We start from the raw sequence: 65,945 nt of genomic DNA, 5'->3' as shown, positions 1-65,945 counted from the left end.
TCACGTGCCCCATCCCTCCCGCCTGGAATGGCTCAGCCCCCCAGGCCACAGAGCCAAATCCTGTCTGCAGACTTCTCCACCACGCTGCCCGCATGGTGCACGGCCCCCCGCCCCGGGCACCAAGCCCCTCCGTGGCCCCTCTCTGGAGCCCTGTGGCGGGGGGCTCCCGGAGGCATTCGGCAAACATTCCTGTCTCAATTCCCAAGGCCGCTGACTCCACAGCCCCCGGGGTTACAAGGAGGGAGCAGTCACCTATCAGCCAGGGCCATGCTACCCGGGGCAGAACAGCAAGGGCCTGGCCTGGGCGTTCCGGTTTGAGCTCTCCTGCTGGCTTGGGCTGCTGACTTCCACGTGTGGGCTGGGTCTGGCCATCCCTCAAGTGGGGACTTTGGTCTGATTTCCCTTTTGGTCAACAAACATTTCCCTAGAGCCCCATGAGTGCCCTGCCTGCGGACTGGCGACTCGGTGGGGAGTGGCCGGGCGGACAGCCCACACGGGCGGCTGAGGAAAACCAGGGGCCGGGTCAGGGGCCGTGCGGGATGCGCCGTAAGACCGGAGAGCGGGGCCGTGGCAGGCCCGCTGGCCCAGGGCCTGGGGGGCCCTCCTGCCCCGGGGTCCCGGGAATCTGCTCCGAGCTCAGAGCTAAAGAACCGGCCGTGACACCCTGCTCGTTCAGGACGCCCTTTCGGCTGCTGTGGTCTCCCCCTCTGGGGTCTCCAGGCGACGCTCCTGAACGTGCAACCGGCCCGCACAGAGCTGACCCCCAGCACCTTCCCCATCCCACCCCTACGTGGACCAACCAGCAGGCGCCCGGGAGCCCTGCGGCCCATCCTGGCCTTGCGACCTGCGACCTTCTGTCGCCTGCAGGGGTCCCAAGCTCCCGCCCTCCCGTCCACACCCTCCCCGGCCTCAAGGCCTGGCTCAGAGGCCAGCACCTCCCAGGCCCCCCCGGACGGCAGGCTGGCTGTGCCCCGTCGCTCATCGGCACTCCGCCGGCCCGGGCCCCCGAGTGGACCCCTGCCCTGCTGGACCGTCCACGCCCTCTCTGGGGCAGGGGCCAGGACTGTGCCTTGCCTGCACTGCCGTGACCTCTCTCCTCTCCCGCCTCACCCGCAGGGCCCACAGAAAGCAGGGCGGCACTGCTGAGAGCAGGCCGCTTGCTGGCCGAGCCGCCTGGCCCCTGGGGCAAGAATGTCCCCAGCGCCCCTTCACGGGTGCGGCCGGGAGCCCCGCCTTCCATCTGGCTGGGGCCCGGGGCGCTGAGGCCAGTCGGGGGTCAGGCTGCGCTCTCTCTGTTCCCCGGCCCCAGGAGGCCCTAAAAGGAGCCCAGGCCACCTCTCTGGGCCTTGCAGCAACTGCCTCCGCCCACTGCTGCGGACTGGGCCCCACGGGCCCCGACCTGCCCGCCTTCTGCCTGTCCCCCACCCCACCCCCCGTCCCTCTCCAGTCCACAGCAGCCGCAGGGGTCCCTCCACAGTCTTCCACGGCCCTCAGGAGACAGTTCTTACCCCTTGCGAAGCCCTGCTGGGCCTGCCCCACTCGCCCCGGGGGAGCGCTCTTACCCTCGGGATTCAAGTGTGCCCCTTTCTGTCGCTCAGGTCCTGGCTCAAAGTGCCCCCCGCCCCGTGAGAGGCGTTTACTGACCGCCTTCAGGAGCAGGGGCTCCTCCACAGTGCTCAGCAAAAGTGACACCACCGCAGAGAAAGCCTGCCTGTCTCCCTGCTCGACTGGAAGCGGCCCCAGGGCAGAGGATTGGCTCATCTTATTCGCTGTTTTTCCCAGTGCCTGGTGACTGACGCTCCAGAAACCGCTGCTGGAAAGAAAATGAACTCCCGAGGGCCCACTACGGTGTGCTAGGCCCTGGGCACACTAGATCACGGGACCAAGCCCTGCCGTCCAGGTGTTCACGTCCCAAAGTAATACCCCGCCGAAGGCTGAGCAGGGGCAGAGGCCTCCGCAGGCTGCTGCCACCCTTCCAGAGCCCCTCCCGCAGCTGCATGCTGCCTCCTCGCTTTCTCTCCATGGGCTGTTTGCTCCCCAGCCTTGGCTCCTGCAGATCCCTCTGTCCAGAAGGCTGTCTCCCATCTCTGAACATGCAAACGCCTCGGTCACTTCCCCTCCACCTGGAGGACCGGAGCTGGTGTCTGTCTGCCCGCCAGACCCGTGGGGAACTCCTCAGTGGCAGACACGCAGCGTTTGCCTCCTCCCAGCCCGGAGACCTCGGCAGACACACTTCGGTGGTGAATGGAAGGCGGTTATCTTTTTTTTCCCTTTCCCTCGAGCGGCCTGAGCCTCCGGGTCACTGCAGGACTCCCCCTCCCCCAGGCTTCCAGACTATGGTCCTCTGTCCACGGCTCCTCCTGACTCTGCGCCCAGGCTCTGGCACTGGCTGGCTGGGCACCTGTGGCCAGGCTCCGACTCTTGTCTCTGCCTCCCCAACTGTGAAACGTGGCACCGCCCGCCGCTGGCTGGGGCCCTCAGGAACTCTGCCCCACCTCTTCTCACCCTTATCTCTTACGCTTTGATCCTGCCCACACCCCTGAGGCGCCTGAACACCCACCTCGGGGCCACCCCCAATCCAGGCACAAGCAAGTCAGCCAACCCAATAAGGGCAGGCCTTCCAAGCCCAAAGCTGCTGCCAGGCACCTGGAGCCACAGCCCGTCCCACCTGAGGGCCAGGGTCTGCCTGGAAGGGGCTGGCCTGGCTTCAGCTGGCAGCTGTCCTCAAGGAAGGAAGGCAGCTTCCTGGCCCTGAATACTTAAGCTCTTGGTCGACTCATCTGCAAAAGTGCAAGTGACAATAGGAACCAGCTTCACCCAAGTCGTTATGAGGATTAATGAGGCCCTGCATGTAAACAACTCGGGCAGAGTGCCTGCTCAGAGAAGGCGCCCTGGAAATGTGAGTCATGACCCCACGGAGGCGCCTCTGGAAAGGCAAGTGTCTGGTCCAAGATCTCAGAGTGGGACAACCGGAGGAGGAGACAGCAAACCCCGGGGACAGCCCTGGACCCAAATCCTTGCTGCAGCCACAGTCGTGCCCCACGGATGCCTCAGGGCTGCGGTCTCCCCCGTGTGGGCACCTCACTGTAGAGTTCACCGGCCCTTTCTTGTCAACTGTATGTTGCAGAGGGGTGGGGAACCACTGCTCCCCCTCTCCCACTCAGAAAAGCACACGGAAGCTGGCCGCTGATTTATCAGTCTGCGCCCCCTTCCCCACCCCCCAGCAAAGGAACTCAGGCGCCGGGGAAGGCGGGACTAGAGAGGGAAGACTCCGCAGCAAGACAACAGCCAGGAGTCTCGGAGGCCAGGGGCAGGCTGGCCCTCACTGCCCTGCCAGTTGCCTGCCCCTTCTAAGGCCTCAGTTACCGGAGAGGGGACAGGCTCTCCCCAAAGCAGCTCCAAAGAGGACTTTTCGCTCCAGGGAAAGGTGACCCCTCCCCCCGCCCCGGCCGCTCAACCAGGACCCTCCTTCCCTCCATGACCGCAAGCGAGAGATGCCCAGGGGTGTCCCTGCTCGGGGAGTTATCAGGGAAAACAAACAAACCCCAACTGACCGCAGCCGGCCCGGCGGGACCCGCCGGAGCGCACACCTGCCCAGCTTTTGCTCAGAGCTCAACAGCCGGGGCCGCGGCGGCGGTCGGCCCAAGGTCGCGCGGCCGGACCCTGCCCGGCGCTCGGGCGGGGTTCCCCCCCATACTCGATTCCCGGGTCGAGGGCTGCCCCCCAACCCTGATCCCCGATCCCCGGGGTCCTGCCCCGCGCCCACCACGATCCCCGGGGTCAGGGCCGCCCCCGGATCCCCGGAGTCCTGCCCCGCGCCCACCGCGATCCCCGGGGTCAGGGCCGCTCCCCGATCCCCAGGGCCCTGCCCCGCGCCCACCGCGATCCCCGGGGTGACGGGGGGACCACACTGACCGGGCTCGAGCGGCGGCCCCGCTGCCTCCGCGTCCACCTCCGTCCTCATGACCCGGGCGGCGCGGGGCTCCCATGGCCCCGGCCCGGCGCGGGCGGCAGCTCTGGCGTCGACTGGGGACGGGAGCGCGCGGCCGGCGCGCGCCGGCTTCCCGGGCCGCCAGCACCAGCGCCCCGGGGGGAGAAGGGGCGGGAGGCGGCGGCGGCCCCAGGCCCCGCCCCGGCCCGCCCTGGGCCCGCCCCGGCCCGCCCGCCCGGCTCCCACGCCCGCAGCCCCCCGGCCCGCTCCTCCGGGTCCCCGCCTTCCCTGTCCGCACGCCGGGGGCACTCGCCTCGCTCGGGGCACCCCTTCCCCGGCGCCGTCGGCTTCCCAGGCTTCCCCTGCGGGGGCAGGTCCCGGCCGCGGGCCCCCGCCGCCGCCGCCGCCCGCCTCGCCGTCCAGCCCGCGTCTGGCGTCGGGGGCTGGGGACCGCGACTCCCCCTCGGCCCGGGCCGGCCCGAGGGTCGCTGTTTCCGGCGGCACCTGGGTCCGGTCATCAGCCCCGCTCTTCCCCGGGCCCGGAACTATTGTACCCGAGCTCGCGTTCCCCAGCCGGCGCGATAAGGATGAACGCGAAGGCGAGACACCTCGCCCGCCGCCACTCGGGTAAAGGAAGGGGGCGGGCCCTGCGCGAGGCATTTTGGGAACGCGTGGTATTCTGGGAGCGCGCGGCCCGCCATTCGCGCCCTCACGCCTTCGCAGTCGCCAGAGTTCCGTCTGCCCTGCCGCCTCTGAAAGAGGAGCCCGGAGCCGGTGAGGACAGAGCCGGGGGTGCGGGGAGGGCGAGGGCTAGGCCGAGGTCCCGCGGGGGGCCGGGGGGCTGGAGGACGACGCGCCGCCGAGGAGCCCTGCCGTGCTCGTGGAGGGAGAGCCGCGGGAAGCTGGGCCCCCCAGACCCCCAGCGGCGCCTCACAAGCGCCTGGAGGTGCGTTCGTTAGCTTTTTCCCCGAAGTACTTGCTCTTCGGTTTCCGAACCTCTCCAGGACGGTGTTTCTCGAAGTATCCCGGCAGTGGTCTTGAGATCGTTCCTGGCTGGTGGCCACCTTCCCCCCAGATCCCTACCTGGCCGATTTCTTTTCAAAGCCCTTGGCATCTCTGCCTCCCTCCCCCTTCCAGGACCTGATCCCCTAAGGCTGGAAACACAGGTTATCACATTTCCTTGCTTCTGTCTAAATCGTGTTGCGGGCATGTTGTAACTCCGGCTGCCCTTCCGTGGAATAGTCTCTGTGCTGCCCCGGTTCCCCCAGCTGCGGTTCAGCGTTGTCCTCAGCAATGGAACCTGTTTTTTCCTAACCTCTCCCGGTCCTTTTCTTCTCTTCCGACCTCCTGCTGCCTGTCAACCGAAAAAATACCGCCACCTGAAAGCCGAGAATTAGGTTTATTCGGTGGGAATCATGAGGACTCCGAGCCCGGAAGACAGGATTTCAGGCGACCCCTGGGAGAGAGAAATGTTAGGTGGGGTGGAGTCAGGCTACAAAGAAGTTTGCAGCAAGGGGCAGGTAATCTGAATATTAAAAGATGACTGTTGAGTAATGGAGACCAGATCTCCTGCCTGAAGAGATTCAATATTTTTCTGTTCTTTGGGAAGATGGAAGAGTCCGGGCTTCCTGGAACCTTTCCTTTCACATGCGTCTCAGCTATCTGGGGCCAATCCCTGCTCTTCGGCTGTTCACAGCCTAATTCCTCCTTTACCCTAAAGTTAAGGTACGAGGGACCGCCTCTTGTGCTTCTCACATCCCCCAGCTCCTCAGCACTTGCAGGAAGTAACGGACAGCTGCCAAAAAGCCAGTATGGTTTTTACCTGGGCTTAAAAATTTGCATTTGGAAGGCTGGAATACCAAATGGCTGCGACATGGCTTGATTACTGGAGCAGAAAGCATTTCATTTTACAGAAGTTTTCGTTTTATACACCCGTCTTGGGATTGAAAAAAATCCACTTGCTTTTTTTTCCTCTCTTAATTAGATCAAGTCGGGGTTTTCCGTGGTTGTATTTTCCCTCCAGGGTGAGCGTTTCCCACTTGTAGCACGTCGTCACCTTGTGAACACTTGGATGTTTTCTCTTTAGCTTAATGGTGAAGTAAGTAGACGGTCAGAGTGCTTAATGGGTTGAATTAAACGCACAGCCGCTTCTGAGCTTCCCAGATGGCACTAGTGGTTAAAAAGGCCTCCTGTCAGTGCGGGTGATGTAAGAGACGTGGGCTCCATCCCTGGGTGGGGAAGACCCCCTGGAGAAGGGCGTGGCAGCCCACTCCAGTATTGTTGCCTGGAGAATCCCATGGACAGAGGAACCTGGTGGGCTCCAGTCCATGGGGTCGCAGAGAGTCAGAAAAGCGACTTAACATGCACACTCAAGAGACCTGTGGTGGAAGGAAGATGGGAGACAGCTCACTCCCGTTAGCTTTCCCCCTGTTGAGGCCCCGTTCCTCCCCACTCACATCCTGCACGTGTTTGCCAGATGGGTCCTTCAAGCTCAGAATTCAGCTAAAAAAAAACTAGTGCACCTCTGGCAACTTTGCTGAGTTTTCCAGAGCGTCAGCCTTGAGGGGTTGTGGTGTTTGCACGTGCGTTCTTGGGCTTCGGAAGACGAGCTAACTGCTGTCTCTCTCTCACCGCAGAACTCTCTTCCTGCCGGGATGTCTATCGGAGTGCCGATCAAAGTCCTCCACGAGGCCGAGGGCCACATCGTGACGTGTGAGACGAACACTGGCGAGGTGTATCGGGGCAAGCTCATCGAGGCGGAGGACAACATGAACTGCCAGGTGCCCTGCTCTGCGCGGGGCCGGGGTGGGCCCGAGCCTCGGAGGGCAGGGCGCGGGCGGCTGGGGTTCCTTGAGGTTCTCGCTCAGCGGTGGTTCACCGAGTGCCTAAGCCGTGCCAGGCCCTGTTAGAGGTGCCAGAGAGGCGGGCATCAGTGAGAGCCACTTGGAGGTTGAGAATATGAAACCTAGAATCTGACTGTTTAGATTGCTCGTCCTCCGCTGCTCCCAGTCCCGTGGTCGTCTTCTCACGGACTTTGGGCCCATTTAACAGAAGCAGCACAGCCTTCCGGAGGAGGCAGTGGCAGCCCACTCCAGTGCTCTTGCCTGGAAAATCCTGTGGACGGGGAGCCTGGTGGGCTGCCGTCTGTGGGGTCGCGCAGAGTCGGACACGACTGCAGCGACTCAGCAGCAGCAGCACAGCCTTCAGTGGAGCCATCAGGCTCAGCTCCCCCGACCCCGCACAGCGTGTCTGCACAATGCTTTGCAGTTAGCAGAATCTTCCACTCACATACTGTGGGTGTTTGCCATTTTCCTAGCAGAAGCACCTCGTGTGACTGCACTTAGAGCAAATACTTGGCCAAGCAAGCAGGTTTGGGTGATAGTTTTATCCATAAAATGGAAAGAATAAGATTACGGGACTCACCTGCTGACTATCGCTCTGCTAAGACGTGTTGGACCCACTGCTTGGTGCGGTTCCCTTCCCACGGCGCGTGAATTCGTATAGCATCACTTTACAGAGTGTGGGACGCAGTTTCTGTTTAGGAGCTTGGGCTTTGGAATCTGATGTGGGTTTGAATTTCAGCTGGCTTTGGAATGTTAATTACCTGTTTGTTCATCTGTAAAAGGCGGATTGAGTTAACTCCGCAAGAGATTGACTGGGGGAGCTGACAGCTGCAGAGGGTCAAGGGGCAGGGGCAGGAGAGCTTTCGGTGTAGGGCGCGGGTCTGACCCGGAGGAGCGGGTGGCTAGGAGAGCCTCCGACGGCAGCGCTGCCCTGGGGAAGTCTCAGCTCAGCCAACGTTGTTCATCACCCAAACTAGTACACATTGTGAAGAGGATCACTCATCCAGTAAAATGGTGTGGAGGAGTGTTTGATGTGGTAAAATGCCACTGGCATAAGTGGGGAGATACAGGACTCCATAGTGTTCCCAGTTTTATGAAGACGAGAACCAGGCTGTAAATGATACATTGAAATGCTTTGAAAAGATTCTGAGGAAGGCTCACGTGAGTAGTTGCTTTTCAGTGAGAAGTTATATGTGATTGAGAGTGAAAGTGAAGTCGCTCAGTTGTGTCCGGCTCTTTGCGACCCCATGGACTGTAGCCCACCAGGCTCCTCCCTCCATGGGATTCTCCAGGCAAGAGTACTGGAGTGGGGTGCCATTTTCCATTTTAAAATTTTTAAAAATATTTTTCTCATTTTGAAATGACAATCGTGTGTTAAGTTTGTGATCATCAAAGCACAGTAAATATTACCTTTTTTTAAAAAAAAAAAAAAAGTAAGGACCAAGTCCAGAATTTCACTATACTTAAAGCAGCGTGATTCCCAGACGTTTTGCCGGGGAAGGTGATGGTTAATGAATTCCGTGGAAGTGATGCTCTGCGGGTGTTGGCACGCTCACCCCTTCGGTGACAGGTCAGTGTGGGCTGTTATCTTGGCCGTAGGAGCCCCCCGCGGTGTTCTCTGAGCTCCCCTGGGGAGCGGGCTGCGGTCCTAGCCCCCTTCACGCGTGCCCATGCTCCCTCCCGCTGTGCTGTTAAGCCAGGCACCCCAGCGTGGGGTCCGTTCTTTCACCTGCAGCGCCTCTGGTTTTTCAGGCGTGCAGGCTGTCCCTCATGGCCCAGCCCCGGACCCCTCAGTGCGTGTAGCAGTTGCTCCAAGCTTGCTTTTTCACGCCACTGATGACTTGGTGAAGACTAGAGGCTGGTGGTTTTGTTAGGCTGTGCTTTGATAAGGGCTTCTCTGACGTTTTCTCATTTGGGTCATGCTTTTGGGGGTGTTGTGATTTTTGTGTCCTGAGGTGAACCTGATCTTCTGGTTGAGGTGGTGTGTGTCCCCTTCAGGGCCTGTTCCTTTTCCTTTTGTGACTGATGAGCGTTTCCTGGGGAGGTTCTTTAATACATACCTGGTAACGTTCTGTTTCTCAGTGGTCTCCCGGTGGCCAGCCCTGCCTCGCGCCCGGTGAAGGTTCTTGCTTGAGTCCTGGTGGTGGTATAACCGTTGCAAAAGCGCTTTCCTTCCCGCACGGAACTCCCTGTGTTCTCTGGGCCTGCTCAGCGGGCCTCTCCGTGTATCCCACGTTTGTTCTCGTGGGCCCACGCTGTCCGTGTGTGTATGACAGGCTATGACCCGTTGCCGTCATCGTTGCCCCTGACGTGAGCAGGCTTCAGCCCGGACACGTGCTGTGTGAGAGCAGTCAGTCTGAGTGTCGCTGATCTTCCAGAACGTCCTGTCCGGGTGCTCAGGGTGGGCTGGAGGAGACGCGGCCTGCGGCAGAGAGCCCCCCGAGCAGACTGCAGGCCGGCTCCGAGTGCATCTGCCCCTTCTGCAGGCCGGGGCTCCAGCAGAGGCCGGGGCGGGGCAGTTAGCACTCGAAGGGAAGAGCAGGTCGGGGTCAGGAGACGGCAGGTGCCAGGAAGCAGGGAACAGCGCTCCGCTGTGCGGCGTGGGCTTGACCCGCTGTGGACAGACTGCTCCCTTTCCGCCCAGGAGGCTGGCAGAGTGAGCTGCCCTGCTGTTAGACGTGGTGCCTGTCGGCACTGGCACGGGCACGTCTCTGCTGCCTTCCCACGGCCGGCCAGCCTCCTGGCTGGCTTCTCCCCTGGCCACCCCCGCCGCCCGCGGCCGGCATCCGCGTCTGCCCACAGGCTGGAGGGGCCGCGTAGCTGCAGTGACGGCCCTGCTCCTCAGTCCTGTGTGGTCCCCGTGCGAGCTGTCGCTGCACACCTGCCCTGTGTTTGGGCACGGGCGCCAGGTGTGGGCGGCACCCCGTCTGGAGCGCTCGCGGCCCTCGGGGCACCTTTGCAGCCCGATGCGGGGGTGCGCAAGGCTGACACGTGGCACACGCTGACAGGGGGCTGCGGATGGCAGAATTGGGGCTTGGGGGCCAGGCCCTGGTTCCAAGTAGGAATCTCTGCGTGCTGGCCATTCAGCCTTGGGTTTTCAATCCGTTGAAGTGGGAACCCGCGTACTGCGAGGCGCGAGGCGCAGCCCCGCTCCGGCACACACCGCAGGCGCTCTGGAGTCCCCGGCTTCGTCTTGTGACACACGCATCTGCGTTTCTGGTCTCCCCCACTCCAGCCAGCGCTTGCCCCCACGCCCCCTGCTCTCTGCCGGCGCCCCGACCTTGCTGACGAGGGCGGTTCCCTTGCAGATGTCCAACATCACGGTCACGTACAGAGACGGCCGCGTGGCCCAGCTGGAGCAGGTGTATATCCGGGGCAGCAAGATCCGCTTCCTGATCCTGCCCGACATGCTGAAGAACGCGCCCATGTTGAAGAGCATGAAGAACAAGAACCAGGGCTCGGGCGCCGGCCGGGGCAAGGCGGCCATCCTGAAGGCCCAGGGTAGGTGCTGCGGGCGCGGGGCTGCGCCGGGCGGGCGCACGGCGGCAAGGCGGCCATCCTGAAGGCCCAGGGTAGGTGCTGCGGGCGCAGGGCTGCGCTGGGCAGACGAGCCGGGGCCTGCTAGGGAGGCCCTGTGGCCGGGCAGCCGGCTCCACACCGCTGCCCCGCAGTCCTGGGGACCCCCCAGACCCTGCCTTCTCGGTCTTGCCTCACTCGCCCCCACTCAGGACGCCCACAAGATCCGCAGCTGCTCCTTAAAGAAAGACGGACTCAGATGAGAGCGGATGAGTCCGCTGTGGTGACTGCGGGGAGCCTGCCCCGCGCTGCTCGCTGAGCGGAGGCGCGGGCCCTGAAGGGCTGGGAGGGTGGGCCCTGTGTGGCTGGGGTGTCTCCTGATGCCCAGCATGAGCGAGAGAGGTGGTGTGGGGAGGGGCGCTCTCAGATGGGAAGTCAGCCGTCTGGGGCCATCTTTTACCCGTTAAAGGAGGCCGAATGCGAATTTCCTTTGCTGCGTTCCAGAAGTGGGACGTGGTCGTCCCAGTGACGCGGCCTGATCGTTTTCCCTGGGTTAGCCCACTCAGTGTTCAGGGTCAGGGTCCTGAAGAGTTCTGCCGTGTTGATCAGCTAGGAAGCGAGTGAGTCGTTAGGAGCAGTCTGAGTATCTATCGATAAAGAGCCAGAAGGTCCCTGGATGCCCCCAGGCCTGTAACTGCAGCAGGCCTGTCCCACTTCGGGTGGCCTTGGAGCTCCAAGGGGCCTTTCAGATGCCCTCCAGGAGAGCCGGTTAGGGAGCCTCCTCGCCCCTCCCGGCGGGGACTGGAGCCCTGGCCCTCCGTCCGGGGGGAGGTACGGAGGCTGAGCTGCAGCTGCTGCTCCGCTTCCTCGGGGCTGCCCTCCCATCTCTGTCGGGGCTCTAGGAGGCGGTGCCCCCAGGTTCTCACAGCCTGCCTTCCCTCCTGGGTCAGCTCCAGGCTCTGAGAGGAGAGTCCAGAGGCCGGCAGGGTATCTTCCCTTCTTCAAAGCCACTGGTCCCCTCTTCGGACCTGAGTCTCAGAACAGCGGTCTTCATCGAGGGGTGGTTTGGGGTTTTCATCTGTGGTTCCCCAGCCCCCATTCAGAAACATTTCACACGTGCAGAACAGCTCAGAGAACAAGAATCCTCACCCAGATTTAATAGACGTTAACACTTAACATCTGTTTCGGAATTTTACGTGTGAATTAAATGCATCTGTAGTGTTTTGTTTGCTCACCCTGGGGCAGCTCTGAGAATTCATCTTTTCTCTGGTTCCCAGGCGGGCCCCCCAAACCACCGTCCCTGCGAGGCCCTGCCCCCAGCTTCTGGTGGGGCAGTGCTGGGCCAGGAGACAGGTTCAGGGCGTCCTCTCCAGCTCTGCCTGGCCACCCGCCCCTCCCGGGGGCGCTTTCCCCGTGAGGTGTGGCGGGCGGGCCTGCTGCTGGACTGGCTCCTCGGTGGTGAGGGTCCGCACCGACCTGCCTCGTCTTTTCTCTCCCCTACCTTTCAGTGGCCGCGAGAGGGAGAGGACGTGGAATGGGACGTGGAAACATCTTCCAGAAGCGAAGATAGATTTTATCTGTTGGACAGAACTTTGCTTTTTTTTTTTTCTTTTAGGTTATCTGGGTCGGGGTGCGTGCCTATGTATATGTCCTAGGTTATCCGTTGACCTCATTTTCTTTAGATGTGGGTAAGATGTTAAACTAAATAAACATGGTGGTTTTTTCTTTTTGAGGATCTGAGGACTCTGTTCCTTTTGTAGTTTTTTTGCTGTGTTTGCTTGGGCCGCCGCTTAAGCTTTGACACCCTGGGAGGTGTGCTGGGGAAGCGCCAGTTTGAAGTAGCGCAGTTATTGATGAGCGCAGGGGCCGGCACTGGCTAAGCACTTGGAGGGGCTCCGAGGGCGCACAGGTTCCCTTGTTGGCACGCAGTCATGCACGCGGCAGCCTCTTCAGGAGCACTGTCAGCTCAGCTTAAACAACGGGACACAGGTCCTGCCTGTGGGGAAAGAAACCAAGACCCAGAGCTTACAGCCTGCAAGCCCCAGTGACTCAGCACCTAGCAGAAGTAATCTAATACGAGGTCACTCAGAGAGCCCTGTGGCTCCTGCAGCCCTGGCTTCCTAAGCAGTGCTGCGCTGACCCGGGGGGCAGGGTCCTGTGTGTTCATCAGAGCGCTCGGTGTGTACTGGCACAGCGGCGGCTGCTGACTCAGAGACGGGGTTTGCGGCGCTGGTAGCTGACGGCAGCCCTGAACTGGAAAAGCAGCGTGGAGAAGTCGGACACGGGAGAGGGGCCGGCAGGGGCCCTGTGTAGGATGAGCTTCGGCAGAAACTGGAGGCGAGGGGGTCGGTCGTCAGCCCTAGAATGGTGCCTGTTGGACAGATGTCCCAGTGCTGGGGGAGGTGGAGGTACCCTAGCGAGCTTCTGTCCCAAGGTCACAGCACGGCCACGAGGTGGCAGTCCTCGGGCCAGCCCGGCGTGCAGGTCAGTTCCCAGGACCATCCCCCCAGAGCTCCTCCTATAAGTTCAACGAAGGGTGGCTGGGGGCAGCTTCCAGCGCACTCCCAGTGGAAGGAGGTAATTTGCTTTCGACGCGACCAGGAGTTCATCTGTTTCTGATAAGAAAAGGAACACCTGTTTCTGAAAAGGAACAGGTCCGCTGAGATGCACGCGGAGACGACCGAAGTTCCCGCAGCGCCTCCCCTGGAGATGGGGGCTCCGGAACCTGTTTGGAGCCGTGCCCTTGCGGTCCCCACTCAGTGATTCCGGTTCAGCCTGTCCAAGCCCACGTTCTGAGCCTGGTCTAGAGTGTCTTGTTTTATGTGAGCGTTAACTTTTTTTGGCCGCGCCCCATGGTTCATGGGACCTTGGTTCCCTGAGCAGAGATCGAACCTGGGCCCTCGGCAGCTGAGGCCCAACCACTGGACTGCCGGGGAGTTCCCTGGAAGTTTTATAAAACGATCAAGTTACCCTAAAACAGCTTTATAAACAGTTTTGTGTTCCAGACTTTAGGAAAAAAGATCAGTTATTCACACTGAAAGAGCGGGTGGCTCTGGGAGGTTTGTTGCGCCGCCTCTCCCCCAGCCCTCTCGGCTCCGGGCTGCTTGTCTGTGTTTGCTTCCGTGTCTCCATTTAAGCCTGTTTGTGTGGCTACTCCTTGACGTTTCGTTTCAGGCGTTTACCTTTCAGCTTCTCCGACCTGCCTACCGACGTGTGCTCCCCGTGGCCCGTCTCCCTGATACTGTAATTCTGACCCGATCATAGTCGGTGTTTCTTTTATTAGGGATTAGGGCCCGGGGTTTGATTGCAGCTGAGCCAGGTGGTAGATGGGATCGCTTTCGTGCAGAACTTTCTCTTTCCTAGAATTAATAATCCTCTTGTTGGGTCGGCCAGGAGTTGGTTTGGGTTTTTCCGTGATGAGTGAGCCTTTTGGCCGACCCAGGACATTCTTCCTTGCTTCGTTTTCTGTCTGCTTGTTGCTAGTCCAACCCCAGACTTGTCTAAAGACATTAATCCCCCCTGTCTGGTCAGTCTCTTCTCCATGGACTGGCTTTCCTTTGCGCTTAAGGCCTTGCTGTTACGGGCGTTCCTCTTGAGGTCTCCTGTGGTTTGTAACCTCTTCCTCCCACCTCTGCTGTAGAAGGGGCTCGTGTCGGAAAGCGACTTCTCCTCTCATGCTCCGCTGAGGGTGAGACTCCAGGTGGGAGTTCGCTTCCGTTAGAATATTGAAGGCATTGTTGCCTTTCCATCGGAAACTGTGCTGCAGTGGAGAAGTCCGGGGCTGTTCTGAGCACTGACCTTTGTACGAAACTCTCTCTCCCGGCTCCGGGATCCACACCACCGTGCCCCAGCCAAGGTCTGTGGGTGCATCGCACTGGGCTCTTGCTGAATGAGCCTTTTCAGAACGGACTTCAGTCCTTCGTTTCTGGGAAACTTTCTTGAATTTCTTGTTAATGATTTCCCTCCTTTGGTTTTCTGGGTGTTCTTTCTGGAGCTCCTGTTACTCGGATGTCAGATCTCAGGGCTTTGCCTGTTGTGCTTTCTCTTCCTGCCTCCCCTAACCCCCCCATTGCTCTTTTGGTCTTCTTTTGTAAATTTCTCCAAGTTGATCCTCGGAAGGTTCCTCTTTTTCTCTTTCCTTTTTTTTTTTTTTCTTGTTAATAGGACCTCCACCGTTCCCTGGGGGTCCGGTAGTTAAGACTGCATATTCCCACTGCAGGGGAATTCAAGTTCAATCCCTGGTCAAAGAACTAAGATCCCACATCCTGCACAACCCTCAAAAGTTAAAATACATTAAAAAAAATTTTAATAGAAAATTGCAGTTTAAGAAAAACAGTAAGGTTGGAAGCAACACGGCATGGTAAAGAAGACACAGGTCCAAGGGCGGTGTCGGGGAGGGACACCGGGCCACGGCCTAAGAGGGATTCCAGCCTCTTAGCTGTGCCGGGAGGTGCAGACTGCGGTGAGCCATTGATGCCGTCTCTGCTTCCACACACGCCTGCGGAGTATTTCATAAGCTTAAAGAAACAAAGCACGCAGGATTTTTTTTTTTTTCCTGCTTCTGGCCAAGATGGAAACTTACCCTCATGCCTTAAAAAAAAACAAAAAAAAACTCAGGGCATTGAAGGAGAGTAACCCCCGAGAGCTGGGAAACTCACGAGGTGGCCTTACCGCCTGGTGAGAGCATCCCAGCGGCGGCAGCGAGGGGAGCTGCAGCCTTCCTGGGTTGGGCCAGCTGAGTCCAGAGACCCCGAGGCAGCTCAGGTTCAGAGGGCAGAACAGCAGGGAGAAGCAAGCCCCACAGAGGACCCGGGGGCTGCAGAGGCTCCTCTTAAATACCGAGGAGACAGGCCAGGAAGGAAGCTATGGGGAAGACGCGGCGCCACAGACCGGGGGATGGTTCCCGCTCCAGCCGGCCAGAGGAAGACCTGACTCGCACCGCGGTGGGGAGACTGTTAGACCAAGAGTGTTCTTTTAGGTGTGACAGGTGTCAGGCGTGGAGACGACACTCCCCAAGCGCAAGGGCCTTGCCATAATGCACGGGGTCACCCGAGGAAACCCCACGTGGGTCAAGGACAGGAGGGGAGGGGAGGCATGACCCAGGGCCTGCGTGTGGGTTCCACGGGGGGAGCAGAGGTGAGGCAAGGCAGGCCGGTTTGAGGACATCTGGAATTGGATGATGTGAACAGAGCAGAGGGCTCCGGGCTATAGGGGTGGTCTCCAGTTGTGTGGTGCCTGGCACGGCAGGTGATGGCTTTGATGGGTGAGTTAAATAAAGGTGGTTGGAAGTATCCAGGAAAGTCTTGCCTCATAAATGAACTTTGAGCCCTAGATTGAACATTGCTGTGGACCCAGCTAACAAATCATAAAAACGGGACTGGAAAGGATCAAGCTGTGTCTAGGTCAGTTAACTGTATTCTTCAACAAAGCCCCAAAAGATTTACAGGAACATAAGACTATCTAGCACCTTACAAAGTAAAATTCGCAGCGTCTGGCGTCCATTCAGGGATCACCAGGCATGCAAAGAGGCAGGCAAGCACAGCCCGTAATGAGAGTCTTCAGAGCAGATCAAAACGGACGCGCGTGTTAGAAGGAGCAGGGAAGCCGGCTGGCGTGGTGGTGTGCGCTCTTCGTGTGTTCAAAAAGGCAAAGACATGGAAGGTCTGTGAAGAAGGACAAGAGGGGTGTAGTGGAAGGAGAAAGAAGGAAGAGAGCAGTTTCTCGCTGAACTTAAGATACCGTAGTACATGAGGCTTTGCAGGAGAGGAGGTCAGTGAGTGTTAGGGCAGAGCTACGGAGGCTCAGCTGGTGAAGAACCCGCCTGCAACGCGGGAGATCCTGGCTCCATCCCTGGGTGGGGGAGATCCCCTGGAGAAGGGCGTGGCGGCCCGTTCCAGGATGCTTGCCCAGAAATTCCATGGACAGAGGAGCCTAGTGGGCTACAGTCCACGGGGTCGAAGAGTCGGACACGCCTGAGCAGCTGAGCACAGCTCACATTATAGAAACTGTACGAGATGAAGCATACAGAGAGCAGGGTTCGAAGGGCATTTCCGTGGTGCCCGTGGGTTAAGAATTCTGTGCAGAGGACACAGGCTCAATCCCTGGTCCCGGGACTAGGATCCCACTTCCCGAGGGACAGCTGAGCCCCTGCAACTACTGACACCTCCACGCCCTAGAGCCCATGCTCTGCACCTAGAGAAAGCCCACACGCAGTAACGGAGCGCTGCAGAGACAGCACAGCCAGAAATAAATCTGGGGAAAAAGAACTATGGGAAAATTTCAAACTATGGGAAGATTTCATCCCCGGGATGTCGAGCCTCGGGGTTCAGACTGAGATGGAAGACAGACCTGTCGCGGATGGATGGCGGAAGACGGGTGGACAGCTCGCCGGCCCTGGCGGCGGGGCCGGGTCGTGGGCCACGCTCCGGGGATGGCCGGGGCTGGCCGGCGCCCCAGGCGTCGCGGAACCGCCCTCGCGTGCGGGTGGCGGTGGGATCCCACGCTGGTGTTCCTGGGGGCCCGGCCGCGCGCCCCGGTCTTTTTCCTCTGGTCCCCGAATGAACAAAGCTAGTGGAGGTGATGGAATTCCAGTTGAGCTGTTTCAAATCCTGAAAGATGATGCTGTGAAAGTGCTGCACTCAATATGCCAGCAAATTTGGAAAACCCAGCAGTGGCCACAAGACTGGAAAAGGTCAGTTTTCATTCCAATTCCAAAGAAAGGCAATGCCAAAGAATGCTCAAACTACTGCACAATTGCACTCATCTCACATGCTAGTAAGGTAATGCTCAAAATTCTCCAAGCCAGACTTCAGCAATACATCAACCGTGAACTCCCTGACGTTCAAGCTGGTTTTAGAAAAGGCAGAGGAACCAGAGATCAAATTGCCAACATACACTGGATCATGGAAAAAGCAAGAGACTTCCAGAAAAACATCAATTTCTGCTTTATTGACTATGCCAAAGCCTTTGACTGTGTGGATCACAATAAACTGTGGAAAATTCTGAAAGAGATGGGAATACCAGACCACCTGGCCTGCCTCTTGAGAAATCTGTATGCAGGTCAGGAAGCAACAGTTAGAAATGGACATGGAACAACAGACCGGTTCCAAATAGGAAAAGGAGTACGTCAAGGCTGTATATTGTCACCCTGCTTATTGAACTTCTATGCAGAGTACGTCATGAGAAATGCTGGACTGGAAGAAACACAAGCTGGAATCAAGATTGCCGGGAGAAATATCAATCACCTCAGATATGCAGATGACACCACCCTTATGGCAGAAAGTGAAGAGGAACTAAAGATCCTCTTGATGAAAGTGAAAGAGGAGAGTGAAAAAGTTGGCCTAAAGCTCAACATTCAGAAAACGAAGATCATGGCATCTGGTCCCATCACTTCATGGGAAATAGATGGGGAAACAGTGTCAGACTTTATTTTGGAGGGCTCCAGAATCACTGCAGATGGTGACTGCAGCCATGAAATTAAAAGACACTTACTCCTTGGAAGAAAAGTTATGACCAACCTAGATAGCATATTCAAAAGCAGAGACATTACTTTGCTGACTAAGGTCCGTCTAGTCAAGGCTATGGTTTTTCCTGTGGTCATGTATGGATGTGAGAGTTGGACTGTGAAGAAAGCTGAGTGCCGAAGAATTGATGCTTTGGAACTGTGGTGTTGGAGAAGACTCTTGAGAGTCCCTTGGACTGCAAGGAGATCAACCAGTCCATTCTGAAGGAGGTCAACCCTGGGATTTCTTTGGAAGGAATGATGCTAAAGCTGAAACTACAGTACTTTGGCCACCTTATGCGAAGAGTTGGCTCATTGGAAAAGCCTGTGATGCTGGGAGGGATTGGGGGCAGGAGGAGAAGGGGACGACAGAGGATGAGGTGGCTGGATGGCATCACTGACTCGATGGACGTGGGTTTGGGTGAACTCCGGGAGTTGGTGATGAACAGGGAGGCCTGGCGTGCTGTGATTCATGGGGTTGTAGAGTCGGAAACGACTGAGCAACTGAACTGAACTGAATATATGAGTAGTTGGAGTCTCCGAAGGAGAGGTGATGAGAGACACAGAAAAAGTGCAAAACTGCTAGAGAAAAAAGAACTGTGATAATCAGAAGAACGAAAACGAGGATGGCCCTGCTCACGGGGACCATACCGATAGAAAGAGCGGGATGGCTCTGCTCACAGGGACCATACAGATAGAAAGAGCGTGGGACAGCATCTTCACAGTGTTGACACAACGCTGTCAGTCTGGAATTCAGTACCTGGAGGAATCACTTTTTAAGACGAAGGCAAAATACATCATTTTCAGACATTCAAAGGCTGAAAATAATCAGGAGACCTGCTATACAAGAAGCATTAAAGGATACTCCTCTAGCAAAAGGGAAATTAAAGCGCGTGGAAATCTGGATATACACAAAGAAGTGAAGATCTCTGTACTTCACCATCTCCCTGAGTTTGCTCAAACTCGGGTCCGTGGAGTCAGTGATGCCATCCAGCCATCTCATCCTCTTGATGTGTGAATGTAGAGCGCATGACAATATTAGCATGAAGGCTGAGAGGAAAAGACTACATGCTATCATAAAGATTTTATACTAGAAATGGCATATTCCTTGAAGTCTGTGATAATTTTAAAATGTATAATATAAACCCCAGAGCAACACTAACAAAACAGAATTGAGGCAGTACTCCAATCTGCACCAGCTGGTGTGTGGATGGATAAACAAAAGTGGCATATCCATGCAATAGTGTTATTTAGCCTTAAAAAAAAAAAGAATTTCTGGCACAGGCTATACCGTGGATGGGTTTTAAAGACAAGGTAAGTGAAAGAGAGCACAAAATGCGATTCCATGCACGTGCAGTGCCCAGAATAGGCAAGTTCATAGGAGCAAAGCAGGTTAGTGGTTTTTTCCTTTTAATAGACAATACTAAACACCTGTATTAGGAAAAAAGGAAGGTCTTGGGTCAGTGAGCTCAGCTGTATCAATCTCAGACAATGTATCGTTGAAGAATGGAGAAGAATTCCCTGGCGGTCCAGTGGTTAGGACTCAGCACTCTTGACTGCTGTGCACCCGGGTCCAATCCCTGGTCAGGGGACAAGATCTTGCAAGCCTCTCAGCACAGCCACAACGAAAGAGAAGGTTATGAACACCTTCATGTCAGATTCCACAGCTGAGATGAAATGGACTAATTGCTTGGAAGATCGAAAATGCAAAAACTCCCTCTGAGAAGTAACAGCTAACCCGAATACCCCTACTTCTCTTAAACTGGAATTATAGTTGAAAACATTCCCACAAAGAAAACTTCAGGCTTATGAGCCTTCCCTGAGGAAATCTGCCAAGTATTTAAGGAAGAGATAATATCAATTATCAATTCTTTGGGAATGCTTCCCAGGTGGCTCAAAGGTAAAGAATCTGCCTGCAATGTGAAAGAGTCAGGCCCTGGGTCAGGAAGATCCCCTGGAGGGGGAAATAGCATCCCGCTCCAGCCTTCTTGCCTAGAGAATCCCATGGACAGAAGCCTGGCGGGCTACAGTCCATGGGGTCGCAAAGAGTTGGACACGGCTGAGCCACTGAGCACGCACACACGCGATATCAATTCCACACAGACTGGCCCCGCACTCAGCTTTCCCAGCATCAGGGTCTTTTCCAATGAGTTGGCTCTTTGCATCAGGTGGCCAGAGTATTGGCATTTCAGCTTCAACATCTGTCCTTCCAATGAATATTCAGGGTTGATTTCCTTTAGAATGGACTGGTTGGATCTCTTTGCTGTCCAAGGACTCTCAAAGAGTCTTCTCCAACACCACAGTTTAAAAACATCAATTCTTCGGCGCTCAGCCTGCTCTACAGTCCAGCTCTCACATCTGTACATGACCACTGGGAAAACCCTAACTTTGACTCTACAGACCTTTGTCAGCAAAGTGACGTCTCTGCTTTTTAAATACGCTGCCTAGGTTTGTTGCAGATTTTCTTCCAAGGAGGAAGCGTTTTTAGTTAAAGCCTTCTATCTGGGCTCACACGTCCTCCCTTCCAGGACAGAAGCCCCCGCGCGTTGGTCACCACGGTCCTGCAGAGGACAGGCGTGTTTTCTTCGTCTTTCTTGTTGCTCTCAACATGCCGGCGTGACCCGAGAAGCGGAGGCCGGAGAGACAAGGCTTCTGCAGCCGTCTGTCAGCTTGCCAGAAGCGGGCACGGACCCCGCACGCCTGAGCGGGGCTGCACCGTCAGTGCTTCCGGCCTGCTCCTCACCAGGCCCTTTCCGTCCCAGAAGAGGAAGAGCCTGGCTCCTCTCTGCTCCCCCGCCGCCACCCCGCCCTGTCTTGCCCGCGAGGAGACAGAGGCCCAGGGAGATCCCAGCTGGCCTTGCCGCAGCAGGGCCCTTATGATGGCCGAATGGCCTCTGGCTTGCTGGGGCGCCCCTGGCGGGGATTTGGGTGACTCCTTGGCCCCCGATGGCTGGGAGACAGGCAGCACCCCAGACTGCAGCCAGCCGCCTGGCTCACCTCCTGGCTCCCCCCGTGCCTGGCCCTTTGACCTCAGACAGGTCTCTCGACCTCTCGCTGACTCGGTTCGCTCACGTCCTGCAGGTGCAGAGAGAATTGAAGTGGTATAAAGCCCTCGGGACAGTGCTTGGCCCCGGCAAGCCTGCAGAGCGCTCTTAAATAGATGGTTTCAGCCCCGCCTCATCCGAGGCCTGGGCTCTTGCCATTCCCACCCAGAGAGCCCTGGGGGGACGCCCCGCTGACGCTGCAGAGCGTCTGCCCAGAGCCCCCCGCGCGGCAGGCCCTTTCCAAGCCTTATCAGCCTCGCGCCAGCGGGATAAGGGGAGGCTCGGTGAGCCTCGTTCCCAAGATGAGGGGCCGGGCCCTGAGAGGACCACACCGTCCACAGGTGATGGGCGGGACCAAGCCACGTCTGTCTGCCTCCAAGACTGGGCCTAGGAGCAGACCGGCTCCAGCCGGGCCCACCTGGTGCCTCCTCCGCCCGCAGTGCCTTCTTGGGTGTCCCTGCCCGCAGAGGAAGCCTCTCGGGGGTTTGCAAGGGCCCCTCAAAGGGACTCCGGACACCTGCATGGGAACAAGGCAGACTGGCTCAGAGCCGCTTCACACCCCGGCCTGGCCAGGCGCACCGAAGGGCGTCCGTCTGAGAGACGGGGAGATTGACCTGCGTCCAAACAGCTAGGCCAGCAACGCCGGCCACGGTCCTCGCAGTGTCTGGTGAGATTCCCTCCACACGGTCGCGGTCGTGGTCGTCAGGCCCCAGGTCTGTGGCAGACGCAGGCCTGGGGTGGGCAGGGAGGAGGGGCAGAGGGAGGCCGCAGACTGACAGCCTGGAGTCTCAGGATGTGGCTCAGCAGCTCGCCCGGCCCGGGCCAGCTTCCTCGTCCTCCCAGCCCCCGGGGACCCGAGCCCTCTGTCCCAGAGTGGGGGTCACTGGGCAGGTCCATGTCGTTAAAGGAGGCTGGGGAGGGGCCAAGCCCCCACGACGGAGAGCAGAGAGCTGCACAGAGGGGAGCAGAGCTCATGCCTTCTGGTCCCTCTGGGTAGGGCTCCCCTGGGCGCAGGGAGGCAGGGGCCTGACCTCACCGCCTCCTGCCCTCCCGGGCCTGACGCCGCCCTTCTGGCCCAAGACGCTGCTGGGCATCCAGCCGCCTACAGACGTGTGTCAAGGTGCTGGCTGGCAGTCCACCAAGGGCTGGAGCTCTGGGGAGGGTCCAGTGGGGCGCTCCGCGAGGCAGGAGACCCCGCTGCCCATGGCGCTGGCCTGCAGGGGCGCCCTGGGCTGGGCACGGTGACACCACTCCACTAGCTTGGCGTCCCTGCCCAGCTCCCAGTGGCGCTGAGCTCCAGCCCCCCACGCAGGCCTGGGTGGGCAGCAAGGCGCCTGGTCTGCAGCCTGCCCGTGGGTCCTGCTCCCCTCCCCGGGCCTCACCCCCGCGTGCACCCCTGGGTTTCCCCACGGGGAGGACTCAGTGTGGGGCCCCCCAGGGCCTGCAGGGAGCACAGAGCTCTTTGTCTCTGACTGCTGTCTCTCCTCCCCTGCCCCGTGGAGCCGCCCACTCACCAAGTACAGGAGGCCTGGAGGGTGGCACCAGAGCTGGTGGGCAGCGCTGTTCGCCCCACAGGAGGTGGGCCTCGCCCCATCGGCACAGTTCTGTGCCCGGCCCAGGGAATCCCGGTTGAGGGGGGTGTTAAGCAGCCTGGGCTCAAGCAGGAGCTCTGCCCCACTCTGGGTCCCATCCTCCAGGTGCCCAGGCCCTGCCCGGACCGGCTGGGCCCTGGAGGTCTCCTCCAAGTCCCCACCCATAGACAGACCTCCCGCTTTGGCCTCCCAGGGAACGCTGTCCAGGGAGCACCCAGGGGAGGTCAGGCTGAGTCTGGTCCCTCCCTTTTGCAGGCCCTCCTTCTCACCCCGGGGCCGGGCTGGTGCCCAGTGGCCCCCGAGGCCCACGGTGCAGAAAGGCTGAGGTGGAGAGGGCGTGGCCCTTTATATGTGCTGGCCCCCCCCACCACTCCGCACACTGGCTCCGGGGGGACCTCCACCCCCATCACCCCGTCCGCCCATGGGCTCGGGAGCCAGGAGCCACGGCAGCTGGTGGGTCACCCGGTGCAGCAGGCCTGGGGCGTGGGCCGTGCAGCCACAGAGCCCCAGGGGGCGCCAGGGCCGGGGCCCCGGGTCCGGGCCCTCGTGGATGGTGGGCGGTGAGGGGTGCTAGCTCAGAGGCTGGGCAGCAGTGGGCACGGCAGCCTGTCGCTGAGCCCCGTGAAGCTCAGGGCCAGCCCCGCCAGCCCAAATAGCGTGCGACGGGCCGCGGGTCCCGGGCCAACGGGGGTTCCCGACAGGTCCACGGCCTCGCCCGCTGGCAGGGCCTTCCGGAGCTGCAGGAGAGGCACGGGCAGGGAGGGACTCAGCAAGGGCCCCGCCGCCACCACCCTGGCCTCAGGCGGCGCCCCTGGTCAGGGTGGCCCAGGCCCCTGCACACGGCCACTTCCTGGGCGAGTGGCCACGGGCAATGCTGCCAAGAGCCCTGAGCCTCAGTTTCCCCCTTGGTTAAGAGGCGGCCTGGCTGTGAGGATTCGACGCACCTGCGTTTATCAAGGCTGTTCTAAAAACCCACTGTTTGCGGCCTCACCACGCCTCTCACAATGGTTGTCTCTGATTTTTACGCCAACCCAATGGGGTGGCATTGCTTATCCCGTGGTGCTGGCGGAGGGGGTGACCTGACTCCTCCACGGCCACATGCCACTAAGGGGAAGCCAGGTCTCCAAATCGGGGTGCTGGACCCCAAGCCCACCCGGTCAGTGTTTCCACATGCCTCCTCGAAGGTCACTGACCAAACTTTTGGAAGGATGGATGCTCCTGAGGGTGCCTGGTGTCCCCTACCCGGAGGCTTGGGGGCCAGGGAGGGAACAGACCCAGGCTAAAAACGAGGGCCGTGTTGGGGGACGTAGGCTGGGACCTGCCCTGTGGGATGCTCCCTGCGTCATAAGCTGGAACTCGAGACGGAGTGGGGTCCCCCATCCCCCGCAGAACCCCTGTGGTTCTGTCCTGTCACTTGAGCCTGGGGCTGGCTGCCTGGGGGCCAAGAGTGGTGGGGGCACCTCCAGAGCCCCTGCCCGCCAAGACAAGGAACAGCCCCCACAGGCCCGAGGCCAAGGGCAGCAGACTTGGGGGGCAGGGAGGCGCTCTAGGGCCCGGGTGCCAGTGGCCTGTTGCCAGAACAAGCCTGTGCGCACGAGGCCATGTGGCCCGACTGAGGGGGACCCCGTGGCAACGTGGGCCACTGGGCTGGCCGTGGAGCCCCCGCTCAGGCCAGGGGTTCCCAGAGGGCGGTGTGGCCCTGGGCACGCCACACCTGCCCCAGCCTCATTTTCCCCCCAGGTGACAAGACCCGGGCACCACCTGCCTCCCAGGCTGCCTCAGGGACTCAGCTGACTGCCGCTGAGGTCATGTTGGTCCAGGGGGCCGGGCCCTGGGCCAGGCCGGGTGCAGAGGGCAGGGCGGACGGCAGCTCCCACGGAGAGGAGCCGGGCCAGGGGGGTGCCTGCAGGAAGGGGGCGCCTTGGGCTGGGGGCTGCACGCCTGCCCCCTCTCCAGCCCTGAGCCTCCCTCCAAGGCGGGTGGGCCCCCTGCAACCGCCTGCCTGAGGGGCTAGGCTGTAGATAAGCCGCTGGCAGGTCCTGCCCGAGGACTCCGAGCTCCAGGTGCTGTGGGGGGCAGTGCGGTCAGGGAGGCTGGCCTCGGGGGCCCGAGCCGGGCATGCGCACAGCCGGCCGTCCGACCTCGGGCCGCCCACTGGCTGACTCCCCCGCTCCCCACCGCAGCCTGGCTCACAGCCAGGAGAGGCTGCCCGCTGGGAGCTGGACAGGCTGGTCCGAGGCCCGCGGGGCCCGGCGGGAGGAGGCCCAGACAATGGGCCCTTGTTCCTGGTCCTCAGGCCCCGGGCCAGAGCCTCGGGCGACCTGCCGGCTCCCCGCGCACCCTCGGCGCCCCCCGGGACCAGGCCCCTCCAGGGAGCCCCGCTGCCCCCACGCCGCCCCGGGAAACAGGAGTCAGCCAGGTCAGCACGCCCTCCCCCCTCTCCCCGTCCAGCGGGCTGGCGCCCGTGGACTGGGTCTGGGCCGCCGGGGGAGGGTGGCTGTTTGACGGCGCCCCCTGCCCCCATCCTGGCCCCCTCTCTCTCGCTCCTAAGCGGCCCTCACAGAGGCCCAGCTGGGCAGGATGTGGGGCGGCCTGCTTTCCGCAGAGCCGGCACCGAGCCCACTCCGCCACCCAGCACATTCTTTCATCCAGGCTCTGTGAGCAGCGTGCGTGCACAGTGGCAGCAAGCCCAGGGTCCCCGCAACGGCTCCAGGCCAGTCTCGGGGTGCCTGTGGTGACCGCTGCACCTGGACGTGGCGGCTCAGAGCCGGCTGGGCCCGGGGGAGGGCGCCCCTGTCTCACGCCAGGGCTCACTGTGACAGGGGGCCACAGGTTGTGTCGGGAGCAAGGCCCCTTCCAGCCTCACAGTGGGACATCCAGTGGGCCCAAGGGGTGGGCTGCAGGTGGCAGGGGCCAGCCCAGCAGGAGGAGGGATCTCCCGTCGTGCACTGCTCGGGGAGGCGGTGGGCTTCCGTCCCCAGGGGGCACGTGTGGACCGGCTCTCTCCCAGCCCTGGGACTCAGTGGATCTGTTAGAGTGTTCTGGATCCTGAAGGCTCCCCACGCGACCCCCTGCCTGAGTCCCAGGGCCGGGCCCACGGCTCAGGAAACGGGTCCAGACGACAGGTGACACCCCGGGGCTGGGCCAGCAGGGTTCCCATGGGCGGCAGCTCGCACACAACGCTGGCACAGGGTCCCAGAGACGGATGCTGACGCTCCTGAGGCCATGCGTGCAGCAGGCCGGGGGGCCCCGTCCACCACGCTGCCCGGCCCGGGGCGCGGGCCTCACCGTCTTGGGGCACTGCAGGTCCCGGGCCTGCGGCCCAAGCAGGCCGTGGGCAGGCTGAGGAAGGTGGCGTTCCTGCAGAGCAGGCTACTGAGCAGGGCCCCTTCTGGGCCCAAATCCTGCAGGCCTCTGAGAGTGGAGGCAGCCAGGGCCGCGGGCTCCCTGGCCTGGACGCCCTCCCAACCGCTGCCCCTGTCCCAGGCTTGCTGGACCCCCTTCCCCCCTCCCCCGACACCCAGCAGTGATGGGCAGCTGTCCAGGGCAGGTGGAGTCTACATGAACAAAGAGTCAGTGCGTCGGGGGTCTCAGGGAGGTGATTTGTGGGTCTGGGAACCCTTAGACTGGTTCCCTGGAGGTGAAAATGTTCTGAGACCCCCACGGTTCTTCTGAGATTGGGCTTGTCTTTGGGGGGCTCCTCTGATGACCCCCCAGTGCCCGTGCCCTCCAGCATTCCGTTCGGGCCCCCCCACCTCTACCCACCTAGGCCGCAGTTCTGCGCTGTGGCTGCAGTCCAGACCCTTCCTGTCGGGGTGCACTCCGCTCAGACCGGGTGGTCCCCACTCCTGTTCTCCCACTCGAGAGAATGCCGCCAGCCCCGTCTTCCCAGGCCCGCTGCAGAGCGCAGGGACCACCCCGCCTGCTCCCTCAGCCCCTTGCCCAGCCCGCCCACTGCTTGAGCAGCCTCAGGCCTTGGCCCCGACAGCCTCCTCCGGGGGACCCTGGCCTCCCATCCCTCCCAGCCAGAGCCTGCTCCACGGCACCCCTGGGCTTGACCCCCTCGGTGGAGATCAAACGTCCTCACAGCTGGCTGTGGGGTGGCAGAGACAGCCTGCAAGCCTCAGACTCTGGCCTCCACGGCCTCCCCCGCCCACCAGCCCCGCTGTCCAGCCTCACGCACATCCCCCATCAGGTCCCGGGCCTGCCCTGTCCTTCCCGCCCCCACCCCCTGCCCTCCTCCTCCTCTTCTCCCCCTGCGCCTGGCATGCTGTCTTTTAGGGGGTCCGTTTACAGGATGCGACAGGCACAACCAGGACGGGCCTCCAGACCTCAGGCGCCTCTGCCCACCACGAGCCAGAGGGTAATGTGCTCTCTGTGTAAAGCCCAGGAGGCACGGGAAGCCAGGCCCCAGCGCCCGAGGGCCGTAACGGCAGAGGCCCTGTTGGCCGTGGGACAGGGCGGACCCCCAGACACCTAGCTGAAATGCCCAGCCAGTGTGTCTTGAGCTCCTTGCCAGACGGAGATCTGGGGCCCTGGCTGATTCATGTTGGCCTATTTGCACTTCACACGTGGTTCAAGTGGGAGATGCCAGCTAGGGAGGGTTCAGGAGAAGCCAGGGCTGGCCCAGACAGGGTCCCAGGGACCCCAGCCTGCTTTCTGCAGGTGCGGACAGCTCCCCCGAAAGGGCCAGCCCCAGCCCCCAGCCTGCGGAGCCCAGAGGGGCAGCCTGAGGAGCCCAGCCTTGGCTGGCCGTCGATTTGCTCTGCGGCCCTAGGCTTGCAGCTCTTCTCCAAGCCTCCGTCTTCCCGAGCATGTCCACCTGCAGACCAGGCCGATCTCAGTGCACGGGGCGGTGGGCGGCGGGGCACTGGAACTCGGCAGAGAGGGCAGCGGCTTGCTTGGTGGTGACTGCTGGGGGCCCGGGGCTGGGGGCCCGGTGTCTGTGGAACCAGGGCCCCGCCCACCCTGACCCAATGCTGTGAGGCACAGCGGGTGCCAGCCGTGTGTCCTCAGTGGCCCGGGGCGCTGCCCGCGAGGAGGCTGGGCCTTGTCTGGGCTGCTAGGGTGAGGCTGCTGCACCTGCTGACCAGCCGGGCGGCAGCTTGGCCCCCCAAGGTCCTGGCTGCAGGATCCAGGGCCGGGCGTCCCGTCTCCCCATTGCCCCTAGGGACAAGACCACTGGCGCCCCAGCCGGCCTCCTTGGCAGGGTCTGAAGGCAGGCGCCTAGCTCCAGGCTAGGAGCCACAGCCGACCTCAAACCCCTGAGACGCGCGGACTGTCCAGGGAGCCCCTGCGCAGCTGCAGCCCACTGCCCTCCGTCCCCGCCTCGCCCTGCGGCCCAGACGAGACCCCCATCGTCCCCTCCCCTGGGAACCGCCCGGCGCGCGCGCCCCCGCTCCGCACTGCCTCCCGGCCCCTCCCCGGCCTCCAGCCCCGCCGGCCCGCTCCTTCTCTCGCCTGGCGCAGGAGGCGCCGCAGCTGACGGGCGCGCTCGGGCCGCCACTCGCGGATCGTGGACTGGATCTCGCGGGGCCCGCGCACCCGGCGCTCCTAAGGCGCGGGCCCGCACCCCGCCGCCGCCCCGGCCTCCGAGCCCGCGTCGGGCCCGGCCCGCCGGCCTAGCCGCGCCCCCATGGCCGCCGCGCGGCGGGCGCAGAGCAGTCGGAAGGCCTCCGGCCCGGCGCCCCGCCCCGGCTCCGCCCCGGCCCCGCTCATGCCCGGGGATGCGCCGCGTGCGGGGCGCGCGATCCGAGGCTGCGCGCCCTGGCCCGGCTGGAGCGGGGCGGGGAAAGAGGAGGGCCCCTGCGGGGTTCCCGGAGATCCCACGCTCGGCTTGGGGTGTCGCTGGAGGAGGCCGTCGGCCCGCGCTCGTCCTGGCTCGAGCTGTGTCGCCAGGGACTGGAGTCACCGGAGCGGAGGTGGCGCTGGGCGCCTCCAAAGCCTCGGGCACCCCGGGCTGACCGGGGATCGGTCGTTTTGGCGGCGAAAGAAAGACTGGACTGGGGGGTCAGGGCGGGGTCGGGGGGCGGCTTCAGGCGGTGCCGGTACCGGTTCTCAGAACCTCCCCCCAGCCCTCCGCCGCAGCGCAGTTGTAGTACCCGACTTTTTCACCCTTTGCGGACTCTCCTTGCCTTGACAAATATTTACCCTCCCTCCCTCCCTCCTTGGCTGGCAGCAGAGCTGGGCGAGCCAGGGGCCTTGGGGGTGCTGGTTAACCACCTCACCCCAGCTTTGGGCAGGCTGGCAGCAAGCTGGCAGCACCTGCCTGCCTTCAGCCTTCCTCCCAGGCAGAAGTGGGGGAAGTCTGTGTGCCGGGTGGGGGGGTGCGGGGGGGGCTTGGTGCCTTGCTACTCCAGGGGCGGCTGGCTGGAGGGGTCTTCCTTGGGGGCCGCTCCCCCTTGTAGCTCCTCCCCCCAGCCCCTTCACATCCCAGCGCAGGGGAATTTGGCTCCAGAGCCCGGAGTCCCACAGCAGGGAGGGTGTGTGTCCAGCCTGGGAGGGGTGCCCAGGGACAGTGATGGGGGAGGAAGGGCCCATGGTGAGGGAAGGCAGACTTCGGCCCCTTCTGCAGGGTTAAGCACCGCTCCCCAGCGCCCCCCCCCCCCGGCCCCCGCCGCAGGAGTAGGTCTGAGAGGACGGTCCCGGGGCCGGCCCCCCAGCCGCCATTCCACCACCTGCGCTGGGCTTGATCCTCTCCTGGCCCCTTCTTTCCTGCTGTCGGAGGCTGTACCCAGACACCCTCCCCCCCAGCTCTGTAGCCGGCTTTGTCCCCAGGCCACCTTGGCACCACAGGTTTCCTCCTTGGCAAACCGACAGGACGGCTGCCTGCCCTCCTCCGGGGCCAAGTTGACGGCACACTGAAGTGACGTGGTGGAGGCCCAGGCTAGGGCCTTCAGCAGCGGCCCCAAGGCCCCAGGGGCCTTGCAGACCCCTTCCCAGAGCCGGAGGCCCGGTAACCCACACACTCCACGCTGCGCCCCTTCCCAGGACCGGAGCCAGAGCTGGGATGCCTCCCAGGTCCTGACCATATCCTTCCAGAGGCTGAGCCAGGCCTGGACCCCATCCCCCCCGAGAGTGAGAAGGCCCAGGAGGGGGCGTGGAGTCGGCGGGTGGGGCGGGCAGGGGAGGGCCCAAGCCTGGATGTCGTGAAGGGGTGGCCAGACCATGGTGGGGTGAGGGGTTACGCCCAGAGCTCGGACTCCCGTGGGAAGTGGGGAACTGCTCCTCAGCCCTGAGTCTCATCCCCGCCCCACCCTCTGTGTCCTTGGCTGAGAGATTCCTGGAGGGTGTTTCCCAGGAAAGGGGGGTGGCATCTGGGCTCGGATCCCTGGACGGGCCTCTCCCGGCCTCCCGTGGGGGCGGCCAGGTTGACTGTCCCAGTCTGCGTTGGACAGAGGCCCCAGAGGCAGAGCTGTGCCCTCAGGGGTGGGGGCGGCGTGCCCCACGGGCCGCCTCCCGTATGTGCTTAACTAAAGCCTGCTGCTCCCTATGTGTGGAGTTGCCCTGGGCAGCTGAGCAGTGTTTGGGGAGACCCCGTGGGATGGGGCGGGAGCTGTGGTGTTGCCCTCCGAGCGTTCAGAAACTTGTATCCAGTGTCTCCGGCTCCCCAGCTGGCGCTAGTGGTAAAGAGGCTGCCGGCCAGTGCAGAAGCCTTGGGAGGCTCGGGCTCGGCCCCTGGGTGGGGAAGCTCCCCTGGAGGAGGAAATGGTGCCCCACCCCCGTCTTCTTGCCTGAAATCCCCTGGTCAGAGGAGCCTGGAGGGCTCCAGTCCATGGGGTCCCGGGAAGTCGGGCAGGGCTGAGCACAGCACCCAGTCTCTCGGGCGGCCCTGCCGCCCCCAGGAGCCAGCAGGCCGGGAGGTGGAGGAGCTGGAGAGTCAGGCAGGCGGGTGAGGATGCTGAGGACGTCCTGGGCCCTGAGTGGGATCTGCCAGGAGACCAGGAGCCCCGACAGCTGGTGGCCCAGCTGCTATGACAGGGAACCAGGGTCCGGATGACCCAGCAGGTGGGGGGAGGGCTGGGGCTGGCCCTGTGCTGGACGTGTCCCACCTTCGGGCCTCTTCTCTACCCACCCAGTGTGTATGTCCAAGCCCAGGAGGAGGAAGCCCAGCCCGGGTACCTCAGCAAGCAGCCAGGAGCCACGGAGCCTCCCGGCAGCCACCGCAGAGGGACGAGGGAGCACTCATTAGGAGGGGGGAAGCAGGAAGCAGACGGACACTCTGCGGAGACCATTTCCCCTGGAGCTGCTCCAAGGGGCGGGTTGGGAGCTTCCTGCAGGGTCTGGGTGGCCTCAGGCCCCGGCTCCAAACCCCTGGACCTGCCCTTCTGGGGGTCCAGAAACATGCAGCGCTGAGTTTTCTGTGGGTTTCATAACACGTGAACCACAAACTTGGTGATAGTTCACAACGACAGGAGCGTATCCTCTCCCAGTTCTGGAGGCCAGAAGTCAGAAACCAACCGAGGCGCTGGCAGGGCTGTGCCCTCTAAGATGCTTCAGAAGCCTCCCTCTCTGCCTGCCGCCAGCTTCGGGCAGTGGCCAGCGTCCTCACCGGCCTGGCCTTGCAGCGGCTTCCCGCCAGTCTCTGCCTCCCTGGTCCCAAGGGCGCCTCCCGCACGTCTGTGTGTCCCCCGCTCTTTAGTGCCAGGGCCCGGCTCTTTAGTTAGGCGGCGACGACCGCGCGTGGGCTTTCTCTAGGTGCAGAGAGCAGGGCTCCTCTCGAGCTGTGGCGCACAGGCTTCTCGTGGCGGTGACGTCTCTGGCTGCAGAGCTCAGCTGCTTCCTGGCGTGTGGGGCCCTCCCGGATCGGGCCTGGGACCCCCGTCTCCTGCCTTGGCGTGGGCGCGCTTAGTCACTCAGTCACGTCTGACTCTTTGCAACCCGTGGACTGTAATGTGCCGGGCTCCTCAGTCCATGGGATGCTTCTGGGAAGAATACTGAAGTGGGTGGCCGTGCCCTCCTCTAGGGGATCTTCCCGACCCAGGGATCGAACCTGCATCTCCTGTGCATCACAGGCAGATTCTCTACCCGCTAAGCCGCCAGGGAAGCCGCGTGACTCCCTTCTTACGGGACGCTGCTTACTGACTTAGGAGCCCGCCCCCACCCAGGATAACCTCCCATTACTGATGACTTCTGCAGAGACCTCCTTTCCAGCGCGGTCCCGTTCAGAGCCCCCAGGTGGGTGAGGGTCTGGGGGAGATTGTTCAGCCCACTGTAGCAGCTTCTGCAAAACCATTTCCTCCTCTGGAAAATGGGGAAAACACGATGCCCGCCTGGCAAAGGCGGAGGCTTAGACGCAGCAGGGAAGGGGTCCGGCGCGCACTCACGGGTCAGTGCCGAGCGCCTGGGGCTCTAACCACGCTCCTGTGGCCCTGTGCCCAAGCCTCCCGGCCACGTGACAGCCATCACGTCCATTTAGCCACGATCACTGGGCCCCGTGGGCGCCCCCGAGACAGAGATGCCGGAGGTCGATGGGAGAGCAGAGGTGGGGAGCTGTGATGGGGGTCCCGGGGCCCTGTGGGAGCCAGGGGAGCCCCCAACCAGGAGGCAAGGGAGTGCTTCCAAGAGGAGGAGGCAGTGTTGAGGTCGGGCCTGAGGGAAGACGAGTCCAGGCAGCGGGTGAACTGCTCGGGGGAGGGTCCGGCCCGGCCATGGGCACTGACCTGGAGGGCAGTGTGCACCTCTGAAGGGTGTCTTAGTCGGGGAGGGACATGATCTGAGTGTCGGGGCTGCAGGGGGGAGGAGAGGGGAGCCTGGGGTTCCCACCACATGAATGAGAAGGGGAGGCTGCAGGGGGTGGGGCGGGCTGGGGTCAGGTGTGGCCGGGGGCAGCGGAGCGGGGGAGGGCTTGGCGCCGCTGGACAGGGCAGTGAAGATGCCCAGGCCCCTCCCCAGGGCGGGTCTCTGCCTACCAAGGCCAGTGAAGGTCTGGGGAGGGTCGCCGCTTAGCTCAGGTTCGGGCTTGCTGGTTGAAGCATCAGCCGACAGGGTGTTTCCGCAGGACGCAGCTAGAGAGAGGAACCGCGTCCAGGGCTGAGATGTGAAAGGGGTCAGAGAGAGGCTGAGGAAGGGGGCGGGGAGAGAGCTTCCAGAAGCTCGGGCAGGCCGAGCCGGCCGTGCACAGAGGTGAGCACAGAGGTGAGCGCATCAGTGAAACCCCATGTCCACGTAGCCCCGTGCAGGGTCGTAGCCGTGGACAGGGGGCTTGGGCATCGCACCCGCCCCCCACCTGGAGACGCACCCAGGTCAGGGTTGGGGGCTGGGGTGAGGACGGGACACCGCCTTCCTCCCCCGCCCCCTGGAGCTCCCAGACTCGCAGATAATTACGAGGTGGTGCGATAAACGCTACCTGTGCAGGGAGCTGTGGGCAGGCAGGGGACGGCGGCTACAGGCCCCGGGTGTGGCCGGTCTCAGCACATCTGCCCAGCAACTATTTGAAGGATCCGTGCTCTCCAGACAGAAAACGGAGGGCAAGGAAGGAGAGGAGACTCTGGGCCGTCAAGCCTGGGCTTGAACGTGAACCTGGGCCCTGCACATGGGGCCCATGCCCTTGGTCGTCCTGCCAAACCGCCTCTGAGGTTGGGAATTGGACCTGGTCTGCCAGGTGCCACGCGGGCTCTGCAGCCCGAAGCTCCCGGTTGTTAATGAGCCGATTGCCCCGGAGGCCCATGCACCTGGCCTAGCGCCAGTCTCTGTCCTCACACCGAAGGCGGGTGCTGAGGTGGGAAGCCCCTGCAAGGCTGCTGGCGGGTGTCTGGGAACAGCAGGGCCCCGCCCCTGTCTGCAGTTGGCCAGAGCTCCCCTCCCGCCACCAGCGGGCCACACTAGCCCCTGTGCCAAGCCCGGGATCTCCTCCCATCCCTTCGGTGTGGCCTTTGTGGCTCTGAGAGGCAGTGGCCGAGCAGCCATAGGGTGGGGGGCGTCGGACAGTGGGCAGGGTGTTAGGCCAGGCCCACCTGACACGGGTGCGGAAGATGCACCAGGAAGCAGACAGCTGGGTCTGGATGTTGGGAAGAGAATGCAGCGACCCACCATCTCTCTGTCCTGAGAGGTAGTGAGTTCCCTGTCAGGGCAGGTATGCAAGCCAAACTTTCTGGGGTGATGGAGATGGAAGCACAGAGGCCAAACATTTGGGTCTGTGTGACCCTCAAGCTGGTGAAGACGGACTTGTGTTCAGCCAGCTGACCGAGGGCCTCCTTGGTGCGGATCCCAGGATACACAAAATGTCCCCGATGACATCATGCCTCCTGGCTCCCGCAGGTTCCAGAGGCTGGGTCGGGTGCGCCTTGCGTCTGGGCCCCCACCTGGCTCTCTCGCTGCGATGGCATTACAGGATGCTGTTTCTCCTTTTTCGTTTTCTTTCTGGCCACTTCACCCTCCTTGCGGGATCTCAGCTCCCTGGCCGGGGGTTGAACCCCAACCATGAAAGCCCGGGGTCCTGACCACTGAGCCGCCAGGAACTCCCAGGAAGCTGTGTCTCTGCCGGGTGGGGCCCATCTGGGGCACAGGCTCACCTGCACTTCCGCACTTTCGGGGGTTCAGGCCCAGCCACTCCCCAGGGCCTGACAGCCCAGCCGGGGGTGGGTGGGGCGCCCCAGGGGGAAGGAAGTGTTTTCAGGGCCTTCTCTGTTTCTTAGGTTGCTGTCCTGCCAGGTAGCTTTGGGCAAGTCCTTTTTCCTCTTAGGTTGCGGTTTCCTGGGCCAGGAGCATCCTGCTCGCCCGCCCTCCCAGGGCGGTGCTGGGATGGGCCGGGTGCCGCCCCCGCCCCCGCCCCCCGCCCCTGCTCCCCAGGGCCTGAGTCTCTCGTCTGGCCAGGCCCTGCAGGCTCTCCGGGATCTTTAGCAGATGAAAGGCTCTGGGAGGGTGGGGCGGGGCCCGAGGCTGCCTGGGCAGCTGCCCCTGGCTGGAGGCTGGCCACACCCAGGCAGCTCCTCTGGGAGCGAGGACGCAGAGCCCAGCTCTCAGCCCCGCCCTCCGCCCGGCTCCCGGGGTGGCGACGGGATTCGTGGTCGCCCACCAGGGTCTTCATGAGTGAAGCTGAAAGTCACTGAGTTGTGGGCTACACAGCCCACGGAGTTCTCCAGGCCAGACGGGGAGCCTTTCCCTTCTCCAGGGGATCTTCCCAACCCTGGGATCGAACCCAGCTCTCCCCCATTGCAGGCAGATTCTTTCTTTACCAGCTGAGCTATCGGGGAAGCCCTTTAATGAGTGAGCCAGGGTTAATGGGTTACCAGCCCAGTGACACATTCACCAGCTTCCCCGGGCTCTCAAAGTCCAGACGCTCTGGCCTGGCCTTCAAGGTCTGAGCTCAGCACCTTCCTGTTCCAGCTCTGATGCCTCAGGGCTCTGGAAGGGTCAGGAAGGTCAAAGGTCTCTCTTGTGGCCTCCCTGCTCCAGAGATGCCCCCCCCCGGGGCCTGGCCTCTGGGCTCCAGTGGCCCCTCCGCCAGGCTGGCCTCCCCAGTCCAATCCCAGGTGCCAGACACCTCCCTCCGCGACAGCGTGGGGCCCCCCTCAGGGTCCTGGGCTCCCCCTCCACGGCTGACCGCATCACCCCATCTTGGGTCCGACTGGGGGCTCCTGGAGAGAAGAGATGGCAGGGGTCAGAGGGGAGAGCGAGGGGAGGAATGATGGCATGGCTGCAGGCTGCACGCAGCGTGTGGACCTCAGAGGCTCGGGCAGGCTTGCACTGCCAGCCTTGTGGGGGCACGCACCCCACCCCATCCCGTTGGGCAGGGGCATGAGCAGACCGCCCCGTCGTCCATCAACCCGCCTGCTTGCGACCCCAGAAAGTTGGGGGGCTGAGGAAAGACTCCCCGGGTCATGTAACTCCCTTCTGTCCCCGTGACGAGGGTCCTTCGAGTGACAGCCTGTGGGTGCCTGCGGCCCTGGGGCTGGGGGAGAGGGCATCCCGTGGCCACAAGTGGGGGCTGCCCCCCGGATATCCTAAGGGGCCAGGAGAGACCCATTGCCTGACCTGCCCCTGCCCGGAGCCCGGTCCCATTCAGCTCCACAGAGGCCCTCAGAACTCAGGTCCTTTTACCCTGGACTGGAGACCCACTGGGCTGGAAGAGGCTGGCCACTGTCCGGGTCCCACGGCCCCCTGGGGCAGGACCCAGGCTCGCTCCTCCCCCTACCTGGAAGAGTGCCTGTGCCTTTAAAGCCTCCCCCACTCCGGCCCGCGGCGGTGAGGCGGGGGCAGGGGGAGGAGGGGAGGAGCCGCACGAGACTGAGCTCTGTGCCTAGTGCTGGAGCGGACGGAGGACCAGCCTTGCAGCCAGGTGAGCTGGGGCAGGGCGGGGGGTCTGGCTGTGCCCTGGCGCTGTGTGACCCCGAAGCTGCTGCTCACCCTCTCTGAGCTGCTGGGGGGCATGGGAGAGGGCAGCCCAGACCTGGGGCCTTTTCCGGGGCATCTGGAGCGCTGGGTCCCAGCCCCAGCTCTGTTCTGTCCCGGCTGTGCTCTGAACAGGTCGCTCCTCTCTGAGCCTCAGTTTATGCACCTGTGTAATGGGAGTGGGCAGCCCTTCAGGGTGATGGGGGCGGGGCTGGTGCTGCCGGGTCGCGCAGAGGGGTCGCGCAGGGAGGTCGAGCGAGGGGCAGAGCCTGAGGCCTTTGGCCTGACTGGGTCTGGCCTGGGAGCCTCGTTTGTTGTCTGGTAAGTGGTCTGAGGCCCGCTGACCAGGCTTCCCGGCTGACCTGGCCACGGGTGTGGGGTGGGTGGAGGAGGCCGGGGGAGTGGGCTTCTTGGATTGAGAGGGAGGGGGGCCTAGCGTGGAGAAACTGAGGCCTGGAAGGGTGGGGGAGTCTGGGCTCGTGGGGAGGTCGCTGGGGGGTCTGGAGTGGAGGCGGGCGGCGCTGGGGGCTGGGTGCCGTGCCCTCAGACCACATCTGCCCCGCTTGGGCTCTGGGGGGCAGAGGGGCAGGCTGGTGGTGCAGGGGGGTGACTGCGCAGCCCCAGGGGGCGCCCACCCCCTTGTGGTCCTCACAGGCTCCGACAGCCACTTGGACAGGCTTCCAGCCGAGAGTGGGGTCATCGGGTCTCAGGAGAAGGAGCCGTTTCTAATTCTTGACCCTGTTCCACCAGGGTGGGCAGCAGGGGGCACGGACCCCAGCTCCGGTCCGGGTGTGGTGCCAAGCTTCCTGCCCAGGGCTGTGCTCTTGGGCCCGGGGGACGCGGCTCTTCACTGCCCGCCAGGTGGTAAGTGGGGCGCCGGGGTGCCTACCTGCCCGTCCATGTACCTGCGGGCCGAGTCGCCCCTGCCTGAGCCTCGGCTTCCGGCCGGCCTCTGAACGGCTCTGGGGCTCAGCCCAGTTTCACCCCTCTGATTGGGGCGGGAGGATTAGCAGAGAAACCCCAGGCTGTCGGCACGCCTCATCTCTTCACGCTCTCACTGCGTGTCCTGGAACCTGCTCGCTCAGCCCAGATTCCTCACGGGCGTAAGTGTGTGTGCGTGCGTGTGTGTGTGTGTGCGCACACGTGCATTCATTGGGAGCAGGCGGTGCATGGCAGACTCAGCATCTCTGGACGCGTGAGACTTGCATACTCCTGGGGGCAGGGAGCTCACCACCTTCTATGCCTAGCACAGGAGCCCTAGGGTCTGGCGGGGACCTCCAGCCCAGACCCCCTGCCCCCAGACCCCCCCTGGAGTGGAGGTGGGGGGCCATCCGGGACGGAGTATGACACACTCGACGTGGGAGGATGGGCTTTATTGTTCCGAACGTCTTGCCTCTGTTGACTCGGCCTGTGGGACGCCGTCACACCCGTCCTTCCTGAGACCCTGCAGCCGCTGCTCGGCTTCTCCTGGGCCCCATGGCAGGCCCTCCAGCCGGTCCCAGCCCAGGGTCTTCCTGCTGGGGTCACCTGTAGGGTCTGGGTCCTTCTCTGTCCATTCAGGCCTTTTTCTGACCTCCCTGCTACCCCAGGCAGGAAGGAAACCATTGAGCAAGCTCGGGCAGGTGGGGCAGAGCCCTGTGGCTTCCCACCGCAGAAGCCTCCCTGCCAGTGGTGTGGTCACGCAGCCGCTCAGGCAGGACCAAGTGCCCTGGTGTTGCTGGCCGGCGTCCAGCCCTTGGGGACGGGTCTTGAGCCTCAGTCCCTGGGTCCTGCCTCGTCCCATCTTCTCAGTCACCCTGGTCTTCAGGGGACAGGATGACATCCAGGGAAAGAGAGGTCGGGGCACCCCCAGCCTGGGGTCGTGGTGGAGAGCTCTTGGGGCAGCCCCAGCTTGGGGTTGTGGTGGAGAGCTCGCAGGAGTGGGGAGCTCGCGGGGGTGGGGAGCTCAAGGGAGTGGAGAGCTCCCAGGAGTGGGGAGCTCGCGGGGGTGGGGAGCTCAAGGGAGGGGAGAGCTCACGGGGGTGGGGAGCTCGCGGGGGTGGGGAGCTCAAGGGAGTGGAGAGCTCGAGGTCCCACGTGGAGCCCGCCCAAGGGCAGTGGTGTGTTTCAGCTGTGAGGCCCCAGGGGCGGCAGTGTCTGCTCCGCCTCTGCGTCTCCTTCCATCAGCTGTCGTGGCCTTGTGGGCTTTCTGCAGATTAGATAGTGCAGGTGTGGGGCTGGAGGCTTCGGGGCAGCCTAGATACAGCGAGCTGGGCACCAGGAGAGGAAGGCCTGACTTGGGAAGCGGCTGATCCTTGCCCTTGGCAGATGAAGGCCAAGGCGAGGTGGGGCAATGTCCAAGTCCCCCGGGGCGAATCTGGAGCTGCTCCTGACTCCACTCCCTCATGTCCGGGACACACAGCCCCTTGGGGCAGGTACGGGGTGGCCAGGTGTGTGTGCCCTGCTGGTCTCTGTGGCCTTGGACCCGCTCTGGCCCTCTCTGGACCCTGCCTTTCCAGGCTGGGCAGCTGGTTCCTCGGGCCTGGAACGCTACCATTATTGGACAGATGGTGGAAGCTTCTAGGCGTGAAGCAGAAGGGAGGTGGTGCCACCCCGGCCCTGCTGCAACGGCCTCAGGAACCATCTCTGGGCCTGGCGTTCAGACACTCTGAGCCAGGACAGGGCGGGCCGGCGGGAGACCCACCCTGGGGCTCGCGGAGAGGCTCACAGACACCATCCTCTGGGACAAGGATTGCCTTGCCTCTGTCAAGCTCCGCTTCTTCCCCATTGGAGCCACACCCCTCACCTGCTGCCACCACCCAGGGGTCACCGCTGACAGCACCTGCCACCTCCAGGGCCCTCCCAGGGCTGCGTGAACTTTGGCCGCCTGGTGATGGGCGGAGTCCCCGGGCTGCCATGACAGGTCGGGACCAGACCAGACACAGCCTCTGGCCGCCCTCCCTGCCATGTGCTGTCTTTGGGGATTGCCCACTCTCCACAGGGATTCAAAGTGCCCCATCATAGTCTGAGCGCGGCTTGGGAAAGCATCTCCAGACACAGAGTATTTCAGAAAGGAGTGAGGTTTTTGAGAATAAACAGCAGAGATAGTGGAAATGTTAGCTGCCACTCCTTGTGACCCCATGGACTGTGGCCCGCCAGGCTCCTCTGTCCATGGGGATTCTCCAGGCAAGAACACTGGCGTGGGTTGCCATGCCTTCCTCCAGGGGATCTTTCCGAGCCAGGGGCTGGACTTGGGTCTCCTGCACTGCCCTAGTGAGAGTGCCGGGAGCACAGCGGGCCTGGTCACGGGTGGCCTCAGCCTGCAGCGGCGTGGAGCCGGACCTGGGCTCCCAAGCAGAGGCTGGGCCCATTCGCAGTGCTGAGACCACCAGGTCCCAGCCGCTAGACCAGCGGTCAGCAACAAGAGCGCTGGCCCTTCAGCGTTGCTGGAAAGAATTTCCACCAAGACGGAAAGCAGTGAGGCACGGAAAGCGGTTACTAGGCAGAGAGCACAGTGCGTGTGGACAGGCGCGCAGCGGACTCGGAGGGAGAGACCCGGGCCACGTCCATGTGGCAGTTCAGATCACTTTATGGGGCGTTTCTCTCCGTTCCCCTCTAGCCAGTCCTTGTGATTTGCCTGCTTCACGTGTTTGGTGTTATCTCAGGACCCTGCCGTGTGTGCGCATGAGTCTCCCGGCCAAAAGGGATTCTACTGAGGAGGGCTGTGGGTAGAGCACCCCTTGACATGACTCCCCGTCGGCCTCCAAGGAGCCTCTTCTGTGCATGTGTGGTCAGGGACAAGAACTCTGCGATCCATGCAGGGCCCAGCCTCCTCCCTTACTTGTCCTGCTATTCTTATCTTGGAGTTTCGGTTGAAAGACTGAAACTCTGATGGCTTTATCCTGGTGGGGGGAGGGGGCATCTGACCTGACAGTCCACTGAGAACTGATGCTTTCCATGGGTGAGTAGAAAATTTTTATAGCCTTAAGACAAAGAAAATTCCTGCGGGAAGGGTGGCATTAGGTGATTGGTTAGGGCGCTATAGGGTGAGAACTGGGTGGGCATTTTTGCATCACTGGGGGTCAGGAAGCTGGCTGGTAAGGGTCAGGGAGGCTTTCGACAATGGTCCCAGTGGGGCTCAGTCCGTCCCGGAGACGACCTTCATTCTGGGCTCTGGGGCTGGGGCCTTGGGATAGGACTCCACGCCCCCGGGAGGGCCTCTGGCCCCCTGTGCCCTCCATGAGACTAGGTGAGGGTTCCTCAGCCCCTCTGCTCCTCCTGGGGGAGCCCACCTGATCACGGGTGGCCTTGGCCTGCAGCGGCGTGGAGCAGGACCCACCCCGGCTCCCAGCCCCCAGCTCCCTGCCCAGCTCTGGGCCCCCTGAGGAGCTCTGCAGGGCCCGCGGGCATGGCTCCGGGTGGCTCTTGGGGTGGGGGGCCCGGCCTGTGCCTGGAGGGACTTTCCCAGGCAGACAAGTTGGCCTCTTCCTCCCCGGCCAGTGCCCCAGCCCGCCGCCATCTTTTGGGAAGCAGTGGGGGTATCGTGCGGCCCCCGTGGCCCCCTAGGCCTCGGGTAAGCCGACCAGGGTCAGGAGGAGCCCAGCTGCTGCTGGAGGCCCAGCACCCTTTCTCTGGCCTCAGTTTCCCCTCCTGACACGGATTTGGGTGAGAGCCAGCCTGGTGGCGGGGACAGGGCTTGGATGTGGTTTTGGCCAGTCCAAAAATGTGGGGGGCGGGGATGGGAGACCAAAGCCAGCCCCTCAGCAGGGTGTCTTCCTCCCGGCTTCCTGTGGGGGCTGGGCCAGGCCTCACGCCCAGGGAGAGGGCGCTGGTCACTGCAGCCCACCGCTTCCCCATTCCCCGGAAGGCTGAGCCTCACAGGTACCCCCTGGCCCTGTGGGGAGCCCCCTTGGGCCCTTGGCAGAAAGCTGGACAGAGGGGAGGCCAGAGTGCGGACCTCAGGGGCCCTTGGCTGGCTTCTCCCCGGGGCCTGGGTGGGGAGAGGACGCAGAGTAGGACCAGGGTCTCAGCTGAGGGTCCCAAGCCCAGGAGAAATGCCCAGCATGTCCTCGAGGTGCCCAGCGTGAACAGGCCTGGGGCCCAGGACATGCCCTGTGGGCTCTCCCGCCCTGCGGAGGGTGGAGGGCAGAGGGCACAGAACCATCCCAGGGCAGGTCCCTCTGAGTAGGGATAGGGCGAGGCAGAGGAGTCCCGGCCCGGGGTTTTCAGGCAGAACATCGCCCTTCGTGGGGGAACTGAGTTTGGGAGAGGGGGCCTTCCCCCTCTGACCCGTTGGGTCACACAGCCCTCACCTGCTGTCCTTGCCACTGGGGCCCCATGGTTAAAGGCTGTCCCTGTCCAGCCTGGCAGGAAGTCTCCAGAGAAGCCCACGGTGTCAGGATGAGGTGAGGATGACCGGCTGCCCTCCTGCCCACGGGCCTCTGGCATCCCCCCAGCGAAGCCAGTACTTAGCTAACGCTTGACACCTGGCTCAAGGGCACAGCATCTGCCTGCTGTGCAGGAGCGCAGGGCTCACCCCTGGGTGCGGAAGGCCCCCGGGAGGAGGAAAATGGCAACCCGCTCCAAAGCATCCTCGCCTGGAGAAACCCATGGACAGAGGAGCCTGGCGGGCTGCAGTCTGTGGGGTCGCAGAGAGTCAGACACGGCTGGGCAGTTTACACGTTCACACTTTCCAACCCACTTCATCTCTCATTGCACTGGACAGACGGCCAGTGACTTTCCCAAGACTGCACGCAGGTCAAATGCAGGCTGGCCCTCACCCGTGGGTCACATGCCAGCTCCCTGTGACTGACACACAGACACACAGACACACACCCACCCACCCCATGCCTGGGAGATCCACAGACGCACACGGACACACACACACACCCTCCCCATGCCTGGGAGAAAGGCCCTGGGGGTGGAATTCACACCAACCTGGGAGCGGCTGACAGCTTCCTCTTGGAGACACAGAGACTCCTCACAGAGCCCCCCGAGCTTCAGAGATACCCTCTCCGTTTGCAGGACAAGCAGGCTGCGTGCTCTGGAAGCCTCCCTGGAGCAGGTTCTGTAGTCACGGGCTCCCGCGGAGCGTGAAGGAGGCCCCAGCTATTTCTGCAGCCGGTCCATCCCACACGGTCTCTGTGGCCCCCTCCCTGGGAGGCTCGGGCCGCCCACCCGCTGAGGAAGGTAGGCTCCTGCCCCGCGGCAGTCGGGAGACATGGGTGCCCCCCTCTGGCTTTGAACGCACCGGAAGCTGGGCCCCACACTGTGCGGCCGGTCACCTGGGGCCCCAAGGACAGTGTCGGGAAGGAGTCAGGCCAGGCCTGTCCCTCCTAGGGTGACCTGAAGGCCACTGTGAGGGCTCGACCACCATAAGGGGCCAGGCAGGCCCGGGAGGCTCCCCTCCCTGGAAGGGTCCCTGCCAGAGGGGGGCCCGAGGCTAAACAGGAGGATTTAGGGGGCAGAGGTGGGTCAGGAGCTGCTGAGAGAGGGCATGGCCCGAGCAAAGACGGGAAGGAGGCCTGGCATGTCCTGAGGCCGGACTGCGTGCCGTGCCCTGGGGGCCGAGGCTGTGCCCCGGGGTCCGGTCGGCAGTCGGTCCCCTGACCTGCCGCCCCCGCGCCTGGCACCTGCAGAGCATGAAGAAGCGGTCCATTCTGCTGGCTTTGGCGGCCGTGGTCTTGGTCCTCCTCCTCATCGGGCTCTGCATCTGGCTGCCCGAGGCCTCCAAGCAGCATAGCCACGTGTACCCCAGGGCTGCCGTGGCCGCGGACGCCAAGCGCTGCTCAGAGATCGGCAGGTGAGTGGGGCCCCGGGCCCGGGGGACCGCCCCCATCAGTGCCCTGGGGCATCACCCTCGCCCCTCTGAGGCTCCACCCTCGCCCCTCTGGGGCTCAATCCCCAGCCGCGTGGGCCCTGGTCATCGGGCTGCCTGAGCGAGCCGTGTTCGAGCACACAGGGCTGCCCCTCCCATCCGTGGGCCTTCCGGGCAGCCTCCGGTCAGGGGCGAAGGGGACCCTGGAGCCGAGGGCAGGGTGTGGGGGTCTCCCAGTGACCGGCTGGACCCCTTTCTCAGTTCAAGGCTGTCTGCCTCTTCAGAGAAACCCTGCTGTCTAACGCTCCTTTGTAGGCCCACAGCTCACGTATACAGAAGTCAGGCCTCACATGGGAAAAAGATGTTAATAATAAAAAAAGGAACAGGTTTTCATTCTTTTCCAATTATCAAAGCCATGTTCATCTGTTGGCGTGAAAAGCCTGTTGGTTTTCAAATACAGCAAATTTTTTGCGTTAAAAAATAAAACCTGTGGGCTCCTCTCGGTCCACCCTGGGGCGGGGTGGCCCCTCCGAGCCGCTCACCCCCGCCCGTGCCACCGGCAGGGATACGCTGCTAGACGGCGGCTCGGCGGTGGACGCAGCCATCGCGGCCCTGCTGTGCATGGGGCTCCTGAATGCCCACAGCATGGGCATCGGGGGCGGCCTGTTCCTCACCATCTACAACAGCACCACGCGTGAGTGCCCTGTGGGGTGGGCTCCAGGGACGGGGAGGGGCCGGGGGCCATGCAGCCCGCCCACCCGCCCGGTCCTTCCAGGGAAGGCTGAGGTCATCAACGCCCGCGAGGTGGCCCCGCGGCTGGCCTCCGCCGGCATGTTCAACAGCTCGGAGCAGTCGGAGGAAGGTGAGAGCGGGCTCAGGGCGGATGCGGGGCCAGGACGAGCTGTCTGCGGCTGGGGTGGCCCTCCCATCCCTTCCAGGGCCCACAGCACCCCCACCGTGGGGGATCAAGCCCGTTATCACAGAGTGAAGGGCGTTTCTGCTCAGGCCCCTCCTGGGCCACAGGGAGCTAGAGAAGCGGAACGCCCCCTGTTGCAGCAGCGCGTATGGGTCAGGCCAGGGCCCTGCTCAGTCCTTCGCACCCACGGCGAGCCCCTTCAGCCCTCCCTGCACACTTGGCGGGGGAGCTCGGTGCGGATTCCCATTGTACAGCTGGGGACGCGGAGGCCCACCCAGAGAGGCCATGTAGACCGACCGAGGCCACACACAGCGTCCCAGGTGGCTCAGTGGTAAAGAATCTGCCCGCAGTGTGGGAGACCCAGGTTCAATCCCTGGGTTGGGAAGACCCCCTGGAGAAGGGCATGGCAACCCACTCCAGTATTCTTGCCTGGAGAATCCCAGGGACAGAAGGGCCTGGGGGGCTACAGACTACGGGGTCACAGAGTCAGACACAACTGAGCGTGTGCACACACACCCACAGTCACCCACACCCACACAGTCACCCACACCCACACACACACAATCACCCAGCTGGATGGTGGGAAAGCTGAGTTTGAACGCACCTGTTGTGTTTTTAAAGAGCATCCAAGTCACTCATTGTTCACCTGTGGGGTTAGCTGTCTAGATTACAGGGCGGAGTGTCTTTACTAACCTGCCCTTCAGCTCCAGGGTTCGCCCTGCAAGGACCCCGGCGGACTGCAAGACAAGGCTGGAGGGAGGAGGGATGGAGATTAAAGGCCCTGTGGGTCTGACCGCCTCCTGCAGGCTCTGCCCCTGGGGGACTGAGAGGGCTCCGGAGTGGCCCTTTTGGAATTCTCTTTCTCTCCAAGACACAGTCTGTGAATTTTCACCCGCTGGGAAGCTCACCAGGTGTAGTGATGAAGGCATTCAGGGTATGAGACTGCAAGAGCCTTACAGACTGGGCATTTTGCATTCTTGAGACTCATGCGTTTGACTCGGGCTTGTCGGGCATTGGGGCTGTGCCCCAGCCAGTAGAAAGAAAGGCCACATAGCAGGTGAAGGGCACCGCCCAGGAGGAGCAGAGGGGAGATGGCACGGGTGTGCCCAGCGCCACTGAGCGGCCTGGAGGGCGGACGCAGGCAGGGTGAGAGGGCACGTGGGCTTACCGGGTGCAAAGACCCGGAGGCTGGGGCTGGGGTGGGGGGTGGGCATCTGGGGGGAGCAGGAGGACGCAGGGTCAGGTTGGACCCCGTGGTGGGTCATTGTGAAGACCCGGCCTTGTGTCTGAAGGAGGGACGGGTGTTCCCTGCATCGGAGGGCACTGGGGGGATCTGGCTCTTTTCCCTCAGGCTGCCAGTCAGGTGGCCCGTCGGGAAGTCCCGCGATGGGCAGGGATGCTGAGGGCTGGTGCCCAGCACACTCGGAGGACGGAGCCGTGGGTCTGCTGAGGGGTCTGCTGTGACACACATCCGGGGGTCCTGGGGAGGACAGATGGCCCTCATGGAGGCCAGCAAGGCTCCCAGTGAGTCCCCCTTGAGATGCCTTTTTTGACCCTCAGATCTGGCCATCGGGGAGCAGCCTCAAGAGTTCAGCCTGGGGGCTGTCAGCACGTAATGGGGCTCAGTGGTAAAGAATCCGCCTGCCAAGGCCGGAGGTGCGAGAGACCTGGGTTCAATCCCGGGGTCGGGATTGAAGATCCCTTGGAGGAGAAAATGGCAACCCTCTCCCATGTTCTTGCCTGGAGATTCCCACGGACGGAGAAGCCTGGCAGCGGGCTGCAGTCCGTGGGGTCCTCGGAGTCGGACACGACCTCATGTGTACACACACTCTGGACCAGGCAGCCTGGTGTGCGGGGGGGCAGACAGAGGAGAGGCCGGGAGATAGAGAAGCAGCCCAGGGAGACGGGGTTGGGCCAGGTGAGATGAGAAAGGGGCCCGGCTCCCTGCTGAGAGGGCGGCCCAGGGCCTCACCGGCCTGAGGTCAGGCCCGCACGTGCTGAAGGGGATGGACGCGTGCTGGCTGGCAGACCTTTCAGGAGGTGATGTGGTAACAACCTGGCTCTTGGAACCTCGTGCCTGGCTTCAGGGTGAGAGAGGCCGCTCGAGAGTGGCCGAAACACGCTCCCCCGGCCCGCATCTCGGGTGAAAGCAGGAAGACGCCTGCGAGCCGGGGCTGTGTTGAGGCTCTGTGTCAGGGCCGGGCCCTAGGGCACGCCGGCGGGCGGTGGGGCCTGGCGGGGAGCTGGGGTCTGCGGCTGTGTCTCCAGTGGCTTCCTGGCTCCTCAAAGGACGGAGCTGGGAGCCAAACCCCTTCATGGTCAGACGGGGAAACTGAGGCCCAGAGAGGGCGCTGCGCAGGGGCCCGGGACAGCAGAAGAGAGGAAGAGGGGCTCTTGCTTTGGCACCAGCCCAGCCTTGCGGGTGGTCTGCGGCTTCGACTGGGGGCCTTGGTGGGTTCCAGGGAAACCCTTGAATCGTACAGGGTGAAGGGGCTCATGACCCAGGAGGCTCAGACTGAGGGGTGGTGAGGTCCGGCTTCCGTACGCTCTCGCTGCACAGCCGTGCGCCTGGACCAGGTTTTCAGACACGGGGCCGCTGCGGAGACAGACGTGTAGGCCTGGGGGACAGCGGGACCCCCGCACGTGCCCCCCCCGTGCCCTCAGCAGACACCCCGAGCAGAGTCTCATTCCTGTCTGCCAGGTCAACTGTGTCAGTCGCTCAGTCGTGTCTGACTCTTTGAGACCCCCATGGACTGCAGCCCGCCAGGCTCCTCTGTCCATGGGATTCTCCAGGCAAGAATACCGGAGTGGGTTGCCATTTCCTTTTCCAGGGGGGTCTTCCCAATCCAGGGATCGAATGCAGGTCTCCTGCCCTGCAGGCGGATTCTTCACCCTTTACCAGGCACAGCCGCAAGCTCGCATTTCCTTCCTGAGCCTCTGGGTCCCACTCAGGACGTGCGGACCACTAGCGGGTGCCTCTCCTTTCGCAGGCGGGCTGTCGGTGGCGGTTCCAGGCGAGCTCCGTGGCTACGAGCTGGCACACCGGCGGCACGGGCGGCTGCCCTGGGCGCGCCTCTTCCAGCCCAGCATCGAGCTGGCCCGCCAGGGCTTCCCGGTGGGCAAGGCCTTGGCGGGAGCCCTGGAGAGGCAGCGGGAGGCGGTGGAGCGGCACCCTGCGCTGTGGTACGCCTGGCCCCCCGCCGTGGGCACCCACCCCGGGGCCAGAGCCCTGACCCAGCTGGGCTGCACACCGTGGGCAGGGGTGCCCCGTCCTCTGGTCTCCTGTGTGGGGTGGGGGCTGGATGGCTGAGCCCGCCCCCACGCCTGCCTCATGAGAGCCCCCCCACCGCTCCAGCGAGGTGTTTTGCCGCGACGGGAAGGTGCTGCGGGAGGGGGACCACGTGACCATGCCCCGGCTGGCCGACACCTTGGAAACGCTGGCCTCGGAGGGCGCCCAGGCCTTCTACAACGGGAGCCTCACGGCCCAGATTGTCAAGGACATCCAGGAGGCTGGTGAGTGGGCGACACCAGGGGCCTGTGGCCGGAAGCTCCGCAGCAGGAGCCCTGAGCCTGGGGTCTTCGGGCCTTGCCTGGACGCTGGGCCCTCGGGGAGTGCCTGGCAGGGGAGTGGGTCACAACTGTGTCTGCAGCATGGATCCACATCTCCTGGTTGAGTCAAAGCTGAGGGAATTCCTGCAGTCTAGAACAGGAAGCCCGGGGCGGCAGGCTTGGGGGCATTGAGGGGTGGGCAGGAGTGAGGAACGGGGAGAGCACGAAGGTGCAAACCCCGGAGGACTTCCTGGAGGAGGTGGCACCTGAGCCACAGGTGACATTGGACTTTGCAGGCAGAGAGAACGGTCTGAGGCTTGGATAGAGGGGTTTTAATTCTCCAGGAGGATCACCGGGAAGGAGGGTGGGCTTGCTGAGAGGGGTGTGGGGGTGCTGCATGCAGGGATCTTATGGGCAGGTTCTGGTGGGTTTAGGAGTCCTGGTTGCCTCTCTTTCCTGCCCCTGCCTCCCTGAGCTGTGTGTGTCAGGGAGGAGGGCGATTAGCTTATTGACCTTTACCACTGACACCGGAAATTAGCCTATAAATACTTCAAACACTTCATCTGTCTGGAGCCAGTTTCCCTGGAGAATAAGGGCCTCCCTCCATCCACTAGTCAGAGGAGGAGGAGGCTGATGGGAGACGGGGGACCTCTGGCCGCCCTAGAGGACAGATGTCGGATCTGGAGGCCAGAGGCGCAGCAGGTGGAGGATGCTGGCCTGAGCCTGGCCCCGGGGAGGTGGCACGGTTGGGGGGGGCGTGGGGGGGACGGTGGACGGGGCTCCCCTCTTGACGGTCCCCCAGAAGTGTGTCCCATCCCTGGGCCCCCCGCTGCAGGGGGCATCGTGACGGCCGAGGACCTGAACAGCTACCAGGCGGAGCTGGTTGAGCAGCCGCTGAGCGTCAGCCTCGGGGGTGCCCAGCTCTACGTGCCCAGTGCCCCGCTCAGCGGGCCCGTGCTGGCGCTGATCATCAACATCCTCAAAGGTCAGCCGTGCCCCGGGCTGCGGGCTGGGCGGCCTGGGCCAGGGGGCACACCCGGTGGATCTGGGCGGTCATCCGCCACCCCGGGGCCTGGGTAACCCTGTGGCTGGCATGTGCTGCCCAACACGGGTACCTTTGCTTCCTTCCCCCGCCTCCCAAGCAGGCACTGCCGTTGGGCAGTAAATGTTCCCCTTCTCAGGGTGAGCCGAGTGACTCAGGGAGGCCTCCCGGGGCCCCCGCTGTCCTGGCCAAGGGGACCTGGGAAGCTGGGGTCACTGTGGTTCTGCCCGACCAGGATACAACTTCTCCCGGGCGAGCGTGGAGACGCCTGAGCAGAAGGGCCTGACCTACCACCGCATCGTGGAGGCCTTCCGCTTTGCCTATGCCAAGAGGACCCTGCTTGGGGACCCCAAGTTTGTCAACATGACTGAGGTAAGGGGGCAGGGGGCTCAGCCCCACTCTGCTTCATTCCTCTGTTTGCACCACCAACTTTGGCCTCAGGGCCACCGGGTGCTGGGGTGGACTGCTGACCCTGAGTGCTGGCCTCTGCGCCAGGGCGCTCTCGCCGGGGGAGTGGGGGTGCTGGGGGCGGTCCTTAGTGCCTGCCTCCTCCGCCACCCTCCGGCTTCGGGGCCTCAGCACGAGCCGCGTCCTTGGCCTGGAAGCCCCCGGAGCCATCAGCGCCGAGGTGGGGGGGGTGGTGGCGGGGGACGGGAGCGCACAGGGGCGTCCAAGCCCACAGGGCTGATGACGAGGTTCAATCCAGGCGGGCAGAGGCCCGGGCCACACATGCTCCCGGTCACACCAGCTTCCCAGATCCCCACCGCCCAACCCGCTCGCTCCCCAAGAGCCCCCCGCCACACACACACCCAGGCTCCAGGCTGGACCCCTGCCTCCATCCCCATCATGGTGCTCATCCCCTACTCGGTCCGCCTGCGAGCTCTTCCCCCCTCCACCCCCTCCAGGCCCTGACTGAGCCTCTGAGCCTCCGCTCCCCTCCGGCACGGCCCCTCCCCTCCGCGGCATCCCACGCCTTCACCAGTGCCTCCTCCCCTCGGCTGCTTCCTGGGCAAGGCTGTGGCCGCGCAGCACGCTTCCTCCCTCTCCCGCCTCCGGCTCCCTCTGCTCTGCCTGCTTCTTCTCCTGCTAGGACACCTGGCTCTGCCTTTTCCCGAGGGTCCCGCCTGCATCTTGAGGCCCCGGGGCCCCGTCCTTCTCGCCTCCAGTCTCTTAGCCTCGATGGACCCCCGCCCCGGGCTGCTGTCGTGTGGATTTTAAGGCCCAGGGCAGGTGGCTCGTAGGATGTCCCAGTCCCTGGTCCAGCTGCTCTCTTGGAAGTAGATTCGAGCTTAACGTTCTCCCCTTGGATTAGCCAATTAATCCGTGGATGTTGCAAGAACCCACGGCCTCTGCTCGGCCTCCAGGGCCTTGCCTTGCCAGGGAACTCTACAGATCAGGGGTGGCCCATCACACACCCAGGACAGGGTCTTCAGGGTCCGACAAGTGTGCGTCTCCAGTCAGGCTCCCGCTGTTCCCAGCCGCCCCTTCTGCGCCGCGCGCCTCCCAGGCGAAGCTCACGGCCCCTCCCGGTGGTGTTCCGCCCCCAACACAGGGCCAGAGGGTGAACACCCGTCAGCTGGTCATTTCTCCGTCCCAAGTGCGGGAGGTTTTAAAGGCCTTTTAGGGCCCGTAAGGATCTGTGGGGAGAAGGCAATGGCACCCCACTCCAGTACTCTTGCCTGGAGAATCCTAGGGACGGGGGAGCCTGGTGGGCTGCCGTCCATGGGGTCGCACAGAGTGGGACCCGACTGAAGTGACTCAGCAGCAGCAGCAGCAAGGTCCTGTGGGAGCAGCCCCTGCCAGCATCTGCAGCCTCCTCTCTCCCTAACTCCTGTCACTGTCTGTGTCACTCATAAGCCGGCCTCAGGCCCTTTGCATTACCAGCCAGGTGGCTTTTCAGATGTCACCTCCTCCGAGAAGCCCTCCCTGACCACTCTCATCCTTCCATCCCTCTCGCTCCCTCCCCTCCCCATACCTGTTCTTTCTACCACAGCCCTGCCTGCCTTTGTCTTCCCTGCTGTGAGGGTGGGGACCGGCGTGTCTGTTCCCTGCTGGTCCCCCAGTGCTGGACACAGCTTACAAGCTCCGTGAATGAGTGAATGAATGCTCGGGTGCAGCGAGTCAGGGTTCGGAGGGCAGATGGTCATTCAGAGTTGCTGGGCAGCGACAGAGACAGAGGCTGGGGAGAGGGGGTTCGGGTGGGCCATGGGAGACTCAGACAGGAGGGTTGTGGTTGGAGCCACGGTCGGGGGCTTCCTGAGAACCGCTCGCACAAGCCTGTGCCCCCTCCTCGCCTCCTTCACCTCCTCAGGGCAGCTCTGGGGTCTCGGCAGGTGGTCCGCAACATGACCTCCGAGTTCTTTGCCGCCCAGCTCCGGGCCCGGATCTCCGACAGCACCACTCACCTGGCCTCCTACTACGAGCCTGAGTTCTACACGCCCGACGGCGGGGGCACTGCCCACCTGTCGGTGGTCTCAGGGGACGGCAGCGCTGTGTCAGCCACCAGCACCATCAACCTCTAGTAGGGCTGCTGGGCGGCCGGGTGGGCCAGGGGCTGCCCGCGTGTCTCAGAAGTGAGGGGCTCCACGTTGGCAGTGTGCCTTTCTGGGGAGCGTGTGTTGGTGGGCACGGGGCGGGCCGGCCCCCCTCTGACCCTGCCGGTCGGCAGCTTTGGTTCCAAGGTGCGGTCACGGGTCAGCGGGATCCTGTTCAACGATGAGATGGATGACTTCAGCTCCCCCAACATCATCAACCAGTTCGGGGTGCCCCCCTCGCCAGCCAACTTCATCGCGCCAGGTGCGGGGCGCAGGGCCTGGGCGGCGGGCAGGCTGGAGTCCCCGCGGCCGCTGACCCAGGGCTCTGTGTCCCCCGCCCCCCGACCGCTGCAGGCAAACAGCCACTCTCGTCCATGTGCCCCGCGATCATCGTGGGTGAGGACGGCCAGGTCCGCATGGTGGTGGGCGCCTCCGGGGGCACCCAGATCACCACGTCCACGGCGCTGGTACGAGCCCCACCCCCCCTCGCCTGAGCGCCCAGCCCCTTGCCTACTGGGCCGCGCTGACCCCATCCCCACACCCCGCAGGCCATCATCAACAGCCTGTGGTTCGGCTATGACGCCAAACAGGCGGTGGAGGAGCCCCGGCTTCACAATCAGCTTCTGCCCAACACCACGGTGCTGGAGAAAGGCATCGACCAGGTGGGGCGGGGGAGGGGCGCCGAGTCCCGGTGGGGGCGGGGCGGGGGAGGGGGAACCGGGTCCCGGTGGGGGGGAGGGGGAACCGGGTCCGGTGGGGGTGGGGTGGGGGAACTGAACCGGTGGGGGTGGGGTGGGGGCGGGGCGGGGAGGGGGAACCGGGTGGGGGGTGGGGGAGAGGGGGAACCGGGTGCGGGGTGGGGGAGGGGGAACCGAACCCCGGTGGGGTGGGGTGGGGACCCGTCCCCCAGTGGGGCCCCGGGCCTGCGCCTCCCATCACCGCAGCGCAGGCAGTGGCTGCTCCCCGCTGCCCGCGGCAGCTGGCCGTCTCGCCCACCGCCCGGGTCTCCTCGCCCCCGTCCAGAGAGGCCCGGGCCAGCCGCGCGGATGAGACCCAGCCGGCCCCGCGGCCCCTGGCCTGCCCTTCCTGGCCCCTCAGCCGGCAGCCGCGGCCCTGGGGTGTGTGAAGCCCACGCGGGCGGCCCGGGTCCCCGCTGAGGCCGCGCCCCCTCCCGCCCACAGGCGGTGGTCGAGGCCCTGAAGGCCCGGCACCACGCCATCGAGGAGACGTCCACCTACATCGCCGTGGTCCAGGCCGTCGTGCGCACAGCCGGCGGCTGGGCGGCCGCCTCGGACTCCAGGAAAGGCGGGGAGCCCGCGGGCTACTGAGCGCTCCGGGGAGGAGAGGCCCGCCAGGGCGGGGGCCGGGGGTGGGACTTGGGGGGCTGGCTTCCCCTGGGAGCGGCGCAGCAGGACAATAAATACGGCGGCGCGCCGGGCTCCAGGCCGTCCTGCCGCCGGCTCTCCACTCCCTGGGCTCAGCGCGCTGTGTGAGGTGGGGCCGCCTGGGGGGAGGATGGAGACGGGACTCGGAGGCCTTGGCAGCGCGGGCGCTGGGCCCCGGGGAGGGGGTGGACTGCACCCCTGAGTCCCGGCACCAGGGTCGGGCCGCCCGTCCCGGTGTCGGCCACCAGTGGGCGCGCGGCCCCGGGCGATTTGTCCGCGGTTCCGGGAACCGGGAGACCTCCTCAGCTCGCTGGTGCGCGTCTGGCAGGCACTGAGGGGAAACGGAGCTTTGAGGGAGGTAGGGTTGGGCAAGAAGCTGGAGAAAAAGATGCTGGTCAGGGCCAGGCCCCGGGGGGGCTTTCCAAATGGAAACCCAGAGTGAGATCCAAGCTGCGATATGCTCCAAGAAGCAGGCCCGGTTCTCCGGGATCAGTAAGCTGGAAGAGGTCCCCAGGTCCCCAAGGGTCAGGGCTTGGACGGTTGCCGGGTGTTAGGGCTGCTCTGGGTGGGAGGGGGGCATGTGGAGATGCCAGGCCCCCAGCCGCCTCCTCGGCGTGGCCCCTCCCGCCGGCCCTCTGGGCCTCTTAACTCATCTTTGACACAGAGTTATAAGGTGCGAGGGGAGGTGCTGGGAAAGCACCTGGGGAGGTGGGCAGGGCAGAGAGGGGCCTAGCTTGACAGCCCGGTGAGCACCCCCCGAGGGCAGGGACACGGCCAGGGGGGCCAGGTCTGGGCTCTCCTCAGGGAGGCAGGAATCCTAGTGATTCCAAAGTGCCCTCCAGGAAGCGGGGCTTTGCTGGGAACCGGGGAGCAGCCGTGGGGTCCTGGGAGCCCTACCCCCGAGAGATCCCCTGCCCCCAGGTCTGAGCCCTGGACCTCGCGTCCCTGAGGCCCTCGGGGAATGGGATGGAGGCTGAGCTGCTCGGCTGGGCACGTCTCTCCTCTGCCCTCGTTTTAGCCCGAGGAGGCTACAGCTCCTTTGCAGGGGAGAAGACTGAGGCCTTGCTCCCGTGGAGGTGGGAGCTGGCCTGGAGCTCCCTGAGCCCCAGCAGGCGGGCAGGGCACCCCCAGTTCCCCTGGCGCTGCGGAGCCCGGCTGAGGGCCCCCTGGGGTCCTGGCTTCCTGTCTTTCTCCTGCCCCTCACCTCCTGGAGAGGAAGAAGAGGTCCCACCCTGACCCTGGCCCACCCCCTCGGTGCCTGCTGCCCCGGCCTCCCCGAGGGTGGACTGGCCGCAGCCCAGGAATGCACTCTTGCTTCCTGGTTGAGCAATGTCACTGAGGTTTGAGGGTCCCTGGGGTGGGGGGGAGGCGAGAGGAGTCCGCAGCCCTTCCAACCCCGAGAGGCAGCCTGCTGCCCCAGGAGTCCCTCTGGCTCAGGCTGGCAGGGGCTCGGGATGGGGCCTGGCAGACTGTGTGACTGTGTGGATGTATCCCTCTCTCTGCCTCAGTTTCTCTGCTCTGCCTGGATGGGTAAAGAGACCAGGGGGCAGCAAAGCTCAGCTGGGAAGGAAGCCAGGGTACTTTGGGGGTGGGGGGTGCTGGAAGTCCAGCTCCCAGGCCCTACACCCTCTGTGTCCTGATGAGCTAGCTGGTCAAGGGGGCACCTCGGTACCTGCTGTCCCAGCTGGGCACCCTGAGGCTTGGACGGGGCAGAGTGCGGGCTGGTGTCCCCAGGGGAGGAGGCGCACTCAGTTCAGGAAGAGGGAAGTAGACACACTGCCCCCAGGGGTGGGTAGAGACCCAGGTGCAAGAGAAGCCCCCTCCCCGAGGCCTGGTGGCGTTTCCAGGACCGCAGGCCCCAGGGTGGACCGTCCAGTGGGTGCTGGGTGCAGGCCCCATATGACTCCCCCGCGCAGACGCCTCCCCTGAATAGATGGGGAAGCTGAGCCCCCTCCTGGTCACCCCAGCCCCCCCTCCTCAGCTTTGACTGAGCTGGGACTTGAACTCAGGTAACCCCGAGTAACCTCGCCTGGGTCCCTTTCCCCGCGTGCCTGTGTTCCCCGCAGCCCCAGGGTCCTCTGGATCTGGAGATGCTGAAGTGAGCAGCTGCTGGGGGGTGGGGGGCACGCATAGGGGGCAGGCTGGGGCTCTGTCCCGGCTCCCGGTGCCTCTGAGCTGACCCAGGAAGGGTCACGCATAGGGGGCAGGCTGGGGCTCTGTCCCGGCTCCCTGTGCCTCTGAGCTGACCCGGGAAGGGTCACGCATAGGGGGCAGGCTGGGGCTCTGTCCCGGCTCCCGGTGCCTCTGAGCTGACCCAGGAAGGGTCCTCTGCTGTCCTCCACTGGGAGCCGGAGATCAGCCATGGGGTCCTGGGAGCCGTGCGCCCCCGCTCTCCCCGTGAGCCAAGTTGGCAGCCAGTCCCTGCATACACGAGCTGGCGGGAGGGGCAGCGGGGGGAACGGCAGACGGAGAGTTAACAGCAGCCGCTGACTTCTCTCTGGAAGGAAAAACCCCATAAACGCCCTGCTGCCTGGCATCCTGCCAGGGCCGAGATAGCGGCTGAAACTGGAAGTCCCGCCGGGCGGCCGGCCCTGCCTCTGCAGCGGACACTTGACGCCGGAGCAGCGCTGCAGCCAGCCGTCCGTGCACACACCCGCTGTCCGCCTGGCGGCCTGCTGCTCACCTGGAAACCTCTGTCTGTCCACCCATCCGACTCCGTCTGTCTGATCCTCCTCCGTCCCGCCGTCTGGCTGTCCACCCGTTTGTCTGTCTGGGGACCCCGTCTGGTGGCCCACCTGTCCTGTTACCCGTCTGCTCACCTCGTCCGCTCCGCCGCCCGCCTCCCTGTGCACCTCCCTGTCCGCCGGCTGCGTGCCCACCTGCCTCCCCTCCCCCCGGGCCACAGAGCCATGGCCCAGGGTCGCGGGGCCGCACTCAGCCTGGCCCTGCTGGGGCTGGCGCTGGCGCTGGCCATCATCGTGCCTGCCGTGGTCGTCTCTCGGCACCGCGTCCACTGCGGCCCCCAGGCCTTTGCCCACGCCGCAGTCGCTGCGGACTCCAAAACCTGCTCAGACATTGGGCGGTGAGTAAGAGGTGGGTGGGAGCTGGGTGGGCCTTGGCACTGGCCCCTCCCGGAGACTGTGTGACTAGCAGCAAGAGTGTGGAGAAGACACGTGTGTGTGTGTCTGTGTGTGTGTGTCTGTGTGTGTGTGTGTCTGTGTGTGTCTGCATGTGTGTGTGTGTGTGTGTGTGTGTGTGCTGGTATGTGGGGGCCGCACGGGTATGAGGGAAGCGGCCCCAGGGCCCTTGCACAGACCCGGTGGCAGGTGTGCATGGGGGCAGACGGTCCAGGGTAGCCACCGTCCCGGCAGAACGGAGGCGGCGTGTGAGACTGGTCGGAACCGCAGGCCTGGGAGGCCCACAGGGGACACTGTTGCAGTGTTGCTGGTCTGGCCCTCGCTGCCCCCGATGACAGGCCCGGCGCCTTCAGGGAGGCCCTGACCGTTTCCGAGGCTGGGTCTTCCCCCGGACATGGGTGAGGGGGGCGCGGGCTCCGTATGTGAGGCCTGGCCGCCAGGGCCCACTCAGTGATGCCTGAGAGCAGGCTCCCTGTCCTGGCCCTGGGGAGCCCGCCCCCGGTGGCACGGTGTCCCCCACAGCCTCCCCTCTGCGTGTCAGGCCTCAGAGCCAGGCCAGCGGCTGGCAGAGTGACTGATGCTCGCTGGGCGGGGCGAGGGGGCCGTGGAGCGGGGCCCCAGCCGGCGTTTCCTGACCAGCCAGACCTTCTTCCAGGAAGCCCAGCCCATGCAGGCTTCCCACCAGGACACCCCTCCTGGCCCCTGCCCCACTACCCAGCTGGGGCTGCGGGAGCCTGGACTAGCGCTCGCCTCCCTGCTGGTTCTGTCTGCTTCCTGGAATGTCTGCCTCGAGGGCCATGATCAGGATCAGGAGCGCTTTGTGATCAGAAAGGGACAGTCCTGGACCAAGGGGCACGGTGGCCGAGCCGCTGCCACCAGGCACTGCTGGGCAGAGGGCGCCCACGCCCCCTGCGTCCCAGGTCACCCCTCTTCCCAGCTCTCCCCCTCTTTCCGTTTATTCTTTCCCCGCTTTGTCTGTGTCTGGCCCTGCCCCCTCCTGTCCTGGGCCCTCCCTCAAGGCTCCCTCAAGGGTGACAGGGACAAGTCGGAGGGTCAGCTACTTGGTCTCTGGAGGGGGCTCCCAGGGGCCAGGAGGGGAATGACCCCCCCGGAAGTGCTGCCCCCCCCGAACCCATATTTGCAAAGACGCAAACAAGTTGGGCCCCGCTGGCTCAGCAGTGAGGAACCGGCCTGCAGCACAGAAGACCCGGGTTCGAGCCCTGGCTGGGGAGACCCCCCCGGAGGAGGACATGGCAACCCACTCCAATAGTCTTGCCTGGAAAATCCCAAGGACAGAGGAGCCTGGAGGGCTACAGTCCATGGGGTCACAAAGAGTCGGACACGACTGAGCGACTGAACGGAGCCAAGTCGGGGGCCTCCCTGGTGGTCCAGTGGCGAAGACTTCTTCTCGTGCAGGGGTCAGGGTTCGATCCCTAGTCAGGGAACTAGATCCCACGGGCCGCAACTAAGAGGCCACGTGGCACCACTGAACAGCGTCCTGCGCGTGCTGCAGCTAAGACCCAGCTCATAAATACATGTTTAAAAAAAAAAAGAGCTTCAGCCTCAGAACCACTGATGAGGACGCGGCCCCCAGGGGTGGGGGGCTGCTATCACAGGCCTCTGAGGGGAGGCCCAGGCTCACCGTGTGCCCCCAAGTCTTTGCAGAGGGTTAAGGGTTGGGGGTCTGCGCTCTGCAGCCGCCACTGCCGAGGAAGCGGATGTGGTTTCCTTCCCAACTGTTTTCTGTCCTTGTCAAGCTGTGACTCCACTTCCTGCTGTTGTTCTCAGAAGCCAGAGAGATGGGAGGGAGCCTGGAGCTGCCCCAGCTGCTGTGGGACAGGGGCGATTCCTCCAGGGCCCTCCCCTGCTCCCCTCACCACTTCTCCTTCCTTCCACCCTGTGAGCACTGGGTCCTCTGGGAGACCCTCTAGGGAGACCTGAGGGTCGGCGGTGACTCCTAAGCTCTGTGACCACTCGGAAATGCCACGCAGGGTCCCCAGGGGAGGCTTCATTGTTCCACTTCATGTCTGAGGAATCTAGGGAGGATGGGGTCTTCCCAGGGTCCCCACCCTCCACCCAGGAGCCCGGGCTGCTGAGAGGGGCGGAGGGGGCAGGCCCAGCCGCTGGGAGGACCAGGGAGGACAGCCGCAGGAGCGCTTTGTAAACTGAGAAGCACCTTGTATGTGGCCAGGGGCAGTGTAAAGGATGTCGCAATTTGCAACCTGTAGAGTGCAGTGAGTCTGCGAGCCGCTGGACCTCAGGGGGCAGTCTGGTGTGGTCTCTGAACTAACCTGGGGTGTGATGGCAGCTGGCAGGCCACCCAGCTGTGCCCACACCCCAGTGAAGGCTGGCAGAGCAAGCCCGGAGGGGCAGGCAGGGGCTGAGGAGCCTGGCTGCTTACCCAGCGCCCGGTCCCCCAGAGCCATCCTCCAGCAGCGCGGCTCGCCTGTGGACGCCGCCATCGCGGCTCTGGTCTGCACCGGGGTCGTCAACCCCCAGAGCATGGGCCTGGGTGGAGGGGTCATCTTCACGATCTACAACGCCACCACGGGTGAGTCCTCTCGGGACCCCCGTGGGGAGGATGGGCCCGGTCCCAGGCGCTAACAGGGAGGTGCTGGAAAAGCTCAAGAGGGCGTGGCCAACCGGCCTGTCCGCCACGCCCCTTGCTGGGTCTCGCCACGCCCACCCTGCTGAGACCGTCCCAGGAGTTAGCGCAGAGGCCCAGAGCCCGGCGCGGGCTGTCGTGGTGTGCTGTGAGGCCTGGCAGCCTCCGGGGCGCCCCTGACACCCCGCACATCCTGCCCAACCCCAGGAAAGGTGGAAGTCATCAACGCCAGGGAGACGGTGCCCTCCAGCCCCATCCCGGCTCTGCTGGACCAGTGCGAGCAGGCCCAGCCTCTGGGCATAGGTGAGACCCTGGAGGGCCACCTCCCCCACCTCCGCCCCACCCCGCCAGGCCACTGGGTTAGAACCTCCTATCCCGAAGGGACAGTGCACCTCTTGGACCAGCTGAGACACCCTGGCACTGGGGGGCGGCAGCTGGGGATGGGAGCCCCCGTGGAGGTTCTAACCCCCAGGCTGGGGCTGTTTTCCTGGGGGAGGGCTCTCTGAGTTGGGAGGGGTGATCCAAGCAGTGACCACTTCAAAGGCCCTGGAGGGTTCGGTAGAGATGGGTTGGTGGACTGGGAATGGTGGACTGGAGTCTGGACTGGGCTGGTGGGCGGGGCCGGTGGCCTGGGGTGGGTGGCCTGGGCTGGTGCACTGGGTTGGGGCCAGTTTTCCTGAGCCCCAGGGGCCTGGTCATGGACTTTGTGCAGAAGTCCATGGGGGTCAAGGGGGTTCAAGTGGAGAGGAATGTGCTTCCACGTGGGCTACAGAAAGCTCGCTCGGACTGCCATGGCTAGGAGGGGGCCAGGCGGCCAGGAGTGGGCTGATGGAGAGCCCCGGGGGCCGGGGCTTGACACCCTGTGCTGTGCAGGCGCCCAGTGGATCGGGGTGCCTGGGGAGCTCCGCGGCTATGCTGAGGCCCACCGCCGCCATGGCCGCCTGCCCTGGGAGCAGCTGTTCACACCCACCATCGCGCTGCTCCGGGGGGGCTTCCGTGTGCCCACCGTCCTCGCCAGCTTCCTGCACAGCCCGTTCCTGCGCCCCTCCCTTACGGAGTCATCCCTGAGGTGAGCGTTGATGGAGGCCCAGGGCCCCTCCTCAGCCCCTTCTCCAGCTAGAGGGTCTACCCTGGAGGCGGGGTGGGGTGGGGGCCTTGGATGATTATCGCGTCCTGGTCTCAGCTCACAGACTTCTGCCTCCACATGGTAGCACCTCATCGGAGGGCTCCGGCCAGAGGGAGTTTCTGCCCACGTGATGGGGCTCCCGGGGCACAGATCTGGGCTCTGCACACTGCCTCTGCCCTTCTACCCACTGTCTTGTCCTCTCCCCCATCCATCCACTCTCCCTTCCCTCCTTCCCCTCTGCCTGTCCCACCCTCACGCTCTGGGCCCACCCAGGCTGCCCACTGACCAGTCCTCCAGGAGGGCAGGATCTCAGGTCCTGGGTGGATGCAGGCCTGGCAGGGGGTGTGGCCTCCCCGGGACCCAGTGATGAGATGTGAAGGGTGTCAGCCCCACCCAGTCCTGGAGAACCTGCCCCCCCCACCCCACCCCCGTGTCCACCGAAGCCCCACAGGACCGCGGACCAGGACTGCCTCCCGTAGGGTCGGAAGTGTGGCCGCCCTCCAGGATCCGGCCCGCCCTGAGGCCGCCCCCCACCCCCCAGACAGCTCTTCTTCAATGGGACAGAACCCTTGAGGTCTCAGGACCCACTGCCGTGGCCCATGCTGGCCACCACCCTGGAGACCGTGGCTACAGAAGGTGCGGAGGCCCTCTACACAGGGCGGCTGGGCCAGCTGCTGCTGGAGGACATCGCCAAGGAAGGTCAGCGTGCGAGGTCCCACTGCCCTGCCCGGCCAGAGAAAGAGGGGTCTGGGCGCCAGGGCTGAGGGAGGGCCAGCGGCTCCCAGGCTCCAAGAGGCCGTTCCTTAATCCTGCCTGCTGCTGGGCTCAGGGACCCTGCGGTCAACACCCCTGAGGCCCAGAGCCCTGTGGATTCTGGGCTCGACACGGGAGCTATCAGTGGTCACGGGGGGCTCCTGGCCTGGAGCTGGGCCCCCTCAGAGGCTAGTGCGCCTCCCCCATCTTCCCCTGCTTGCTTCCCACCCTGCCCACCTCCGGTCTGTCCACCCATCCACCAGCCCCGAGCCACTGCCCGCAGACCCAGCATCGCCACCCCGCCCCAGGGTCTGGAAGGCTAGGGGAGCCCCGCTGTGTTACCCGGGGCCCCTGGCTGACACTGTGCCTCCGTTTCCCTGTCTGAACACGGAGTCGTCCCCGCCTCGCCCAGGTAGCCGGCTGACCCTGCAGGACTTGGCATCCTTCCGGCCTGAGGTGGCAGATGCCCTGGCCATGCCCCTGGGGGACTATACACTGTACTCGCCGCCGCCGCCTGCTGGGGGCGCCATTCTCAGCTTCGTCCTCAACGTGCTCAAAGGTGAGGCCCTGCCCCCCAGGAGTCCGCGGCCCAGAGTAGGCCTAGGGGCAGCTAGGGCTCTGCAGGGGCGGGTGCCGTCATCTTTCTGCAGAGCGCCCCCACCCACCCTGCGGGACCCCGACCCGGGGCAGAGGAGCAGATGGTGAGCTGCCTGGGTGTGCACCCAGGCCTGAGGCCCAGCCTACAGCAGCCTGCAGGGTGGTGGGGGGGGCCCCAGCCATGTCCAGGGCCCGGACTGTCAGATGCTGACTATGTTCTCCGGGGCTGCCGTTAACAAATGATCACTAATCACCAAAACCTGCTGGCTTAGACCACAAGAAATTGATGCTCTGCTAGTTCTGGAGGCCAGAAATTCAGAATCAAGGTGTCCACAGGGCCGCCTTCCCTCCAGGGCCGGTTGGCGGGGGGAGCATTTGTTTTCTGCCTCTTGTGGCTTCTGGTGGCTGTGTCGGGTCAGCCTCTGCGACCACATGGCCTCCCTGTCCTGTGTGTCTGTTTCATGCGGATGTCTTACATTTAGCGCCCACGGGATAACCCGCTCCTCTCAAGAGCCTGCACTTCCTGACACTCTTCCGTGGGGGACAGCACTCACAGGTCCCGGGGGTTAGGACACAGAGTCAGACCCACTGCATTGCATGACCCCACCCGCGCCCACCTCCTCCCCCAGGGTTCAACTTTTCCGCCGAGTCCGTGGCCGGGCTGGAGGGAAGAGTGAACTTGTACCATCACCTCGTGGAGACGCTCAAGTTCGCTGGGGGGCAGAGGTGGCGGCTGTGGGACCCTCGAAGCCACCCAGAAGTCCAGGTGAGGTGTCCTGGGCTGGTGGGCAGCCCCGTCCCCGCCCCAGGGCTCAGGGTCAGGCCAGTGAGCCCCCTGCCCACAAACCACAAGTGCCTGGCAGGTGAGGCCAGAGGGACGTGAACACGGTTGGCTGTGGAACGGGAGGGCCTGGTAGTGGCCCGAGCAAGGACGGTGCGGTCGGTCTGGGGACAGCAGGGAGCCGGGAGGGCTGTGGGGGCACCCTCAGGGGACCCTCTCGGCAGCTCACGGACCCCCTCACCTGTCCGCCCTCCCCAGAACACCTCCCAGGACCTGCTGGGGGAGGCCCTGGCCCAGCACATCCGCCAGCAGATGGACGCCCGGGGTGACCACCCGCTCGACCACTACAGCCTGGCCGGGGCGTGGACCCACAGGATGGGCACGGCCCACGTGTCCGTGCTGGGCGAGGACGGCAGCGCCGTGGCCGCCACCAGCACCATCAACACACCGTGCGTGCGTGGGGCCCGGGGCGGGCGGGCCGCACTGGGTTCCCTGGGCCGGGGGCCCCGCCCCCGTTTGCTGTGTCCGCGGGGTAGGTGGGGGGCGGTACCTCTCCTCCTGTCAAAGGGGTCTGCGCCCGGGCATCTCTGGCTGAAGGCTGCTCACCCGGTGTCTCCTGAGCGCCGATGGGGAAGATGGGGAAGGCGCCTCACACCAGAAGGATGGTGCTGACGGGGCCAGGGGCGGGGCCAGGAGGCTCTGGGGGCGGGGCCAGGAGGCTCTGGGGGCGGGGCCAGGGAGGGGAGCGCGGTCCCAGCGTGCTGGGGGCGGCCCGTGAAGCGAGGGGCCCCTGGACGGCTGTGTGAGTCAGGACCCCACAGCCGGCGCCCAGCCCCGCCTCCGTCTGCAGCTTTGGAGCCATGGTGTACTCACCACGCACGGGCATTCTTCTCAACAACGAGCTTCTGGACCTGTGCTGGCGGCACTCACAGGGCTCCAGAGCCACCCCCCAGCCCCGTGAGCACAGGGCGCCCCCAGCGCCGGGTGAGGGAAGGCGGGCCGGTCTGGCGTCAGGGGATCGTGCATTGGGAGACGGAGACAGAGCGGGCGGCACTGGGGGGCGGGCTGGGGAGCAGGGTGCCCTGACTGCTGTCCGGCCCCCAGTTCCAGGTGAGCGGCCCCCATCATCCATGGTCCCCTCCATCTTGGTCAGCACAGCCCGGGGGTCGAAGCTCGTGATCGGCGGGGCCGGCGGGGAACTCATTATCTCTGCGGTGGCCCAGGTGGGTCGCTGGGCAGCCCTGGCGTCCCTGGAGGGGTTGGGGAGGGTGGCTGGTACCTGTCCTGCCTCCCTCGCTGCGTCGTCCTCGTCCCTGCAGGCCATCATGAACAAGCTCTGGCTGGGCTTTGACCTGCAAGCCGCCATCAAGGCCCCCATCCTGCACGTGGACAGCAAGGGCCAGGTGGAGTTCGAGCCCAGCTTCAGCCAGGTGAGGCAGACGCCTCCGTGCCCGCCTTCAGAGCCTGGGGGCGGGGGCCTCAGCTCCTGTATGCCTTGGGCCAGGTCTCCACGCATCTCCAGGGTCTCTGTGAAGGGTCACAGACGGGGAAGCATGGGGACCAGACTGCCAGGCAGGGCACTTGGCCCCTCAGACACCAATACCTGGGCCCTGACGCACGTTCTCAGACCTGAGCCTTGAGGGCTGTGCTCAGAGCGCCTCACTCGCAAGGACCACTGGGGCCTGGGGCGTGTCCTTGGACGCGTGGGTCTTCAGAAGCCTCCAGCGATCCCTCCACCAGCAGGGCCCTAGGGAGTCTGCAAGCCACATCCCTGGCATCTGGGAGCCCCATGTTCTCCTGTGGGTGTTGCGAGAGTGGGTCCCAAGCTGCCGACAGCGTGGCAGGAGGGCCATGCCTCCTGACGTTGAGCTGGGCTCTTCTTAAGCATGGAGGACCTGGGGCCCCAAAGGGCCCAGGCTCTGCCTTCTAGAGGCTTTGCTTTCCAGACCCTCACAACCGAGTCCCCCACGGCCACCTCCTTCTCCACTGAAGCCCTGGACTCCTCTGGGGTCACACTGAGTCCTTAGCCCAGGACAGAAGTGAGGCTGCGTCTTGGGTCCTTCCAGACGGGGCCACGGACTCCGTCGTCCTCCCTGGAGCCGGGCCTCTGCTCTGGGGCCTGTGGAGTGGGGGCCGCCGACTCCACGTCCTGCAGACGAGGCTGCGTCCAGCACCTCCCTGTCCTTACCCAGACCTGCGCCCCCACTCCTGTCCGGGGTGGGGTCCTCAGCTCCCTGCTTGGGCCCCGTCCCCTCTGTGACTGGCCGGCCTCCCCTCCCCTCCAGGAGGTTCAGAAGGGGCTCCAGGACCGGGGCCAAGAGCGGAGCAAGAGGCCCTTCTTCCTGAACGTGGTCCAGGCCGTTTCCCAGGACGGGGCCTGCGTGCATGCTGTGGCGGACCCACGGAAGGGTGGGGAGCCCTCGGGCTACTGAAAGGCCGCTCCCTCCTGATCCTGGGTCCCGCCCTGCGCACGCCCGGCCAGCCTGGCCCAGGGGACCTAGCCCTCCGGCAGGAATCTGGGCCCCTGGGCTGGACGGCTGGCCTGCGGCTGCAAAGAGGTGGACAGCCCAGCAGATGGACCGCTGTGGGGGCCGAGCCCCCCCACCAGAGCCCTGGCCGCTCCAGGCCTCACCCACGACTGCGCCCCTGCCCCCTGGAAGCCCCGCTCCCCACCTGTGTGCCCCCCAGTCCGAGATTAAAGAATAGCTTGCACCATGCCTGACTCAGGGTCGAGGTGGAGAGGGCCATGAACAGAGCTGACAGTCTTCCACACACGCACCACAGGGCCAGGGGACCAGAGCCGGGCTGGCGCTCGTCCACGGCGCCCCTGGACACTTGCTAAGGCTCCACGCACGGCCGCCTGGACTACTGGCTGGCGGGGAGGGCTGGGGTGTGGCCTGGGGCCACCTGGCCCTGGCTCCTGGGAGCCTGTGGCCCAGGCCCGTCCCGGAGCTTGTCCTCTGTTCCGGGCAAAGGCTGGAAGACGAGATCCCTAAGCCCTCCCCAGCCCGCATCTCCAACCTGCTCTCACCCTCAGCAAGGCTGACCTTTTTGGGGGGAGTCATACTTTGGGGGGCTGTGCCCACACTGTAGGGTGCGGAGCAGCGTCCCTGGCCTCCCCCAGCTAAACGAGCCCTCTGCCCTGGCCAGTCATCAGTCATTCTCGATTGAGAACCACTGCTCTGGACCCAGGGGCCCCCGGCCACTGGGGACGGCTCTGCCAGCTGCCAGGCGGGCTGGCCTTCCTGGGGGAGGGCGCTTGATCGGCTGACCTGGGGGGAGGTCCTGCCCACACCCTGATTCCTGGGAGCATTGAGGACTCCGGTCTCAGCCCAAACATCCCCCAGAGGTGTACCTCCGCATGGCTGGAGTCTGGCCGCTCGGGCCAGGGGAGGGCTTTGGCTCCTGTGCCCAGGGGGACAGAACGCAGCAGACTGAGGAACTCAGACATGCTGCTCACCTGCCCGCGGGGCCTCCCAGTGGCACCCACGTTCATCGCTGTGTCCCTGGAGGCAGACGCACCCCTGCCCCCCCGGGGGCTCAGTTACCCCCCGTGAGCTGGTGGGTTCCCTCCCTGCCCAGGCTCTAGCCCAGCTTTCTGGAACATCAGACTCACATGCCCACCCACCCACCTGCCTCCCACCTCCTGAGCACCTGGACCCTCAGGAACCTACCTCAGACTCAACACGCCAAACCAGAAGCCAGCTCTGATGCAGCCGAACATTCTCCAGTGGCCTCCTTTCCCCGCTTGGAGACGGTCACCCAGGCCTCCCCCTCCATCTGCGTGGCCTGGCCTTGGTTCCATCTTTATCCCTCTCTCTGCCTCCTAGCCGCTGCCACCATCTCAGTCCACTCCCCACTCAAGACAGCCGTGACCCTTCAAATGCATACCTCATCCTGCGAGGAGGCCACACGGGGGTCCTCCTTGGCCTCCAGAGCCCCTGGAGGAAACCCAGTCCCCACGCCCTGCGCATCCCACCCTGCGAGACTTGCTGGCCCCTACCCACGTCTCTCGTGGACCACAAGCCACGCCAACCAGGCACGTTCCCAGCCCAGTTGGCGACTCTTACAGCTTCTGTAAACATCTCGTTAAACAGAGGCAACCAAAGCCAAGACTGCAGCATCTTCAAAACAACATTCACGTGTGTACAGATCAGTCCCCACCGAGCAGAGTGAGAGGTGAGACAATCTGCCTGTCAGTGCAAGAGATGAGGGTTTGATTAGGAGGGGCCCCTGGAGCAGGAGATGGCAACCCACTCAGGGATTATTCTTGCCTGGGAAATCCCATGGGCAGAGGACCCTGGCGGGCCACAGCGCAGGGGGTCGCAAAGAGTCGGACATGGTTGAGCACGCACGCACGCAGGGCTCAGAGGAAAATTCACTGCCCTAATCAGTTACATTAAAATAGTCAAAGCATCTCATGTAAGACGTTAGTAAAAGAACTGTCAGAATAGTGGGGAAAGCAAGAGGAAGACTTGAGGAGCAACTGAAGCAGAAATTGAGAATTTGCAGTCGGCTCTCGCAAAAAATATACAGCTGTCGGCTAGCCAATCAGTAGAAATTAAGGAAGCGTAAATACGCAAAGAGTGAAATGAGAATGGGGAAATAACGTAAGCTATAGAGGAAGTTAAAAGTCCTAGAAAAGATGACTCATTTCAATAAAAATAAATTTGGAAAGTTGACAAAATAACCTTTCTAGGATAAATAGGATTCCGGTACTTAACACAAAACATCTCTGTTTATCAGAAACTCAGATTTAATTGGGCAGGCTTACAGGTCCCAGGAGGAGCAAAGATCTAGGTGGGTCAACGATCACACAGAAAAGCTGAGAACGTTGCAGGAACAGTGGCCTACCTCAAACGCCCTTCTGGAAAGTTCCCCAGTGTCCTGCCATTAGGACCAGAGGCTTCTCCTGCCAATTGTGTTCAGGAAACTCAACACAAAGTCCTCAAAAAAAAAAAAAAA

At 63.7% G+C, this 65,945-nt stretch overlaps 4 protein-coding genes and 1 long non-coding RNA gene across 10 annotated transcripts in view; 3 read left to right on the top strand and 2 right to left on the bottom strand.

Moving 5' to 3' along the window:
• GUCD1 (guanylyl cyclase domain containing 1) overlaps positions 1-4,553 on the bottom strand; it is an 11,904-nt gene extending 7,351 nt beyond the window's left edge. For 2 of the 5 annotated variants that reach the window (XM_018045021.1, XM_018045022.1), the window contains exon 1: positions 4,245-4,553. In XM_018045021.1, the coding sequence (XP_017900510.1) occupies positions 4,245-4,449 (205 nt within the window). In that variant the 5' untranslated portion in view covers positions 4,450-4,553. The other 3 variants (XM_018045025.1, XM_018045024.1, XM_018045023.1) reach the window with 3 other exon arrangements.
• A 33-nt stretch (positions 4,554-4,586) lies between these two features.
• On the top strand, positions 4,587-12,030 carry SNRPD3 (small nuclear ribonucleoprotein D3 polypeptide). 2 transcript variants are annotated; one of them, XM_018045027.1, is made up of 4 exons: positions 4,587-4,705; positions 6,568-6,711; positions 10,083-10,346; positions 11,799-11,906. In XM_018045027.1, exons 2-3 carry the CDS (start codon positions 6,586-6,588, stop codon positions 10,335-10,337), a joined length of 381 nt encoding a protein of 126 aa, XP_017900516.1. In that variant the 5' UTR covers positions 4,587-4,705; positions 6,568-6,585; the 3' UTR covers positions 10,338-10,346; positions 11,799-11,906. The 2 variants fall into 2 exon arrangements, with proteins under 2 accessions (XP_017900516.1, XP_017900515.1); XM_018045026.1 differs by having other exon boundaries at positions 4,589-4,705; positions 10,083-10,275; positions 11,799-12,030.
• An 8,179-nt stretch (positions 12,031-20,209) lies between these two features.
• Positions 20,210-24,843, bottom strand: LOC108634790. The gene is made up of 3 exons (XR_001917693.1): positions 21,450-24,843; positions 21,254-21,352; positions 20,210-20,866 (listed from the first exon to the last, which is right to left on the bottom strand). It is a non-coding gene; the product is annotated as an uncharacterized LOC108634790 (long non-coding RNA).
• A 9,921-nt stretch (positions 24,844-34,764) lies between these two features.
• GGT1 (gamma-glutamyltransferase 1) lies at positions 34,765-52,064 on the top strand. Its single transcript, XM_018045029.1, has 15 exons — positions 34,765-35,706; positions 36,510-36,623; positions 41,763-41,927; positions 42,377-42,540; positions 43,119-43,249; positions 43,331-43,417; positions 46,462-46,654; positions 46,827-46,984; positions 47,856-48,005; positions 48,298-48,434; positions 50,396-50,583; positions 50,731-50,858; positions 50,951-51,063; positions 51,145-51,258; positions 51,778-52,064. Exons 4-15 carry the CDS (start codon positions 42,380-42,382, stop codon positions 51,922-51,924), a joined length of 1,707 nt encoding a protein of 568 aa, XP_017900518.1. The 5' UTR covers positions 34,765-35,706; positions 36,510-36,623; positions 41,763-41,927; positions 42,377-42,379; the 3' UTR covers positions 51,925-52,064.
• GGT5 (gamma-glutamyltransferase 5) lies at positions 52,019-63,697 on the top strand. Its single transcript, XM_018045028.1, has 13 exons — positions 52,019-52,090; positions 54,486-55,063; positions 57,539-57,669; positions 57,931-58,026; positions 58,597-58,792; positions 59,391-59,548; positions 60,015-60,161; positions 60,829-60,965; positions 61,239-61,429; positions 61,831-61,937; positions 62,085-62,203; positions 62,300-62,410; positions 63,266-63,697. Exons 2-13 carry the CDS (start codon positions 54,891-54,893, stop codon positions 63,410-63,412), a joined length of 1,713 nt encoding a protein of 570 aa, XP_017900517.1. The 5' UTR covers positions 52,019-52,090; positions 54,486-54,890; the 3' UTR covers positions 63,413-63,697.
• Positions 63,698-65,945: the final 2,248 nt, after the last annotated feature.

This window comes from Capra hircus, unplaced genomic scaffold (genome assembly GCF_001704415.2).
Source record: "Capra hircus breed San Clemente unplaced genomic scaffold, ASM170441v1, whole genome shotgun sequence".
In the NCBI taxonomy this organism is placed as follows: Eukaryota; Metazoa; Chordata; class Mammalia; order Artiodactyla; family Bovidae; genus Capra; species Capra hircus.
Note: the sequence above shows the minus strand (reverse complement) of the source record. Positions and strands in the feature narration are given on the sequence as shown.

What these genes read in the sequence shown, in the direction of transcription:
- SNRPD3 (XM_018045026.1), top strand. Translation starts at nt 6,586, where the DNA reads ATGTCTATCGGAGTGCCGATCAAAGTCCTCCACGAGGCCGAGGGCCAC. An exon ending in AGGACAACATGAACTGCCAG is followed by an intron (nt 6,712 to 10,082) that starts GTGCCCTGCTCT and finishes GTTCCCTTGCAG; the next exon opens with ATGTCCAACATCACGGTCAC. An exon ending in GGCCATCCTGAAGGCCCAGG is followed by an intron (nt 10,276 to 11,798) that starts GTAGGTGCTGCG and finishes CCTACCTTTCAG; the next exon opens with TGGCCGCGAGAGGGAGAGGA.
- GGT1 (XM_018045029.1), top strand. Translation starts at nt 42,380, where the DNA reads ATGAAGAAGCGGTCCATTCTGCTGGCTTTGGCGGCCGTGGTCTTGGTC. An exon ending in CGCTGCTCAGAGATCGGCAG is followed by an intron (nt 42,541 to 43,118) that starts GTGAGTGGGGCC and finishes TGCCACCGGCAG; the next exon opens with GGATACGCTGCTAGACGGCG. An exon ending in CAAGGACATCCAGGAGGCTG is followed by an intron (nt 46,985 to 47,855) that starts GTGAGTGGGCGA and finishes CCCCCGCTGCAG; the next exon opens with GGGGCATCGTGACGGCCGAG.
- GGT5 (XM_018045028.1), top strand. Translation starts at nt 54,891, where the DNA reads ATGGCCCAGGGTCGCGGGGCCGCACTCAGCCTGGCCCTGCTGGGGCTG. An exon ending in ACCTGCTCAGACATTGGGCG is followed by an intron (nt 55,064 to 57,538) that starts GTGAGTAAGAGG and finishes CCGGTCCCCCAG; the next exon opens with AGCCATCCTCCAGCAGCGCG. An exon ending in TTATCTCTGCGGTGGCCCAG is followed by an intron (nt 62,204 to 62,299) that starts GTGGGTCGCTGG and finishes TCGTCCCTGCAG; the next exon opens with GCCATCATGAACAAGCTCTG.